Source organism: Muntiacus reevesi, chromosome X (assembly GCF_963930625.1).
Source record: "Muntiacus reevesi chromosome X, mMunRee1.1, whole genome shotgun sequence".
Taxonomy (NCBI): Eukaryota; Metazoa; Chordata; class Mammalia; order Artiodactyla; family Cervidae; genus Muntiacus; species Muntiacus reevesi.
The window spans coordinates 140,168,794-140,229,741 of record NC_089271.1 but is presented as its reverse complement, the minus strand read 5'-3'; the positions used below and the strand labels follow the sequence as shown (position 1 = coordinate 140,229,741).

Below are 60,948 nucleotides of genomic sequence, written 5' to 3'. Positions count from 1 at the left end.
GCCCCTGCATGTGGCCAGTGTGCTAGCCAGATGAACTCACTGTTCCCTCAACTACTGTGTGGGCTCATTTTCTCCGTAATGTTGGTCAGGCTGTTCCCATCTCCTCTACTGCTGTCACCACTCCAAAGCTCCTCTTCCCCACAGATTTGCCTCTTCCCTGTCCTTTGGGGACCTCCTACCATTTCAGACCACAGTAGTTTCTACCACACAACCTGAGAGCCGTGATTATTTTTCTGTATGTAGTCATGTCTCTGTACTGACTTTTAAGCTACTCGAGGGCAAAGATACTCTTGTGTTCATCTTGGCAGTTTCTATAGATCTAACACAGTGCTTTGTACTCATCTCAGTCAGTTGACTGACTCAGGGAAAATATGGCCCAGCTCCAGTAACCAAGTGTGCCAAAAAACATTAGACACTGAGAACCTGACTTGAGTCCCTCGTGATTAGCTGTGTAATATTGAAAGAGTCACTTCCTTCAAAGCCCTAGCTTTGCCCTCTACAAAAGATGATACTTTAATTATTTTCTGCTAGTATCTTGTCCTCTGCTAATGTTTTCAAAATCCTCTTTTGTTTTTTAATGCACCTAAAATTTTTAAAAATACATATTTTATATCACATAATTGCAATATCTGAATCTTGAGGATCTGATTCTGTTTCTGTTTTTACTGGCTTCATGGTGTGCTTTGTAGTAATTTTGGATTATGAGTTCATGTTCAGCCAGACTCTATTGATGGGAATCCGGAATCAGATGGAAGGTGTGTTCCTCCGGTAAGAATCTGTATTTGCTTCTTCCAGGTGCTTCAGGGCATTGTTAACCCAGCAATACTTTGAGTGAACTATTTATTCCCAAACACAAGAGCTGTGCCTTATTTGTCTATATGATCCAAGCTTACCTTGTAGATGCTCAATGTGGATTTGTTGATTGAATGGATGAATGAATAAGACCTCTATGAGTTTTTTTGGAAGCCCAATAAGAACTATAACCTCTGGTGCTAACAAAGGACAGTAGGTGCATTAGGAAAATAATTACTAACATTTATTGAGTACTTATTATGTGCCAGGTATCATTCTTAGTGCACCATGTGTATTAATTCATTTGATTCTCACTATAACTCTGTGAGGTAGGTACTATTGTTGTCTTCATTTTACAGAGGAGGCTCAGACAGGCTGAGTAACTTGGCCAAGGTCACACAGCTAGTGAATGGTGGAACTCAGATATGAACCCAGAGATACATCTCCTCCCCCCTGGAGATACATTTAACCACCATCTTATGCTGAAGGAGGGAGGAATAGTTATGATAGTATCAGTAAGAGTAGAAAATTTCCATACTGTTGGAGGGACCTCAGGAGTCATCCAGGCCACACCAGGCATAGAGGGAAACATGGCATAATCTTGTATCGTCAGTTAACCCTTGTATGTAGGCTTCCCCGCCCCAGCTAGAATAGGAGCAGTTTGAAGGCAGGAACCATGGTTTGCAACTCATTGAAATGTTTCAAAGATATTTGCTGAATTAACAAATGAATTTAAAATTCATTTAAGAGTAAACACATGAATCCTTTAAATAAAGTATATCACATGTTACATGTCAGACAAACTGGCGATGAAGATTTCACTTTACTTTAAAATTTGAAAATGCCTAGATGTGATCATAACACAGTCCAGTACAGTCACACCTTACATTTGTCTCAGTGCATGCCACTTAGGACCCTTTGAGAAAGAAGGAAGAAACTTGGATTCTGCCATCATAGGCCCTGAGGCTGTCAGGAACCAAAGGCCACTGTATTTGTAACCCATCCCTTTGGCCGCTATCCAAATCTAGGAGGGCCTGAAGGAAAGGGGGGCTTTATTTTCTCTTGTCCTTACCAAGGCTAGGAAAGAATTTGAGTGTGGACTCTCAGTAAACATTCTGGGTCTTCCCTCCAGCACTGGTCTGATGGAATGAAATCCCCAGTCTCTACCAATCTTGGTTCAATATTTACCTGGTGGTTTGCAGTGAGCCTAGGGACAGGATTCCAGAACGAAGAGGAATGGAGTTGGGGAGTGAGGGGAGGGGTGTGTGTGTGTGTGTACTGTGTGAGGAATGGTAGGCATGGGGTGGGTGGTACCAGGTTGCAAGGCAATGAGAGTGAGGTCTGGACAGAAAGTGTTGGAGAAGAAATGACTCCTTAGTACATACTGGTTCCTTCCCAGGACTTCCCCTTGCTGAAACAACTTGCCTGATCCCCATGTTAGAAGCTCAGACTGAGGCAGTTAGCCACCCAGGTTCCCAGCTTGACTTTGCTTATGGGTGTGTGTGGGGGGGGAGGTGATGATTACGAGGGTGAAGAGAGGCTCTGGGAATAGGAGTTTGCCCCATGACTGTGCTGATATATTCGTTGCCTCTATCCTGCTAGTGGACACATAGCAAGCCTTTCCCTCTCTTACTTCCTGGACAGACCAGGACTCACTGCTAGAAAACCCTTGGGGACGTCATTGCCAAAGAATGTAATATGGAGCCCGTTGGATCTGAGGAGCACGAGCAACATTCAGGCAGCTGGCAGGGTCTTGGCTGGAAAGAGATATGGAAGTTAGGAGCATGCAGGTGAGAGTTGAAATTGCCCAAAGGGAGTACATAGAAAGAAAAGCAGAGAAAAGGGCTTGCGGAGGTATTATGGTCTGTGAGGTGGGGACAGGACGTGCGAGTCATAGGTTTGAAGAGCCTTCGTGTATTCATCCATCCATCCATTCACTCAACGTTTACTGAGCTTTGTGTCAGATACCAAGTTTGAAGAGGAAGTTGGGGATTCAAGAGGGAGAAGGGTTAAGAGGGGATCCCTGGGTGGATTCAGATGAAGGAGAAGGGAGGGGCGGAGTTGCTGGGCTCTCTCCTGCTAGGAGAGCAGGTCTGTTAACACAAAGCTGCTCCCCCACCCCCGCACCTCCTCCTGTCTACCCATCCGCACAGGAGGAGGAGCCACACGGCTGCTTCCTACCGCCCTGTACCCCTTCCGCGTTCTTTCTAACCACTTAACTGTGGCGCCAGCAGCACCCCTACTGAGAGCTCAGGCAATCCCCAGGGGCGGGTTGGTGGGGGCGGTGCGGGGAGGGATGACAGTTTGGAAAAAAAGAGCCGGATGGAGAAGGAGCTGTCTGTCTGTCTGTAATTAGCTCCAGCTGCTGTTGCGCGGCAGCGCTGGGGGCGTCGGGAGTGTGAATGCATGCGGATGAACCTGCGTGCGTGGCTCCTCATTGCTATCACTATTTTTCACCGTCTCGTGCGCTGGCTTCAGCCTCGCAGCTCTGCAACCTCTCCTGTCCCCGAAGGTCCCAAAGGACAGAGTGTTCCACAGGCAGCACCAGCTTGAATCACTAATGCTGCTAAGCACAAGGACAACAAATATAGGCCCCCATATGTCCTGGATACACGAGCCCCTGCTCTCTCCCTCCACCCCCGCTTCCTGAATGTTTCCTACTGACTGAAGCCCAGCACTTGAAATTAACAACACCTTAACTGCTGGCAAAGAGCTTTCACAGCTGTCAGGCTGTGCCTCCTCAGACAGCCAGAGGGGCAGCATTTTACAGGTGAGGACCCCGAGACCCAGGCAAGCAGGGAGGTTGGCGCAGGGTCACCTGGGCAGTTGGTGGCAAAGCTGTGTCTGGGATGCAGGTGGTTGGTTCCCGGCAGGGTGCTGCCAAGAGGGCTGATACCGGGTGGCGCCGGCTGCTGCTCTCTGTGCTCCCTAGAATCTGGAAATCATGACTCTAAGACCTGCCTCAGCAACTGATGAAATCTAGGACCTCTGAGGCTGAGTCCAGACTAAGAGCTTATTTAGAGCCTGCCGCGTGCCCACCGCGGAGCCAGTGCTTTTGGTGGCCTGAAACAGGGGTCCAGTATAGCCCCTGCCCTCAAAGAGATGACAACCTGAACGGAGAGACTGAGCTTAGACACCAAGTCCAAAGGGAATTGCAAGGGCTTCCCTCTTTTCTGCTAACCAGTCTGCTACCAGGGACCATGACTCAGAGACCCCTGCGCTCACCTCCCTCCTGACCCAGCCCTGTGGAATGATGGGTGGCAAGGGCTAAGGGTGAAGGATAGAGAAGATGGGGGAAGAAAGGCAAAACTAGGGTTCCAGCTAGGTGTCAGGCACAGTGTGCCTGATACCTATTATACATATGTCATCTAAATGACATCTATATCTTTATACATAAACACATGCATACCTAACCTGACTCTCATCCATATAGAGAGTTTAAGACAGTGTCTGGTAGGTACTAATAGAAAGCACCTAGAGGATGCTAACTATTCTTCCTTCTTATTGCCATCTCCTTTATCATTATCTACATTATCTCAGTTAATCCTTCTAGCTCCGGGAGGTAGCAACTATTCTTTTCCTGCTGGACCTAAAAATAAGGAAGCCAAGAGTTTACTGTATTCAACCCTGGGGAGCGGGTACTGGGAATGCAAATGAGAACCCAATATCTTTGTATTGGTAGCCTTTGGGGACCTCTCCATCTCGCAGGACTAATGGGGTGCACATAAATACTCATGGTCCAGCTGTGCTGTGGTCGAATGGAGCAGCATCACCCAGGCACTGATGGTAAGTGATCTGGTATCCAGAAGTTAGGTGGGCTTTTCAGATGAAGGACATTTGAGCTGAATTTTGAGGGGTGGAGGGTTTGGCCAGGAGGAGCAATGGAAGGAGGGGAAGGACATTTGGGCAGAGGGAGCAGTATTTGCATGAAAGAGCTTGTTCCAGAGGGTGGGAGGATGGTTGGGGCAGCGTCGGGGGTTGGTGGTAGGGGTGGTTGGGGTGGGGGTGGTGCACGATTAGCAGCAGCAGAGGGGGTGGAAAGGTGGTTGGGAGCAGCTTATACTAGGCTTTGTTGGCCAGGCTGAGTTTTGCACCTTGTTCTGTGAGCAAAGGGGCTCAAAGCAGGTTAGACCGATTGGGAGGCCATCTCAAGGCATGAAGTGGCAGGAGCTCTGGCTCAGGAGTGTGCAGTGGGAGCAGGAGACCATTCCAGGGACATGTCACAGAAACCACAGGGCTAGTGTTGTGGAGTGTTGAGGTGAGAGAAAAGGTGACAATGACCCTGAGCTTCCAGCTCGGGCCCCTGGTGTTGCTGTTAACAGAGACAGGGTTGGCAGGGGCATGAGTGGGGACAGGTGACAAGTTCAGTGGGACTCGTAGGGTGTGGGATGCCAGTGGGACTTAGTGGACACATCCAGCAGGAAGTGGGGTGAGAGCTGAGGGCTGAGGACCCACCAGGGTCCAAGCGGCATTAGTTGACCCTGTGGGACTGGATGGAGTATCTCTTGTCCCATTTACTCCTACAGGACAAGGGCTGGGGACAGAGCCAGGGGAGCCCCAGCATGAAAGGGGTGTGACGGCAGGGACACTGGCCCAGGGCAAGAAGACATAGCCCCTTCCAGAAACCCTGTCCCTTCTCCTCGGGACTAGTGTCCCTTTTCCATGGCTATGCTCCCACCAGTGAAGGGAGGTGCTCTGTGTGCAGAACTCATGTCACACGGGGGCGAGCCACGGAAAGGACAATCACTTCAGTTTTTGGGTTCTTTGGTGGGGGCGTGTCTTCTGATGAAATCCAATAAATGAGCCACCAGGGATTTGGGACAGAAAGGACAAGTACAAGGGCTACATGATGACAGCTGGAGCATTCAGTGCAAACAACCGAGTCTTTAGTGCTGCGGAACTGGAAGCACATTCACGAGGGCATTTCTAAAGATCTACTCTGTGCAAACTACCATGGGTCTCCTAGGAGCCTTAAAGCTTCAATTAGACCTAGCGGGTCCCCTAACCAAATCCCATAATACCATACATCTAAAGCCCCAGGTTAGCCACGAAATTTTCAGTTACACTGTGAATGTAAGAGACTCCAAACTGCCATCTTGACAGCTATTTGATTTATTGTTAAATTCCTGGGACCGTATCAGTAGTGGTTCTGAACACTTTACTCACATGAACTCACTTATTCCTCATGAATATTATAGACCCTGTTTATGTGTGTGTGTGTGTGTGTGTGTGTGTGTGTTAGTAGCTCAGTCATGTCCGACTCTTTGTGACCCCATGGACTGTAGCCCACCAGCCTCTTCTGTCCATGGAATTCTCCAGGCAGGAATGGGGTGCCATTTCCTCCAGGGGATCTTCCCAGGTCAGGGATCAAACCCACATCTCTTGTATTGCAGGTGGATTCTTTACCGTCTGAACCACCAGGGAAGCATATATATATATATATATATATATATATAAAATATGCTTATATATATTATATATATTTTATATAATTAATAGTAACAATATATAATATTAATAGTAACAATCATAGCATATCATGTTTCCTGAGAACTTAATGTAGGCCTAGCATGGTTCTAAACACATTAGATGAAATAATTCCTAATTCCACATGCACAACACTGTGAGGGGGTGTTATTACTATCTCTATTTTACAGGTAAAGAAATAAATCACAGAAAGATTAAGTTGCTCAAGGTCATACAGCTTATAGGAGGCCTGGGTTGTGAGTCAAAGTCTACCAGTGTGGCTTCAGCATGCTAGTAACCACCCAAGGCCTTCTGCATGCATGCATGCTAAGTTGCTTCAGTTGTGTCCAACTCTTTGCGACCCTATGGACTATAGCTCGCCAGGCTCCTCTGTCCATGGGATTCTCCAGGAAAGAATACTGGAGTGGGTTTTCATGCCCTCCTCCAGGGGATCTTCCCCACCCAGGGATCGAATCTGCATCTCCTGCATTGCAGGCAGATTCTTTACCGCTAGTGCCATCTGGGAAGCACCAGGCCTTCTAGAGCCTCTAGTAGCTCAGAACACCTCTAGATAAGAGTACATTTAGCACTTCAGATTGGTAGCATCACTGATTTTGATCTGCAGTTCATATGTTTAAAACTGCTGCGGGTCTTTGTGGGAAAAAACCTAGGAGCTGCTGCCTGAATGAGAAGTCAGGATTCAGAAGACATTTACACATGCTCTCCTGGGTAAGAGAGTCAGGATGGAGGCTGGGGCTGGTTATAGGAATCAGAGCCCAGTGATCTGCCTCCCCATCCCCTGCCCTCATTCCACAAGATGGAGCGCCATGTTTCTTAAAGTGTGGCTCAAGGAACGCTTTTTTTTTTTTTTTTTTTAATATTATTTTATTAGTTGGAGGCCAATCACTTTACAACATTTCAGTGGGTCTTGTCATACATTGACATGAATCAGCCATATAGTTACACGTATTCCCCATCCCGATCCCCCCTCCCAAGGAACGCTTTTTAAACATGCAGATTCCAGGGATGAACCCCAAGCCCAGACACTCTGTATCTCTTTGGAGATTATAGCTGGAATATGCATTTGAGCCAACTCCTGGACTGAAGTAGTTCCACAACCAGTCTCACTTAAGTCTCTAAGACGATGGAAGCCTGTCTTCTAATTCTACAGGTACCCAAAGTGTGCCTAGGGGGGCTTCATCCACAGCCCCCTTGCCAAGCAGAATCAGGGAGGGCTCGAACGCAGAGAGCACGCTGAGGGCATGCCTGCACAGAAAGCAGAGTTTTTTTGCCACCACACCCTTGAAAGAGAGTGAATCCTCTGGAGAGGGTGGGGAGGGGGAAGAGAGGAAGTGAAGGAAATCCTCTTGAAGCTGAAGCACCCTGGGGCCCAGACAAGGGGATGTCCTGAAGAGGGAGGGAGGATGGGAGACAGGGTGTCGGGGGTGCACGATGGTGGGTCAGCAGCCACAGGATCAGAGAGTCACAGTGGGAGTGGCCATGGCTAGGTATCGGTGCTGCAGTTGCAGTCAGCTTTACAGGAACTAGAGATTCAAAATTTTAGGTGGGACTCCTTTCCTTTTGTTGAGTGCTTGGAGTGGCTTGAATGATAAAGAATCTTCCTGCAATGCAAGAAACCTGGGTTTGATCCCTGAGTCGGCAAGATCCCCTGGAGAAGGGAATGGCAACCCACTCCAATATTCTTGCCTGGAGAATCCCCATAGACAGAAGAGCCTGGTGGGCTACAGTCCATGGGGTTGCTAAGAATTGGACACGACTGAGACTCTGTACTCTCTAGGGAGCTTCACCCTTCTGGACCCCACCTTCCCAGAAATAACTCCATCTCACCACTAGGAAAGGAGTAGCAAAGCTCAGTCTGTGGTCGAGGAAAGCCGAGAAAATGATTGCATGGATGCCTAATGCTGAATCTGTCTAGTTATCTAGCTGGGAGATGGGGTGGATATAAAATCAGTGAGAGGAAAAGCTTGGGAATGCTCTCATGTGGTGGGACTGGGAAGCAAAGAAGAGGGCTACTTTAAGGAAATGGTAACCCTAATGGTGGTAGATATGCCCTGGACGGGACTACCTGCTGCTCTAACCCATTCTCAGATTATGGTTCATACAATAGAGAGCTGGAAATCTTAATTGTGGCTGATTTTTGTGAAATATTTACTTTGTACCTGGCACTATGCTGGGCCTTACACGCATCACCTCATTTCACAACACTCTGATAGATCCTACTAATATTGTGCCCATTTTACAGATGAGGTTGAGAGAGGTTAAATGACTTACCCAAGGCCAAGCAGCTAGGGAGTGGCAGAGCCAGGATTTCAGCCCAGGTAGTCCTACTCCCAAACCCTGTTTATTAGGCCCTAGGAAGGGTGTAGGGATATGGGGATGCCTTCCCCTGGGCCTGTGGTTCTACATGAGCAACCTTCTTTGCATCTGACAGCTTCTGGTGAACAAGGTGAGTGACTGTATTTATCATGAATTCTCTTGGGTATGAGTTCCCAATAGAAGGAACAGGTGGGGCAGAGGCTCCAAGGCTAAGTCCCTATGCCATCCGCTCCTTTGATCCACTCTCTTGGGTTGGAGAAATGCTGGTGCTGAGGGGTCCCAGAGTATCTGATCTGTTTGATTCTTTGTACTGAGGCCTCTTCACATTTTTGAGTCCCTAGTTCAGTGGCTCAGGCAACTGAGCCTGGGGGTGCCCGTGCAGGGAACCCTTCTATCTCCTATCCCACTCTAGCAGATGAGCTCCTTCCTCTTCCCTGTCCCCAGGTTCATTAAATGCATCTTTGTCCTGTTACCCAAATTCTGCATCTTGCCTTAGTAAGTTGTCTTGTAATTCACTTTCACGAGAACTTTCCCTTTTTGCCAATGGACTTTCTTGGTCCTTTTGGCCTTGACCTAGGTCCTGCTTCCAGACTCCTGCTATGAGGTTTATCTCTCTACCTACAGTAGTCTCTTGTTCCTGCTCTCTCTTCTCCCTGCTATCAGAGTTGCCCTCAGGATGGGATGCATCCAGGTGAGGCTTAACAGATTGACCGGCATTTTACCTGGTGTTAAAGCCCCATGTCAAAGGAATTATGGAGTTAAGAATTTTCAAGCCCTTGGGAGGGGATAGGGAGAGATTTGGAAGGGCAAGGGAATGTTCTTAATACTCCTGAAATGCCATGAAGTAGACATCAAATTCAGGCTACCACCAAGCCAGAAGTTGGCTTATTTTTTTTTAGAATCCATCACATCAAATGAACTCCCTCCTCTCACTCACCACTCAAAGTTTTGACTAAAAAGTCTTCCAGATAATGAACTTCTGTGATGCAAGCATCATTTTCTCAGAGCTCTGTTGGAAGGACTGCGAAGCTCCACGAGTTACCAAAGACCACACAAACAGGCAGTAGTAGTCAAAGCAAAGCCAAATTCCTCCCGAGAATAGTTTCTTTCTATAACCTGAGAACGAATCCAATCTCCACCCGAGACAGGGTGATTTTCCTCTTTTCATTTATCCGGCACTGACATGAGCCCTCTTCTCTAATCTTCCTCAGACTCTTAGCAGAATACAAATAAGAAGCTGCTGATTTTGCCAGTCTGAGAAATTGAAAGTAGTCAGTTTTGCTTTTTCTCTGCCAAAGACAGTGTTCCTTCTGTGCTGCTATATGGGAAAAAAGGGCAAGACCTTTTGACCTTGTTATGTTCCTATTCATGACCCATCAAGTCATTATGAAAGCCTAGAGGGACACTGTTTTTAGTATGGATCCTGGTAAGTTTATCCAGATAATTTCCTATCAAAAGCATCCCTCACACTCGCCTCCAAACATGTCCTGTCCCCTAAGAATGATTTGGTCTTGGTGTCGGGGCAGGTAACAGGGCTGGGCTCTGTCATCCAGGACTCTTTGGAGCCCTCGTTTGAGCTGCTTCAGGGACTGACAAATTGGCCAGAGACTATGTCCAGTGTCTCAGGAAAGCAGTAAATAAAAGCTCCTCCTTTCCTGGGGAGCCCATGTCTATTTTGGCCTCTCTTTCCATCAAACTGGGAAGATGTTGAAAAGGGCCATCTTGCTGCAGAGCAGGGAGCATAAAGTGTGGTGGCTGCGTTTCTAACTGGGCTGACCATCAACCCGAGCCTCACTGCCCTTTTCAACACGGAGGAGTTGCTAAATTCTATTTCAACTCTCCTGCTCATATCTTTCCCTGTTTCAGCAATTTGCTTTGTAAAAGATGGAGAAGCTAGCAGTGACTGTACCCATAACAGTAGCTGAGGTCACATTTAAGAAATTCAAATGCTCAGGGTGTGCTTCTCGCATTAAGTCCAACTCAAGCCATTGGATGTGCACAGCACTGCTCAACAGAAGACCCCCGAAGGCTGTGTGGCATTTCTGGTATGCTGGGGGTTTGGGAAAGAACGAAAAGGCATTTTCATTTTCCGAACTCAGAGGCACTTCAGGGGGTGGGGGAGGGTGTCAGGAATTCTTCCAAAGTCATGGGCCTGCCCACACCTGACTCAGATATTGATGACCTTCCCCAGGCCCTTCCCTCCCCACCCCAAAAAAAGACAGTATGAGTGACAATGAGCCCCGGTACTTACAGGTGCAGAGGATTTTCGGACAGGAAAATGGAGAAGGCAGGTTCCTGAATGTCTGCTGAGTCAGTTGCATCAGCTTAGGAAGTGATGATTGTAAAAATAAGATATTTGGAAAATCTTGTCGCCCTCTCCCCTTGTTTTTTCAGTCCATATCCAAACTCAGACCACCCCCTCTACCTCCCCAGGACATCTGTCTTTCCTGGCTGCCTGGCGCCTCCATGCCCCTTCTCGTGAGGGTGCTGGCAGCCACACTGCCTCTTGGAGCCTGTGGCCCAGCAAGGTAGTCAGGCTCCTGGGATTAGGCTGGCAAGAATGACTGTCCTCCAAACGATCAGCCCAGAGAAAGAGAGAGAGCAAGCAAACCCGAAAACAGGTCCAGGATGGAGAGCTCCTAGTGCTGAGCGTGTTTCTGGCGTATTCCGAAAGTGGCATCCACAGCAGAGAAAGTGTCCCAAAATAGCTCAGGCTGCCAATGCCTCGCTGAAACCTGAGAAAGAATTGCTGAATTCAAAGATCTGGGTCGCTGTGGGTGTGTGATTAAAGTGCGAATTTGTTGGTAGGAGGAACTCGAGCCATGAGCTTAGGAGAGACACGAGGTCACCTGGGGCATGGCCTGCCTTCTCTCTTCCAACTTGGTTAAGTGGCTGGTGGTGTCGGAAAGCTCCCCTGTGCAGAGTCAGGGGCTGGCAGGAGTTCCTGGGGACGCTGTTCTCATTCCCAGGTCTCTGATGCACTGACAGTATGAAATAGCAGTGCTCTATTTTCTGCATTTCCAACATGGGAACTGATACTGTTCAAAGGTTTCTTTAAGATGCTGCTCCATAACTGATGAAATTCCCCTTCCAGTAGATTTTTCATTTTTTTTGACCTTTGGCAAAATAAATGTCAACTCCTAAAAATCAACAGAGAAAGGCAAACAGTAGGGTCTCTGTGATTTTCTTGGGATTTGAGAAATCTTTGATGGTGGGTATACAATGCTGCCTATGGTACTGGGAAGGCTGAGGTCCACTCAGACACATGGTCTCATTTTGATATTTGCAAGATCTTGGGACATTTTCCTTTCATCAAGTGTGTTGAAATTTTAGGATTGTCTGCAGAGAGTATGGGTCAGTATGTGAAAAGTATAGCACACATCTCCCTTGGATCAGCCTTGGGGTTTAAGAAGAAAAAAGCAGAGCATTTGATTTCTGGCTCTAGATCTGCCTGTCTTTTGCTGAGTGATCTGGGACAAGTCACTTCTCTTCGCTGGATCTCAGGGTAAAATGAAGACAGTAATCCCCATTTTAATCCTAACCCAATGGTGTCTGAATCTGCAACTCTCTAGACTGTAGCCCACCAGGCTCCTCCATCCGTGGAACTTTCCAGGCAAGAATACTGGAGTGGGTTGCCATGACCTCATCCATGTGATCTTCCCAACCCAGGAATCAAACCCATGTCTCTTGTGTCTCTTCCAATGGCAGGTGGGTGCTTTACCACTAGCACCACCGGGGAAACCCCAATGGTATCAGTAGTGAAGATTAACGCCGAGGCTCACAAGAATGCTACTAGGGGGAGGGCTTGTCACTCTCAGTATTTGACAGCAGGCTTCAGTTCCTTAGGGGACCCTGACTGGTAGCCTGTATCAACACGCCTATAGTGAGCCCAGTGCATACCGCAGCACTAGGGGCTTCACGCATAGGGGTCAATGTTATGTCCAGTTCCAAGCTGTAGGACTTTCGATCAGTTGCTTAGTGCCCAGGAGTTCAGTTTTCCCATATGTCAGGTGGGTATACAAATTAATAATAATACAGGTCTACAATCCTTTATCTGAAACCATTGAGACTACATATGTTTTGGATTTCACGAGTCTTTTTTTAGATTTTAGTAAAGCAATATGTTGGTACATATAAAATATATAACACCACTTGTGGAATCTGGGGCACGTATTCTGTCATCAATCACACTAATATTTCTCAATGGGATAAATGAATAGCCTGGGCTTCCCTGGTGGCTCAGACAGTAAAGAATCTGCCTGAAATGCAGGAGACTGAGGTTCAAGACCTGGGTTGGGAAGATCCCCTGGAGAAGGGAATGGCAACCCACTCTAGTATTCTTGCCTGGAGAATTCCATGGACAGAGGAGCCTGGTGGACTACAGTCTATGGGGTTGCAAAAATTTGAGCATGACTGACTGAGCGAATAGCACACAAAACAATTCAGGCCCAGTTTGGCTACCATATGAGCTTGCCACAAAATTTCAGTTTTCAGAATCCTTTGGATGTCAAAAAGCCAGGTAAGAAATTGTGGACAATGAAAGAAGCTAATGTTTCTTTGGGCTTCTCTGGTGACTCAGCAGTAAAGAATCCACCTGTCAGTGCAGGAGACCTGGGTTCAATCCCTGGGTCAGGAAGATCTCCTTGAGAAGGAAATGGCAGCTCACTCCAGTGTTCTTGCCTGGGAAATCCCATGGACAGAGGAGCCTGGCAGGCTACAGTCCATGGGGTTGCAAAGAGTTGGCACGACTTAGCTACTAAACAATGTTTCTTTAGTGTGTGCCATGTGCAAGGTATGGTTCTAAGTAGTTTGTACACATTAACTGATTTAGTTGGGCCAATAACCCTATGAGGTGGGCATTACTATTATCACTACCATGCCCATTTTACAGATGAAGAAACTGAGGCTCAGAGAGGTTAAATCACCTGAGCAGAGTCCCAAAGTCTGTGAGGGGCAAAACTGGAATTCTAACCCAGACAGTTCAGCCTAAGAATCTGTGCTCTTAACCATCTTCTGTACAAACTCAATGGGGTTAAAATGAGGCTTCAAAGGCCCACAGGGGCCAAGCAAATCACTGTGAAAAAAGTCAGTGGCTGGTGGGTACTGAGGCAAAATAGTGAGCCAGTGGTCCATCTACAAGGAGCAGCTTACCCAGCTCCACCTGACTGTTCCCATCTCAGAACCAGGATCTGAGTCTTTCTGTTTCTCCCACATTATATAGGTGAAATCTCCTGACTTTCAAATGTTAGGAGTACTTTAAAAAATGGCAAAAAGATTGTAGGGGTCAAATAAAATCCGTCTACAGTCTGAATCCAGCCTGTGACTGCTAGTTTACAGACTCTGTGATGAGAGAATAGATGTGAAAAAGCTTTGAAAACTGAAGAACGTGTTCTAGACACAGACAGTCTCATTCTTAGGGTTATTTTTTTTTCCTTCACCATGTCTAGTTTTTTGAAAACTGGTATTCCTGGCCTAATGGAGATGAAAAGTTGGAATTAAATAGAGACTTCAGTGAACTTGAATGCTTCATTCCTTTGGCAGGCTGGATAAATGAGAAGCCTAGGTGTACTGGATGGGCTAAGCCTCAGAATTCCTGCCACACCCACAGGCCCCTTCTAAAGCGTTTCCATCCGCAGACCCTAGCCGAAGGAAGGAGCAGTTTCTTATGAATAGGTGGCTATGTTTGGTACCCACGTGACCCTGCTTCCCCCTGCCAATAGCTGACTGAGCCAGGAGAGGGCATCTGATCCAAGAGCAGTCACTCTATAGGTTAGCAAGTTGCCTAGGAGGGAACGTGGGATGAAAACTGCCCAACAAGCACAGTGGTGACTAAATTTGGGCCAATGAGAGTCTCTCGCTTGGGGAGCTTGAATACCAGACCTAGAAAGGGTGAGCAGTAGGCAACAGGGGCAGAATGCAGGCAGCAGGGCTCCCAAATAAGCAGGCCCAGGAGAGATGACTGAGCTTCAGCTAGGTGCCAGACACTTGACACACGTTTTGTGTTTAAAACATTGGAAGATCCTGTGAGGTAGGTACCGTTATTATCCCTGTTTTACAGACAAGATAACTGAGGTCAGTGCTGGGAGTTGGAATCCTGGGTTATGTGATATTAAATTCAGGATGGAGGGGACACGTGTATACCTGTGGCTGATTCATATTGATGTATGGCAGAAACCATCACAATATTGTGAAGCAGTTATCCTCCAATTAAAATAAATAAATTAATTAAAAATAATATTCAGGGTGTCCAGACCCCTAAGCCAGCTGTTCTTAAACTCTAGAGGGTTTTAGAATCACTTGGGTCAAAATGCAGATTCCTTGGCCTCACTCTGGACCTACTGAGTCTGACTCTCTAAATGTGGAGCCCCACCTCCCAACTCTGCATCTGCATTTTAACAGTCCTCACAGAGGAATGACTGATGCAAAAGGCTTTCCAACCACATTTAGAGAAATGCAGTTTGAGGGAGTATGGCAGGTACTGTAAACTGCTCTGCCTTCACCTTCAGAAATAAGGTCAAGGTTAACAGATGAGGTCAAAGTCCAATTGACACTCTTTTGGAAATAGGGCCGATTCTACAATAAGAGGACATCAGTCTGTCCTCTTTTCCAATTCCAGAAGTATCCACTGACACCAGTTACCTGAGGAAAGATGGCAGGCCTGAGATGAAGGCTCAGCACTTTGTAGAGAAAAACCTACCTATTTTTCAGCAAGCAGAGCTCATAGCAGCCATATCGTCACTAAGCATTTTCCACGAAGAACACACACTGCAGAGACTTCTATATTGGCAGCGAAGAACAGGAGAGAAAATGCCCAAAGGCAGAGACATAGATTATAAACCATGGGATTTAAAAATGTAAATCTATTTCCTAGGCCAAGCATAGAGATTCTCCTCAGCACTAGAATAGTTGTGTAAAAGATCCATCTGTGCTCTTCTTCACACCATTGATGAAAGGGTCGAACAGGATGGGACCAAGGCTTCTAGATTGTTGTAGAACCCCAGCCTGGCTATAGTATTAGCCAACTGAGCATTCATTTGCCTTTAGGAACTCTCCCTGGAGAGACAAGTAATAATCTGAAGGCTGCTTGGAGTGTCTCAAGTCAGAAACTGGTTTGTGAGCCAAATGCCTAATGGCATCAGGCAAATATTCCTACAAGACAGTCGGGTGATCCAAGGGATGGCAAAAGTCAAATGCGCTGGCCAAATCCTGCCCAGCAGGGCTTGAATTTGCACTTGGCAAGTTCTGTTTCTCTCATGTTCCTTTATGTGGACACTTTATTTATGTATGTTAATATCCTCACTTAGGCTCAGGTCAAACTCTGTTCTTCCCAGTTCTGGCCAGAAAGATTTCCTGTCTTACAGGTATCTGATCTTATCTTTGTTGATATTTTCACTGTGAGGGATTCCCTAAAGAAGGTCCTTGGATAAGTGCCCATCCTCCAGGAAAATTATTTCAGTCCTCGGGTGCAATGAGAAAGCCTGAGGACGATGTAGCCAGTGTTTTGTAAAGCAAAACCTATTTCATTGAAAGAGCTGTCCTTTATCCTGAGATTGTTTGCTTCTCTTTTTGTGTTTAAAGAAAATCCTTTCTAGGAAATGATAGTTTGGGGTTGTTTTGTCTTGCTTGTTCCTTTACTTGGAAAAATAAAAACCTGGCAACCTACTGTCAGTCTTCCCAGGTTTTTGGTTTGTGTTAGCTGCTAGTCTTGGGAACCTGGTTTAATTTCACTTCTGCTAGAACCTCTAGGTACCTTCTATCACCACTTCCATCCTAAGTGCTTATAAATTACCTGCTTCATAATTTGTGGCAGAATCTCTCCAAGGATAGACATCAAGCTTACAGCTCTGGAGTTTACAGTATACTGGTCTGTAGTTTCCTTCTTTAAGAAAATTGGGATGCTGCCCATGTGCAGTCCTTTGATATCCCTCCTGTTCTCTCCGATTGCACAGGACAGCAGCTAATGCAAGGCAGTTCCGTTTGCTCTTCTTAAAATGTTCTTTTCCCTATAGAGTTGGACATGCATATACATGTTGTTTGGGGAATTTGCAGCACATCCAATGAAAGTGTAATTCCCAACTAACAGTCAAATCTTTCTCTTTGGAGCTACCCAGAACACACCTACCCTCTCTTCCATATGACAGCCCTTCAGAGACTCGAAGACAGTGTGTGACTCTCCTTTGAGTTAAGAGCACCAGCTGAGTCAGACAGTCGCGAGTGACAAGCCCAGCTTCACCCCGTCTCGGCTGTGGGAGCCCAGGTGAGTTACTTGATTTTATTTTCTCTCCATTTGGTTTTTTTAAAAGCTGATTTATAAGATGAGGGTTAAAAAACCCCACTTCATTGGTTCATTGTGTGATAAATGATGTGATATAAAGTTGATTTATAAAATGAGGGTAAAAAAACCCACTTCATTGGTTCGTTGTGTGATAAATGATGTGATATATGTAAAGAGCTTAACCCAGTGCCTGGCAGAGTGAGGATTCCATGAAGGTGAGCTCTATCCCCTTTGATTTATAAAGAGCCAGGTGGGCATTTTAAGCATCAGGGCTATTGGAGAAGTGGGGTGAGAAATGGGGTGAGGGAGGTGGCAGACCCTCAGGTAGATCAGGTCTTCCTCTACCCTGAGGTTGTCTCTTTTCTGTTATCCTGATGCTTGCTTGCTAGTGCCGGGGGAGAGGCTATCATGCAGAATCTCAGGAAAAGTTTATTTTCAAGAGCTGGAGAGCTCTTTGTTGACATATTGAACTGTCTCTTATTTATTCTTATTTCCCTGAGCAGCTAGTCCAAACTCAATTACCTTTTGTGAGGCAGCAAGCATGTGACACTTTCTACTAGCTGTATTGATCAGTGTAGACTGGGCCAGACGTGAAAGATCTGAGATGCTAAGCAGCAGTTTCTGGGCTTTTCCTTCCTTAGTAGGCCTCCCCTTTCTGTGTCTATAGAAACACCAGCACAAACAAAATGAAAATCTGGGATCCAAATGGCCTGCAAGCACCCCTGCTAGGTAGCCACCTTAGAAGACAGCTGATGATTAATGGTCACAGTGAACCAGAACTTGAACTCCTGGAGTGTCCAGAGTCAGAGTGGTTTTCTAACAGGAGCTCTTTGCGCACCCTGGGTTTTGCAAGCAATTGCATGATATGAACTCCAAATGCCATTGCAGCTAGAAAAAGTTTGGAAGGAGACACACCCAACTGTGAACAGACAGAGGAATGGAACTTGAGGGGATGGGGTGGGGTGGGGTAGGTACAGGACTGGCTTTATCTGTAGGTAGGATTTCAAGTTTTTATCTTGAGAATATATTCCTAGATTACTTGTGTAATTCTTAGGCATAAATAAAAGTAGAAAAATAAGAAATTGGATTTTTTAAAAATAATAATAATAAATAAAAGTAAGCCACTAGAGATCGTTTTCAGAGGTCACTACTTATCAAGGATCTCAGTGATACAAGAATTAAGCCTATTGGAGAAGAAAGGTTACTTGGGTGGGGAAATGTTGGGGGCCCTTAGAGAGGGGAAAGGAGAGGGCTAGAGATAGAACTGTAGAGGAACATACCTTTCAAAAGAAAGAAAAATAGAACTGTAGAGGAACATACCTTTCAAAAGAAAGAAAAATAGAACTGTAGAGGAACATACCTTTCAAAAGAAAGAAAAATATTTTTTTCTTCTAATACAATAATATTTATATGGACAGATGAGAAAATACAACTAAGAAAAACGAAAGTAAAAATTCTCTTTAATCCAGTCACTCAGGTATGGTCACTGTTAACATTTTGGTATACATCTTTCCAAACTGTATTTTTTTCTATGCAAAAATATACATATTTATTTTATAAAAATCAGATAATCATTTTCACTGAACACTGCAGATGTACAATGATTTGTTTAATCATTCAGTGGATTGGGTTCTGACACTGGCATTTAGGTAATTTCCAAGTTTTTATGATCATAAACAACAGTGCTTTCTAGCTGTGTGACCTTGGGAAAGTTAACTAACCTCTCTGTGCCTCATCTGAAAATGAGAGTGATAATACCTACCTCATAGGGCTGCTGTGAGCAGCAAATGAGATTTTGCATGTATAGTGCTTAGCATAGTGCCTGGCACAGTAAACATTAGCTGTTATTATTAAGTATAATAATAATAATAATTGTTGTTGTTGGGTTCCCTGTGAGTACTTTTTTGGTTTAGGGTAGGGGGAGAGTGACTGGAAGTTTTCTCTTTGAGTAGTATACTACAGTGAGTTCTGGAGTCAAACGGAGCTGTATGGTTTTGGTCATGTCAGTTCACTTTGCCGAGACTCAGTTTTCTTATCTGTAAACTGAGAAAAACACCTAGCTTACAGGATAGATGTTGGGATCAAATGAGAGAATGCATGTAAAACCCTCAGTGTAGTTCTTGGCATGTAGCAAGAGTTCCAAGTCAGTTGGTATTGTTATTATTACTATTATTATTATCACAACTAGTGGGGGTAGGAAGAACATGGTGGCACTTGGGGAGTGTTTCTAATCACTAGTCTGTTTACAAAAAGAGGAAATTAGTCTGATTCTGGAATCAGACTAACTTGGGCTCATATCAGGGCTTTGCCATGTGCTGGCTGTATGATACTGGTTACAATTTCTCCAAGCACCTCTCACCATTTGTGAAAGAATATATTACACACACACACACACACACAGACACACAGACACACACACACATAATAAAACTGAATCACTGCTATACACCTGAAATTAACATAACATTATAAATCAATTGTACTTCAAAAAAAATAAAATTGAAAAAAAGAAAATGAAGGAAAAAATTTCTAAAGCATAAAGTAAATGGGAATGGAGTCAGTGCCTACCTTGCAGGTGTGGCTACAAGGTGTGAAGGATATAAAACAAGTGTAGTGCTTAGCCTGAGTGCCCAGGTATTGTTGGGTGATAATTATCTTTGGTTGTTGGAGCACGGGGAGGTTTATAACAAGCTGAATGCCTCTCCCCAACCCCTAGATTCTGAGTCCCTGGGGTACTTCAACTTCACCAAAAGGTTTTGCCCTATTCGGGGCTTAGGGACCATTTCTGCCCTTAGTATAAGGGTTGGAGGGCTCCTGATTCAGAAGGCTCTGGCAAATCTTCCTGTTAATTCTACCCTGATCTTGTGTCCCAGTTCTAGAAAGCAGGCTGAAGTCCTGCTTCTATGAACAAGCTCTCACCTGGTATGCTTAAGAATGGCATGCTTTTCTTGCCAGCTGTCTGGATGCCCTGGAGCCTCATTGTTGAATTCTAACCCTATGGCGGGGTAGCTGGTTGCCTGATTTCCCCCCGAGTCTCTGACACTAGTGCCAGTTGCTTTTTAATTGTCACCATTGCTGGGCTCTCTTCAGCCCCATGGCCCATCCTTCCAAACCCTGGCTTACCTGCACCTGAACGCATTCTTCTCTGCTCCACTCAGCCTCCAGTCCTGTTCCCTCTATCCCCTGCCTGCTCTTCCACAGCCCACTGGTGGTAACGCCTGGCTCCCACGACCCTGGTGACCGCTCAGTCACAGAGAGAACGTCTCATTTCCTGAGCCAAGACCCTTTCGGTCTCATCTCTTTACTTGTGTGACTCTCCTCTCTCCTTTGGGATGGGCAGAGGTGGGCAGAGTGGGCTGGTGCAGCTATTGGGGGCAAGGGGAAGAAGGGTGGAGTTGCATAGGCCAAGTGCTAAACCGGAGCTTCTGGAGGGCTGTCAAGTGAAACGCGGCCAGAGGCAAATGTCAGAGCCTATATAGAGGCAGGAATCTGGGACCAGAGAGACAGAGCAAGCACTAGCAAGTCAGGAGCAGTGGGGCGGGTGGGCGGGTGGGCAGGCTGGCTGGCTGGCGGGCAGGAGGGGGGCGTGGCAGGGGATAGCTAAGGGAGATTGCAGAGAACAGCTGCTGGTACTGGGTCTTACTTTAATGAACTGGCTGGGCATGGGGCATAAGTAAATTGGCCAGACCAAAACAACTAGAGGCGTAAAGGACTTACTCCCTCTCTTCTCCCTGACTGGCAAGGTAAGATCTTTCCGGGTTTTGCCTGGTGGGAAACTGTGGCATGTTCAGGGATTTTTCTGAAGATGTGGTAGGCGGGGGTGGTCATCTACAGCTGCCCATTTAACCCATCTTTCCCATTGCACCAATTATTAGAGTAACCACGGTCCTAGCATGAGTCCAGTATTTCAGATAAGGTGGATCATTATAGCACAGCAGAGAAGAGTTAGGGGGTCTCTGGAGTTGGGTGGACCTGGGAACCCAAGTGACTGCAGGCAAATTATGAAGGCTCTCTGGACCTTAGCTTTCTCCTTTGTAAGATGAAGATTTTGACTTGTCACTGAGGATGACCAAAATCTCTCAGTGTTGCTGTGTGTGGGGACCAAGTAAGACAGTGCATGTAAAGTGCCCAGTAGGGTGCTTGCCAGTCATCATATGCTCAAGAAATGTTGAGCATTTGACACTTCTGTTGCTAGCATTCTCAATATTATTATGAAGGCATGTTGCACCAGATTGATGAGTTTTGTGACATTGTTCCAAATGAGCAAGTGTTCCATTGGGGGCATGAGCAGGCTGAGGGGACATGTCAACATTGTGTAATGTGTGTGTTAGTTTCCAAGTTCTGTGCCAAGAAGCCCCATTGGAGGCTGCTTATGGAAGTAGGCCAGAGGGGTGAGGCTCTGGGCTTTCCCACTCACCCTTACCCAGTTGTCAGAGAAGCTTGAAGTTTGTACTTCCTATAGACTGAGCTTCAAGTGAACCATGATCTAGGACATCAGAGAGGTAACTGAATGTAGCCTTAGGGATGCCAAAGGATAGACAACCCCAAGGAGTAAGTGATAGTCAAAGACAAACAGTTTCTAGTATTTAAGTGATCTTATTCTAACCCCAACCCCAACTAATTTGAGCGCACTGGTAAAATGGGAATAATACTATTGTAAGATTCCAATGCGTAATGCTTATGCATCCTGGTACACTGTAGACACTAAAGTGTACTGCCTTGAACACACTAGGTGAGCAGTAAGTGGTAGTAATAGTGGTGATTTTTGTTATTAAAAATGTTAATAAATAGGATTTTCAGTTTGTGGAATGCTACTCTCATTGATCAGTTAAATGCCTTCCTTTTCCTGGGGAAGACATTTAGGGCCATTAGAGTAGTAAAATGGGGATTAAAGCACTAGCAGGACTCAATGAGCACGAGGAACTAATAGTTATCCTGGGGCGAAGGCTGTTCTCATCCAGGCCCTTGGCTGGCTTGCTAGTGCTGTGATGGGAGACAGCATAGCTCAGGAACCGGCACTTCTCACAATTTTCCAGAAGGTGGTGCTGCTGTTTCATTTCAACCAGGACCTCCCAGGCTCTGGGCTGCTGAAGTTGCCAGTGTTGATAGCTTTTATAAAACTGAGAGTGTGTGTTGTGTGACTGAGCCGGTTGGTTTGAAAAGGATAGGGGTGGAAAGGATAGTTACTCCAGCTTCAAATTTGTTTAATGCCATACAGCTTCTTTAACCTGAGAGGCCCATCTCTGATGCCACAGAGCCATAAGAGATCTCCATCACGAATCATTTGTCTATTTCCCCATCTTCTTGATATTGTCTTTTGACTGCTAAACTTGTTTCCTGTTTACAGATTTTTTGCCACTTGGGCTTCAGCAGAACCCCTGATATAATTGCTTCAGAGGTTCTCTACACACTGTCCTTTGACCATGGCAGATACATCAATACCCTTAAATTCACTGCAGTTCAGCAATGTGCCGAGGGAGGACAATGGTGACACCCAAAATAGGGAGACGACCTTCTCTGGACCAACGCTAGAGAACAGAGCAGAGGGCCAAATTCTGCCTTCTAGTGTCCAGCCTATGGTCTCAACTTCAGCATCAGACCCTGGAGGGATGTCCACACAGCTGATGACATCCCCAGCCTTTGACACCATGGCCACGGCTCTAATGGGAACAGCAAACTCTGGAGTTGTGTCCTCACCGCTCCTGTCAGACTCTGGGGCACTGTCCCCATTGTTAATGCCAACTTCGGATTCAGAGGCGCTGTCCCCACTGTTAATGCCAACCTCAGACTCTGGGATGCTGTCCCCATTGCTAATGCCAGCCTCAGATTCTGGAACATTGTCTCCATTGCTTTCCACTTCAGAGTATGGATTAATGTCCCCAGGGCTGATGACGATTCCTGACTTTGGAACAATGTCCACAGCACTAACGGCAACACCGGATTCTGAAGACATATCACCATTGGCAATGTCAGTCTCATCCTCTGAGGCAATGGCCACACCACTGATGCTAGCCCCAGATTCTGGAGAGCTCTCCCCACTGCTAATGCCAGATAGTAACCCCGGAGAAATGTCCACACAGCCAGGGCCAGCTCCAGGCTTTGAAGGAATGTCACCATTGCAAATTACAGATGAAGACACTGAAGCAATGTCCAAAGTGCTAATGACTGCCCTGGTCTCTGGAGAGATCTCTTCACTGCTCATGTCAGACACAGACTCGGAAGCAATCTCCTCACTGATAATGTCAGCCCTAACTTCTGAAGCGATGCCCACCCAACCAACGAGTACCCAAGATTCTGGGGACATGTCCACCCAGCTAATGTCAGGCCCAGACTCTGGAGTAGAGTCTTCACCACTAATGACAGCTCCAGGGTCTGAAGCCATATCCTCACCGCTCCTGTCAGTCCCCGAGGCTGGAGAAATGCCCACTTTGTCAAAGCCAGCCCCAGATGCTGAGGCAGTGTCCCCACTGCTAATGATGGCTCTAACCTCTGGAGGGATGCCCACCCAACTGATGCCAGCCCAAAGCTCTGGAGCTATGTCCTCACAGTTAACACAAAATCTAGATTCTCAGATTGTGTCTACTCCACCAATGAGAGCAACAGCCTCCGGGGAGATGTCTGCATCGTCAGCAAGAGCCTCAGATTCTGGAGCAAGGTCGACACTGCAAATGAGAACCCCAGCCTCTGGCAATATGTCCACGCTGCTAAAGACAGTCCCGGACTCTGCAGCACTGTCCACCCCACTGATGACGGCCACAACCTCTGGAGCCATGTCCGCAGAGCCAGTGCCAACCGCAGCCTCTAGAGGAATGTCCACACACTTAACGACTCATACTTCTGGAGCCACATCCACAGGTTTTATGAAAGCCCCAGCCAGTGGGGCAAAGTCGACACCACGAATGAGAGCTCCAGCCTCGGGGGCAATGTCCATCCCATCCAGCACAGCCCCCTTCTCTGAAACAGTATCTATGCTACAAATGACCACCCCAGCCTCTGGGTCAGTGTCCACACTGCGAATAAGAGCGCCTGTCTCTGGAGCAACATCTAGGTCACAAAGGAGAGCCACAGCCTCGAGAGTGACAGCCGGACCACAAATGCGAGCTTCTGGAGCCATGTCCACCCCACAGATGACAGCCAAAGCCTCTGGATCCATGTCCTCACTATTAACGAGAGACACAGCTCCGGGAGTGATGTCCGTGCCACCGATGAAAGCTACGGCCTCAGGAGCATTGTCCAAGCCACTAACAACATCCAAAGCCTCAGAAGCAATGTTCATGCAGCAAATGACAACCGCAGCTTCTGGAGAGATCTCCACAATGCTAATGAGAGACATAGCTTCTGGAGCCATGTCCATGCCACAGATGACAGACGCTGCGTCTGCCGGGATGTCCACACCACTAATGAGGGCCCCAGCCTCTGGAGACGTGTCCACACCACAAATGACAGCCGCAGCCTCTGGAAGCATGTCCATGCCCCTAATGAGAGCCCCGGGCCCTGGAGCCATGCCCACAGTGCTAATGAGATCCACAGTCTCTGGAAAGATGCCCAGTCAGCCAATAGGCACTCAAGACTTTGGGGGAATGTCCATGTCATTCAAAAGATTCATGACCTCTGGAGGGATGTCCACGTTGCAGATGCGAGCCCCAGCCTCTGAAGTGATGTCCACACCAAAAATTAGAGCCCCGAGGTTTGGGGCAGTATCCACACCCCTGATAAGAGCCTCAAACCCTGGAGAGGTGTCCACACTTCTCACAAGAGCTTCGTCCTCCGGAGAGATGTCCTCAGCACTAACGAGACCCCCAACTTCTGGGGAGACAGCCACCACCCCTCTGAGAGCCCCAGCTTATGGAGCGATGTCTCCTCTGCAAAGAACAGCCACAGCCTCTGGCATGATGTCCATGCCACAAATGAGGGCTCCAATCTCTGGGCCAATATCCACACCACTCATGAGATCCACGGCCTCTGGAGTGATGTCCATGCCTCAGATGACAGCCGTGGCCTCTGGAGGGGTGTCCATGCCATTGTTGAGGGCCCCCACCTCTGGAGCAACATCTGCACCGCAGATGCTCACAGCAGCATCTGCAGAGGTGTGCACACTATCCATGCGAGCCCCCAGCTTGGGAGTGATGTCCCCGCCGTTATTAAGGGCTCCAGTCTCTGGAATTATGTGCACACCCCCAAGGAGACCCTCAGTCTCTGAAGATGTGTCCACAGAGTTCATGAGAGCTCCAACCTCTGGAAAGATGGCCACCGCACAAACCACAGCCATGGCCTCGGGAGGGATGTCCAAGCCATTCATGAGAGCCGTGGCCTCTGGAGTAACACCCATGCCACTGATGTCTGCCATGGCTTCTGGAGAGACATCCAAGCCACTAATGAAAAGCCTGTCATCTGGGGCAATGTCCACACTGCAAACAAGAGTTGTGAGTTCTGGATCTACGTCCTTGCCACAAACGACATACGCAGCCTCAGGAAAGATGTCCACACCGCCGATGAGAGTCTCGGCTTCCGGAGCCACATCCACACCACTTATGAGAGCCTCAGCTTCTGGAATGATGTCCATGCCACTTCTGAGACCCATATCCTCTGGGGGGATGTCCATGCCACTAATGAGAGCCACAGTCCCAGGAGCCATGTCCACATCCCAAATGGCAGCCGCAGCCCCTGGAATGATGTCCACCCTGGGAATCAAAGCCACAGACTCTGGGGAAACATCTGCCCCTCGCATCAATGTCACAGCCTCTGGATCAAAGTCCACACCACATGCGACGACCACCCCCCGCAAAACAGTAAAGCCACCACCAGATGAAGTCCCATCTCTTGGCATGCTGACCCCAGCACTCTGTTACCTCTTAGAAGAACAGGAAGCAGCCCGGGGTTCATGCCCTGTGGAAGAGGAGGTGGAGATTGATGAGGAGAAGCAAATGAAGGGATTTTTGAATGATTCAGAGAAAATGGCCTTTCTGGTGTCTCTTCATCTGGGGGCAGCAGAGAGGTGGTCCATCTTGCAGATGGAGGTAGGAAATCCCCTCACCAGTGAAGATAAATCTTTCCTGAGAAGATCCCAGGGCTTATATGACTCCCTGTCTGAAGTTGACATCCTCAGTGCGGTTCTCTGCCATCCCAAGCAGGGCCAGAAGTCGGTCAGGCAGTATGCCACTGACTTCCTTCTGCTGGCCCGACATTTGTCTTGGTCTGATGCCATTCTGCGGACCAGGTTCCTGGAAGGACTCTCTGAAGCTGTTGCCACCAAAATGGGCCGGATCTTCCTGAAGGTGGCTGGCAGCCTAAAGGAGCTGATAGATAGGTCTCTCTATACCGAGTGCCAGCTGGCAGGAGAGAAGAATTCCCGAGGCCGCTCCAGCCAGGTTCTGACATCACCCTGTAAGCGGAATAGCGAGGAGGCAATGGAGAATGAACTGAACCCCCAGCAGCAGACTGAGGAGGTAATGATGGGGAAATACACTCAAGGTTTCTGAATAGAAAATTGAAGGCACCCTGCTCCTTTGTGTAGACTAAGGAAGAGGCTGGGGGAAGCATTGAGCTCCTAGACCATAAACCCCAACCTAGAATTTTGTCAGTGAGCCTGGTTAGGCCCTTATTTTGGGCATATTAACCCAAACTCCATTAACTTTGTGGAGCCTTGCCCTACCCAAGATACTCAAGGCATGGGGGTGGTTAAAGAAGATTTATCTTCTGAGGGAACTGGTTGGGCTCAGTCCCAACTCGCTACTGCTGATTCCAGGTCCAGTTCTAAAAGAGGGGTCATGTTTTGGAGGCTGGGTCCCACCTACAGCCACATGTGTTGTAGACCCAGGTCACTAGGGAATTTGTGACCTTGGGTCACACTTTTTATACAAATAAGGTACATTGGCCAAGTTTCTTGATATGCTAAGTGATTGAGATTATCCAGGTAGAACCCCACTTGTCATAGTAAGCATGGCTCTTACATTTGCTGTTTTTGTTTTTTTTTCTCACTCCCAGCACCAGCATGTTCCCAAACGCTGTTATTACCTGAAAGAGCATGAAGACCCTCAAGAGGGTCTGCACGACCACCTTCGAAAGAGCACAGGCCATCAGAAGGCCCCCACTAACAAGTAATGCTACCTGGACTCTTCTCCTGTGATATCCAACTTGGCTGCTAACTTGAGGACTGGTTCCTAGACTCATTCCATGCAATTGCATCATTAAAACTTGTGGCCTTTCCCCCTTCAGCACCCCCTCCAGGTGCATCCCACCCTATCCCCCACTTGGTTGACTTGACCTTCTCTTTCACCCCACATGCCTTTGACCTGCCCCAGCAATCAGAACGTGGACTTCAAGAATGTTTGTTGTATGAGGTTCTGAACTCCCATTACCAACAAGGACAGTGCTAGTTCCTGGTCCAGGGAGAAGTCTAGGCAGGAGAAACTATGTCCTACCTCAAAAACACCTTAGAGTGTCTTGCCACATGTCATCAGGCAAAGTTGAGGAAGCCCTGGTCCCATTTCACCTGGCAGGGGAGCCCATAAGGAGAGTGATGCCCACTCCAATACCATCCTTTTCATCCAGTATACTTGTCCCTATATGCCCCAACTCATAGCACTTAAATTTGGTCTCCAAGGCCCTTGTCCTGTTTATAGTCTCCATCCTGAACCATTCGTTTTGACCCATGGTAACAATCTTAGTAATAGCTAATGTTTATTGTTTATGTACTATGTGACAGGTAGTGGGCTAAATTCTTGACAAGCATCATCTCACTACATTCTTACCATAACCCAACTTGTTCTTCTGTTGTCAACTTCTGAAGTCTTGATCTATTGTCAGTGGCCATTGTCTTGTCCCTCAGTGTGAAATTTCTAGCTCTGACCTTTGGGTGACCTCCTCAGTTGTTAATTGCCCTCACTCCCCTTGGCTATTGTGCTTTGTGGCCAGCACTCTTGATAAAGATCTTGGTCTTTAAACAGGCATAGATAGAACATAATGTGAGCAGTGTTTGCCTTAATGTGGTGGGATTATGGGTGTTTTAATGTTCTTCTTTTTACTTCTCTCTACTTTCCAGATTCTCTACAGTAAGCATGTATTACATTTGTAATCGTTAAAGTAAATAAAGTTCATTTATGAAAAAAAGAATTAACTGTGGCTAACAGAATTTGATTTATTGAGTCCTTCATTCAGTCAATATTTATTATCTAACATGTGTCAGCCACTGTTTTGGGGACAGACAGATAAGAACATTGATCAAACGAAAACTTCGTTCCAATGGAAGAGGGAGACAGACAATAAGTAAGAAAACACATAAGTAAGAAAGGCTGAAATTGTGGTGAAGGCTATAAAAGACAGGAAATAAAGATAATGGGGAATTTGATACTAACAGCAAATTTATTTATTCAATAATAGTCCATGTAATTGGGTTACTCAAAGATCTTTTAAAAACAGTAGGAGTGACATGATTAGAAACACATTTTAGAAAACTAACTTGGACAAAGGAGCCTAGCAGGCTACAGTCCATGGGGTCGCAAAGAGGTGGACATGACCGAGTGCCTGAGCACGGCAGCAAGCACTGCAATAGTACGGGTGACTGACTCTTCAGATGACTCAATCTAAGGTCAGGGCAGTGGGGATGAAAAGAGGCACAGAGACCAAATCTTCTCTGAGGGTTTAAGTCTGCTGCTCCATTACCCTAAACATTGGATCTGTTTCCAGGAAGAGGAAAATGATTCTCAGAAAAAACAAAGATTAGCAGACAAATTGGCAGCCCCATGGTGATATAGAGAAGAATCTGGCTCTGTGGGCTGCCTGTGGATGCATCAGTCACCAGTGCTGTTGCCTCAGTCCTGGGAGTGGGGCAGGGGAGGAAGAGGGTTCAACTGGTTGGGAAACCAAAATTCTAAGTAGTGGGACTCTGGGGACCCAGTTTTCCTCTCTTATCTGATCTTGTTGGCTCACAACTGGTCCAGTCCAGGCCAGAGTGGATTTTTGGATATCCATGTTCAGCCAGAGCTGCTCTTAGCTCAGGGAAAGGGCTGTTGACTTTCCTGAAAAAGAAATTGATGATATAGAATCACAATTTGTGTCTGGAACCTATATAGGGGAAGGCACATGTCTTAAAAATGAAAACTAATTTTCCAATCACCATGATAATGCAGAACGATCACAAGTCTCTGCTTCATTTCTCACCCCAGTCATTCTTTTCCCCTTGGCTTTTGCCACTCCTGTCCCTTAAGAGAAAAATGGAATAAATGAAGTCTGATCATACCCTGTATAATCGTGAGGGATTTGATTTAGGTCATACCTCAATGGTCTAGTGGTTTCCCCTACTTTCTTCAATTTAAGTCTGAATTTGGCAATAAGAAGTTCATGATCTGAGCCACAATCAGCTCCCAGTCTTGTTTTTGCTGACTGTATAGAGCTTCTCCATCTTTGGCTGCAAAGAATATAATCAATCTGATTTCAGTATAGACCATCTGGTGATGTCCATGTGTAGAGTCTTCTCTTGTGTTGTTGGAAGTGGGTGTTTGCTATGACCAGTGCGTTCTCTCGACAAAACTCTATTAGCCTTTGCCTGCTTCATTCTGTACTCCAAGGCCAAATTTGTCTGTTACTCCAGGTGTTTCTTGACTTCCCACTTTTGCATTCCAGTCCCCTATAATGAAAAGGACATCTTTTTTGGGTGTTAGTTCTAGAAGGTCTTGTAGGTCTTCATAGAAACATTCAACTTCAGCTTCTTCAGCATTATTGGTCCAGGCATAGTCTTGGATTACCATGATATTGAATGATTTGCCTTGGAAACAAGCAGAGATCATTCTGTCATTTTTGAGATTGCATACAAGTACTGCATTTCTGACTCTTTTGTTGACTATGAGGGCTACTCCATTTCTTCTAAGGGATTCTTGCCCACAGTAGTAGATATAATGGTCATCTAAGTTAAATTCACCCATTCCAGTCCATTTTAGTTTGCTGATTCCTAAAATGTCTATGTCCACTCTTGCCATCTCCTGTTTGGCCACTTTCAATTTGCCTTGATTCATGGACCTAACATTCCAGGCTCCTATGCAATATTTCTCTTTACAGCATCGGACTTTGTTTCTATCACCAGTCACATCCGCAATTGGGTGTTGTTTTTGCTTTGGCTCCGTCTCTTCATTCTTTCTGGAGTTATTTCTCCACTGATTTCCAGTAGCATGTTGGGTACCTACCGACCTGGGGAGTTCATCTTTCAGTGTCCTATCTTTTTGCTTTTTCATAGTGTTCATGGGGTTCTCAAGGCAAGAATACTGATGTGGTTTGCCATTCCATTCTCCAGTGGGTCACATTTTGTCAGAACTCTCCACCATGACCCATCTGTCTTGGATGGCCCTACACGGCATGGCTCATAGTTTCATTGAGTTAGACAAGGCTGTGGTCCATTTGATCAGGTTGGTTAGTTTTCTGTGACTGTGGTTTTCAGTCTGTCTGCCCTCTGATGGAGAAGGCTAAGAGACTTATGGAAGCTTCCTGATGGGAGAGACCGACTGAGGGGGAAAGTGGGTCTTGTTCCGATGGGCAGGGCCATGCTCATTAAATCTTTAATCCAATTTTCTGTTGATGGGTGGAGCTGTTTTCCCTCCCTGTTATTTACCTGGGGCCAAACTATGGTGGAGGTAATGAAGATAATGGTGACCTCCTTTAGAAGATCCCATACATGTACTGCTACACTCAGTGCCCCCACCAGCAGGCTACCGCCAACCCACACCTCTGCTGGAGACTCCTGGACACTCCCAGACAAGTCTGGGTCAGTCTCTTGTGGGGTCACTGCTCGTTTTCCCTGGGTCCTGGTGTGCACAAGGTTCTGTTTATGTCCTCCAAGAATCTATTTCCCAGTCCTGTGTAAATTCTGGCAGCTCTATGGTGGGATTAATGGTGACCTCCTCCAAGAGGGCTTATGTCATACCCAAGTCTGCTGCACCCAGCCATGCCCAAGTCTGCTGTACTCAGAGCCCCTGCCCCTATGGCAGTTCACTGCTGACCCCCTACCTCCACAGGAGATGCTCAAACACAGTTCTGTCTCAGTCTCTGTGGGTCTCTGGGTCCTAGTGTGCACAAGGTTTGTTTGAGCCCTCTGAGCGTCTCTAGTGGGAAAGGGGTTTGATTCTAACCATGAATGCAAAAAAGCAAAATGGCTGTCTGAGGAGGCCTTACAAATAACTGTGAAAAGAAGAGAAGTGAAAAGCAAAGGAGAAAAGGAAAGATATACCCATTTGAATGCAGAGTTCCAAAGAGTAGAAAGGAGAGATAAGAAAGCCTTCCTCAGTGATCAGTGCAAAGAAATAGAGGAAAGCAATAGAATGGGAAAGACTAGAGATCTCTTCAAGAAAATTAGAGATATCAAGGGAATATTTCATGCAAAGATGGACTCAATAAAGTACAGAAGCAGTATGGACCTAACAGAAGCAGAAGATATTAAGAAGAGGTGGCAAAAATACACAGAAGAATCATGCAAAAAAGATCTTCATGACCCAGATAATCACGACGGTATGATCACCAACCTAGAGCCAGACATCCGGGAATGCGAAGTCAAGTGGGCCTTAGAAAGCATCACTACAAACAAAGCTAGTGGAGGTGATGGAATTCCAGTTGAGCTATTTCAAATCCTAAAAGATGATGCTGTGAAAGTGCCGCACTCAATATGCCAGCAAATTTGGAAAACTCAGCAGTGGCCACAGGACTGGAAAAGGTCAGTTTTCATTCCAATCCCAAAGAAAGGCAATGCCAAAGAAAGCTCAAAGTACCATACAGTTGCACTCATCTCACACGCTAGTAAAGTAATGCTCAAAATTCTCCAAGCCAGGCTTCAACAGTACTTGAATCGCGAACTTCCAGATGTTCAAGCTGGTTTTAGAAAAGGCAGAAGAACCAGAGGTCAAATTGCCAACATCTGCTGGATCATCAAAAAAGCAGGAGTTTCAGAAAAATATCTACTTCTGCTTTATTGACTATGCCAAAGCCTTTGACTGTGTGGACCACAACAAACTGTGGGAAATTCTGAAAGAGATGGGAATACCAGACCAACTGACCTGTTTGTTGAGAAATCTGTATGCAGGTCAGGAGGCAACAGTTAGAACTGTACATGGAACAACAGACTGATTCCAAATCTCGAAAGGAGTATGTGAAGGCTGTGTATTGTCACCCTGCTTATTTAACCTCTATGCAGAGTACATCATGAGAAATGCTGGGCTGGATGAAGCACAAGCTGGAATCACGTTTGCAGGGAGAAATATCAATAACCTCAGATATGCAGATGACACCACCCTTTTGGCACAAAGCGAAGAAAAACTAAAGAGCCTCTTGATGAAAGTGAAAGAGGAGGGTGAAAAAGTTGGCCTAAAACTCAACATTCAGAAAACTAAGATCATGGCATCTGGTCCCATCACCTCATGGCAAATAGATGGGGAAGCAATGGAAACAGTGACAGACTTTATTTTGGGGGGCTCCAAAATCACTACAGATGGTGACTGGAGCCATGAAATTAAAAGACACTTACCCCTTGGAAGGAAAGTTATGAGCAAACTAGCCAGCATACTAAAAAGCAGAGACATTACTTTGCCAACAAAAGTCTGTCTAGTGAAAGCTATGGTTTTTCCAGTGGTCATGTATGGATGTGAGAGTCGGACTATAAAGAAAGCTGAGCGCCACAAAATTGATGCTTTTGAACTGTGGTGTTGGAGAAGACTCTTGAGAGTCCCTTGGACTGCAAGGAGATCCAACCAATCCATCCTAAAGGAGATCAGTCCTGAATATTCATTGGAAGGACTGATGCCGAAGCTGTAACCCCAATACTTTGGCCACCTGATGCAAAGAACTGACTCATTAGAAAAGACCCTGATGCTGAGAAAGAATGAAGGCAGGAGGAGAAGGGGACGATAGAGGATGAAGTGATTGGATGGCACCACCGACTCAGTGGACTTGAGTTTGAGTAAACTCCGGGAGTTGGTGATGGACAGGGAGGCCTGGCGTGCTGCAGTCCATGGGGTCAGAAAGGGTCGGACACAACAGAGCAACTGAACTGAGCTGAACTGAACTGATAACCTGCCAGAGCCCAGTCCCTGTTCCTCTCCCCACCTCAAAGTTATAGGCAGAAATGTTTCAAGAATCACTCACCATCTACGTGGAGCTGGGCTGTCATATGCCCAAGTACTTAAGATGATTTTGTCTGCTGTAAGATGGCCGTTCAAGTTTCTCCAGGCCCCGCTGGCCCATGGGTAAGCATAAGGTCCCACAAGCAGTAAAAGGGCTTCCCAGGTGGCAGTGGTAAAGAATCTGCCTGCCAATGCAGGAGACTCGGGTTTGATCCTTGAGTTGGAAGATCCCCTGGAGGAGGGCATGGCAACCCACTCCAGTATTCTTGCCTGGAGAACCCCATGGACAGAGGAGCCTGGTGGACTGCAGTTCATTGGGTTGCAAAGAGTCGGTCATGACTGAGTCACCGAGCACAAGCAGTAAAAACTCACTGTCACTGATGCCTGTGCCCACCTGTGTGTTACAGAACCTCAATCCTTTGAAGGTTTCCTCCTCTTATTTGTGGAAGAGCCTGGCAGTTTTCCCATAATCTGATAGCCCTCTCCTGTTCTTCCATTCCTACCCTACCTCGTTGACATCCGCTGCCCACATGGTCATGCCAGAGCAGCTGCTCTGCCCCACCCCACCTGCTGGAGGGAGCCTCTGGCTAACGAGAATATGGAGGCTCCTGTAGGGTTGGGGCGTGGCTCATCATAAGGCAAGTCCACAGATCTCTTCAAAACCATTAGCTTCCAGGTGAATAGATCCTAGGGACTGTCTCCAAACTCCCAGTTCTGGGGCCCAAGTGGAGAGCATATGTCAGCTTGGCCTGGTCCTCTACCCTTCTGCCATCCTGTCCCCCACCACCTGGTCTCTGTCTCTGCCCCTCAGGGACCAACAGTATATAGAACCTTCTCTTGAAGATCATTTGTTCCATGAAAGTAAAGGGTTGGGCTGACATTGAGTGGCTATGCCTCCGATAGTTTCTAAACATTTCTGTATCCCACTTTGAGATTGCCTGAGTTCCCACGACACTGGACTAGTTTCTTCAGATCAGATATAGGTTGCCTTCCCCTCACTCTTTCCATTCTCAACCTTACTCTCCAACCAGAATATTACAGGTAAGATAACTGGCCCTACCTCAGAGCTATAGAGAAATGTTTTTCTTCTGGACATATGTTTCCTTCCTTTACACCTGGTCTGAAAGTTCTGCAAAATTCAAACAGATGGGAGGGAGAAGCAATCAGTTCAATCCTTTGTGATATAATGGGGGATATATAGGAAAATAGGCATTGTATTGTAGGAGGTTGAAATGACCATTGGAGGAGGAGACTTGACTTTGAGTACCTCTGTCTCTCCCTCTAGCAAACCAGGTAGCTCTAGACAGGCCTCATTACCTCTCAGAGCTTCTGTTTCTTCTTCTCCAAAATGGGTTTAATTATCACCATCCTACTAACCTCACAGAATTGTGGGACAAATGTTTTGAAAGTGTTTGGAAAAATCAAATGCAAGATGTAAAAATATAAGATCTTTTTATTACCCTTACACCTAAGCTCAGCCCTGAGGAAGTTGCGGAGTGGGTAGGATAGGGCTAGTTGGGACATAATCAGCATCTAGTCTCTTCAGAGATGCTGTCTAAACTGTGGGGAAATATCTAAAAGTAAATCCTTGGCTGAAGACTGGCATAAGACACACTTTAATATTGACATCTGTGGAGCATTTATCAGGGGACCAAATTCTGGACTAACCACTTTATCTGTATTATCCTATGTCATCTTCAACCATGTGAAGAGGGTGCTGTCATTAGTCCTATTTTATTTTATTCTTTTACCAAGAATCTCTGGCACAAAGAGGTTGAGTAAGTGGCCCCAGGCTAAAAAGGAGCAAAGCTGGGATTTGAACACATGGAGTCTGACCACAGAGCCCCACATGCGACTACTCCACTATATAGGCATGGCTTCATTATTTAGAGCCAGATGGTCACTGTGAAGGCTTACCCTGTCACCCGGGACAATTTTGCCACCCAACAGAAGCCAACATTTGAAGCTCATACAGTCTGAGGCCTGAGCAAAAGTGGCCCTTCTTTCTCCCTTCCCCATCTTAGATCCAAATGTGAATCCTCTTGGGGTATTTGAGAAAAGTCATATTCAAGGAAAAGAATCAATCATTGAGGGATGGTACTGAACTCAGGAGATTCTGCCCAGGGGCTAGCTGCAGCCCCAAAGTAGAACAACCTCTGGGCTCTGGTCACAGAAGGAAGGTAAGATTCTCCCCTGGGCATCATCCCATAGAGGAAAAAAAAATGCATCTTGGACCCCAGCATATATGGAAGGGTATAGGACTCTGAAAGTGGAAGGAATTTTTGTGGTTACAGCAGGAGCTGTTTTTTCTTTCTCAGCACTTATTTTCCCCTCTTTGTCACTCCTCTCTCAAGAAAGAGGGGTGGGGGGAAATGGATAAGGAAGGAAAATGATCAATCATTTGGATACTCTATGTCCTTATCTTCCAATGTCATCCTCTTTTGCCCTCTTCCACTACACTTTGGAAAGTGATCCTATTAATAGTTCTAACATTGGGATGAGTGTACACATTAAAAGGCATCATTTAGTCCACCTCTCAACCCTCTCCCTTAATGAGTGAAAGGGGTCAGTTGTATGGTAATGGATGGTAACTAGACCTTGGGTGGTAATCTCTTCGTAGTGCATACAGATGTTGATTTATAATGTTATACAACTGAAACCTGTAATGTACACCTGAAAACTTATATAATGTTATATACCATTTTAATCTCAATTTTTAAAAGGATATATATGAATCAGAGGATATTTAAAGTAATCTAGAGGCATTGTTGATAAAAAAGTACTCACATTAAAAAAAGGCACCAGATACTTCTGGTTTAAGTAGCTTAATAGAGATAATTTGAGTGGCTTCTCCCATTGTAAACTCAAAGAAATGCTGAATAAAGTGTGGGGGCGGGAACTCACAGCTGGGCCTGAAATAAAGAAAGGGAAATCTCTAGGAGCAAATAGCAAGGAGGGATCTTAATGGCAGACCCCTTAACTTTTGAGCCCTCCAGGGGGATGTGATGGACCTAGAAGAGATATAGACTAGCTGACAATAGAATATTTACACAGCACTTGAGGAGCTAAACTGTGGACTTCTTCTAATTATATACACTGCTCAACTATCATTCAAGAGTCAGTATGAAATGTAGACATTTTCCAACAAAGACTGAGTCAATTCACCATTCATATGAAAAGTGCTGCCCTTAAAGCTAGGCTGGTCTTGGGAAAGCTGGCAAGATTTAAAAAGAAAACAACTCCTACCCTTTGACAACTTTTGCTGAGAATTTTACTGGTCTAAGCATTGATGTATAACTGGGTGCTGGACAGACTAACCATGGTTTTCCTACAATATCCTCTAATATCTTTTAAAAAATTATGTATTTTTTGGTATGAGCTTTATTGAGCGATAATTCACATACTATATAATTCACCGATTTAAAGTGTACAATTCAATTTTTTTCAGTGTATACACACACACAGTTGTGCAACCATAACCACAATCTAATTTTATTTTTTACCACAATCTAGTTTAAGAACATTCTCATCACCTCAGAAAGAAACTCTGTATCCATTAAGCAGTTACTCCTCATTCTCCCTGTCCCTCAGGTCCTGGAAACCACTAATCTACTTTCTGTCTACAATTTTACCTGTTACATGTGTCGTTTTGTGTCTGACTTCTTTCACTTAGAATAATGTTTTCAAGGTTCATCCATGTTGTCACATGTGTCAGTACTTATTTCTTTTTCTAGCTGAATAATATTGCATTATATGGATACACATTTTGCTTATACGTTCTTCAGTTGGTGGACAATTTGTTTCCACCTTTTGGCTATTATGAATACTGCTGCTATGCTTGTACAAGTTTTGTGGGAATATACATTTTTATTTCTGTTGGGTACATACATAGGATTAAAATTACTGGAGCATATAATTCTACATTTAAACATGCGAGGAAAGCCAAACTATTTTCCAAAGTGGCTGCACCATTTTACATCCCCATTAGCAGTATATGAAGAATCCAAGTTCTCCACATCCTCACCAGCATTTGCTATTATCTATTTTGATTATGGCCATTCTAGTAGGTATCTCATTGTGGTTTTGAATTGTACTTCCCTGATGGCTAAAGATATTGAGTTTCCCTCTTACATATTTTTATTACAAACTCAACTATCTTACAACATATTACTGTAAGTATTGTTAGAGATTTCACTTTTCAAGAGTATTCTGGGAGAAGTTATTGCTCCCCTTGCTCTCCAGTCTATCCTAACTATGCTATTGCCCTAAACCTTTTCAGGATTTGCGGGGGGGGGGGGGGCGGGGGGGGTGGTGGTGGTGGGGTGGGGTGGTGGTGGGGTGGGGTGGGGGTGGGGGTGGGATTAGAAAGGCAAATTCTCGTGGACCTTCCCAGATCCATAATAGCTTTCTTTCAACTGCTGCCTTCCATAACAAAGATTATTTCAGAACAAAGATGAATATGGGCTTGTATTTTCGGGTTTTCTGGAGGCCCAGAAGCCATGACTCAAAAGAAAATTTCTAGAGAAACATGGCCTCTTTCCTGTGAATTCTTCCTCCTTCAATCCCAAACTAAAATAACCCAAACTTCATCATTGTGGTCATTCACTGGGCTAAGACTCTCTTATTCTGATACCACTCAGAGTTTCTCCATAACCCAATCACCAAAGTTACTATCCTCTACCCTGATAAAAAAAGGAGAGGGAGAGCGAGAGAAAGAGACAGAGAATAAAACAAAATGAAAATCTGAACTTCAATTCCAACTATGCCAGTCAGTGACAAGTTGTGTGACCCTGGGTAAGTCACTTGGTCATTCTGGGCCTCAGTAACCTCATCTTTGTGATTGTTCAATTCTCATTAGAGAACCAGACAAGATGATAACTCCCTTCCTGTTTGGCTGTGCTCTGGAAGTAGGAAAGTGTCTCAGTGGCCTGGGGAGAGGACTACTGGGGCAGAAGCCCAATCTGAGCCATTGCTAGAGGGCAGCATTGTATCAGCAATTATTCTAATGACACTGGCTGAGGTGTGGTCGCCTCAGAATTCTTTAATCCAAAAATGTAGTCTTTTACTTTCCCAGAAATGGCATTCTTAAAAAAGGAAGTAAATTTCTGGAAATCCGCAGAGAGAGAAGAATAGTAGAGGAGAAAGTCTTGCTTTCTGCAAGTTTTATTGTTAAAACAAAACAAGCTTGAAAAGAAAGATTGCGCATTTTAACTTTAAATTAAACCTGTTTACTTTTGGTCTTATTTGGATACAATCGCACAAATATGTTTTCCTCTTTGAAGACTCCACCAGCACTACAAGGAAAGTATTCAAATTTATTTGAAACTTCTTCCAGGGGTTTGATTCATGGATTCAGCGACAGAATTTCTTAGTAGGACATCTTACTATGGCATCTCTTCCTTCCTTGGCTGATATTTATGACAACCCCCAAATGGAATACTTAGGAAATGGATTTGTCATAAAGAATCATCCACAATTTCTCCACTAAATCTTTTGATGACTTGCTACATTTTACAATGGCTAAGTTTCTGAATGTCTAGGTGACATTCCCAAATCACCTGTCTGAGGGAAAAAACTATATGGCTGCAATAACTGTTCAAATCATGTATTTCTAGCTGTGTATCCTTCAGTTAGTATAACTTCCTCAGTTCTCCTTTGAGTTATGTGAAGTGAAAGTCACTTAGTTGTGTCCGACTCTTAGAGACCCCGTGGACTATAGAGTCCATGGAATTCTCCAGGCCAGAATATTGGAGTGGGTAGCCTTTCCCTTCCCAGGGGAACTTCCTAACTCAGGGATCCCGCACTGCAAGTGGATTCTTTACCAGCTGAGCCACAAGGGAAACCCCCATGAGGTCATGTTCCTCCCCTAACCTCAATATGTACACACATTTTGTCTAGGAGCATCAGGGATTGTCTCATGTGTGACATGCCCATAAACATAGCTCTCATCATTCATTAAGGGAAAGAAGAAAATGGACACATTGCAACTCTATAGCAGTGGTGGTAGATACATCTCCATTTACATGGTTACTCCAATTATTTGATAGTAACTGCTTAGAGCATTGTTAAGAAAGATTCTTTTTTTTTAGATACCACCTTTTTTATTGACATGATTCAAAATTGTCAGAATCATTTGGCTTATACATAATTTTATCAATTGGTTCTATGCTTGAGGTGCTGCATTAGTTCATTAGTTTCTTTTTTTAAGTTATTTATTTTTAATTGGAATATAATTGCTTTACAATATTGTGTTGGTTTCTGCCATATATCAACATGAATCAGCCATAGGTATATGTATGTCCTCTCCCTTTTGACCCTCCTTCCCACCTACATTTGGAATCCATATGAAAGAGGGCAAATGATCAATTCATTAGTAACGTCTGCTAAGAGAAAGGGGTGAGGGCATATAAATCGAGAAAATCTCCATCCTTAAGGTAATTCAAGCAAATGACTCCACTTTATTCTTAGTAATGAGGAAAACAACATTTTTAATAGCAAAGTATTATATTATTGGGCTTCTCTGGTGGCTCATATGGTACAGAATCTGCCTGCAATGCAGGAGACCCAGGTTTGATCCCTGGGTCATGAAGATCCCCTGAAGAAGGGAATGGTTACCCACTGCAGTATTCTTGATTGGAAAATCCCATGGACAGAGCATATTATTAAAAGGTAACTGGGATATCTCAAAAAACATCCAGGCTATGGCTTGTCCTGGTTGGGAGGGTATAACTGATCCTGAAGAACCCTTAAAATCAGGGACTTGAATGTCACCAGTATTCTTGGTTTTTCTCTTTGCTTTTCATGTCTGCATCTCTCTGCATATTGACTTGCTTCTTTCTTCTCTATAGGCTATCTTTCTCCACATAGTGGGTGATCTAGGCCTCTAGAGTTATTCTGTTCAGTATGGCAGCTACCCATCATATGTGGCTATTGAGAACTCAAAGTGTTCAGTTCAGTTTGGTTCAGCCACTCAGTCATGTCTGGCTCCTTGCGACCCCATGAACCGCAGCACGCCAGGACTCCCTGTCCATCACCAACTGCTGGAATCTACCCAAGCCCATGTCTGTTGAGTTGGTGATACCATCCAACCATACCATCCTCTGTCGTCCCCTTCTCCTCCTGCCCTCAATCTTTCCCAGCATCAGGGTCCTTTCAAATGAGTCAGCTCTTCGCATCAGGTGGCCAAAGTATTGGAGTTTCAGCTTCAACATCAGTTCTTCCAATGAACACCCAGGACTGATCCCCTCTAGGATGAACTGGTTGGATCTCCTTGCAGTCCAAGGGACTCTCAAGAGTCTTCTCCAACACCACAGTTCAAAAGCATCAATTCTTCAGCACTCAGTTTTCTTTATAGTGTGCCTAGTCTAAATTGAGATGTGCTGGTTTATAAGTGTAAAACACACACTGGATTTTGAACACAGAGTACTAGGGAAAAAAAGAATGTAAAATATCCTATTAATTTAAAAAACATAGATTTCATGTTTAAATGATAACATACTGAATTTATTGTGTTCAATAAAATATGTTATTAAAATTAATTCCACCTGTTTCCTCTCTTAATGTGGCAATTAGAACATTGAAAATTATATACTTGGCTCACACCATATTTTTATTGGACAGCTCTGCTTTACAGCATTACAACTTATATAGCTACTCGGGGAGTGATTAAATTCTTTGAACAAAGCACAAAAAATTAGATAAAGGGTACTTACTGGTGTGGACCAGAGGTCCACCCCTAGAGCATTCCTATGTGGACTGAGGGGGAGTCACGTGAGAACACAGCAGCTCCAGATGGGACACAAATTTGGGGTATCCTGAGAGACAATTCTCAGAAGCACAGAGGGGGCTACTGGATTAAGGAAGGAGTAGGTACCTTCCATTCTGGGATCATCTTAAATGGCTTTTTAATAAAAACCGTCTAGTTCTCACAGTCAATCGTGTAGCAAATTATATTGCTTCTACCTCCATCCACTTTTCTCCCTCCTTAAGGTATCCTTCTCTTAGTTCAGTCACTGTCATTTCAGCTGGGGTGAAGCTGTCGCTGGCAAATGACCTTTAAATAAGCATCATATACAACCAAAAGCATGTTTCCTCCCTCAAGTTAAGCATTTGGGAAGATACATACTTATTTCCAAGCAAAAAAGTTTCAATTACATCCAGCTTCTGCTCATCATACATGTGACCAGGCCCAAGTCACTGGGCTTCTCTGGGACTCAGTGTGCACATCACTGAATGTTGTTCTGTCACTCCGTTGTGTCCAACTCTTTGCGACCCCATGGACTGCAGCATGCCAGGCTTGCCTGTCCTTCACCATCTCCTGGAGCTTGCTCAAACTCATGTCCATTGAGTCAGTGATACCATCCAACCATCCCATCCTCTGTCATCCTCTTCTCCTCCTGCCCTGAACCTTTCCCAGCATCAGGGTCTTTTCTAATGAGTTGGCTCTTCGCATCAGGTGGCCAGAGTATTGGAGCTTCAGCTTCAGCATCAGTCCTTCCAATGAATATTCAGGGTTGATTTCCTTTAGGAGTGACAGGTTTGATCTCCTTGCTGTCCAAGGGAATGTGGACTGGTATGAACCCTATTTTCCATGATATGTGATATATTTTTGTATATGTGGTTCATATTCAGAAATTCTATAATGATGGCTTTTGAACCATCCTCTCCTTCTGAATGATCCTTTCCCAATATTTCCATATTATAGTCAACCACTCTGAATCTACTCTTTTTTCTTACTTTTTAAGAAAATGATTTATTCTTTGTTTTCACATGTACTCCAACATTTGTGGGGGGAGGCACGAATGACAGTTTAGTTTATTCAATCAAATAGATATTTTAATAACAAGCAATTCAATGCTAACTGGCTAATTGCAATATAATTAACTGACGATTTTAAACTCTAAAACCAATTATTTGATCTGTCACCAATTTCTTCTCTCCTCAGAAGTAGTGATACACTTTGGTGATACTCAGGAAAAAACAACAACATTGTGAGACTCCTTTAATATGCAAAGTATGATTTTAGGGATTGGACTAAACTGCAAAAAACAGTGGGGCAGGACCTCCTTTAGAATTGCCTTTGTTGCAGAGACACATCCAACAAGAACTCTTCTTTCTTTGAAGGTAGATTTGATTTTGGAAATGGCCAGAAATCACTGAAGGTCAAGTCTTAGTAAGATGTATGTTTAAGCTGGGTAATACTAAGTCTGTTTTAAAAAGATGCATGTATGTAAAACAATGATAGTAGTTTTATTATATCCCCAAGAGAGGATCCAGCAGTGTTTATTGCAGTAGCATCCATCGTTAGGCTAAGTGGGTAGTCTCCAGCACTGACTGATCCCATGTACCATGTTCAATGGCATGTGGAGGCATTCAATTGTTGCTTTGGGATGTACATTAAAAAACAGTCTGATTACTGGGTGGTCCAAACTCTAAAATAACACTTTATATTTTAAAAAACCTTTTCTTATAAAAGTTGCTTCTCTTGAATGTAGCTAAAAAACTTATAGATGGGGTAGGTATTATTCCCAACTTAGAGGTGTGGAAACTGAGACCCAGAGATGCCAAACGACCTAGTTTTGATGACAAAACTGACCAGGGGCAGAGTTTGGCTGTGATTAGACCATTTGGCTCTTATCCTCATCTTCTTTTCTGTCTTCTTGCCATCTCCATTTCTACACGTGTACATTGTGATAATGGTAATAATTATAATGATAAAATTGAGGCACACAGAAGTGAAGTGATTTGTCCAAAGTCACAAGTGGTAGTGTTAAAGCTTAGATTTGGATGCAGTAAATTCTCTGGTGACTCAGATGGTAAGGAATGTGCCTGCAATGCAGGAGACCCAGGTTTGATCCCTGGATTGGGAAGATCCATGGAGAAGGGAATGGCAACCCACTCCAGTCTTCTTACCTGGAGAATTCCCATGGAGAGAGGAGACTGACTTGCTACAGTCCATGGGGTTGCAAACTGTTGGACACAACTGAGAGACTTTAACTTTCACTCTGAACCACTATTTCAGTCTGCTTATTCTTTAGTCTTTTCCCTAAGCAGGTCTTCCCACTTCTTTCACAGTCAAATCTTCCTAACCCCTGCCTGTCTACTAGCTGTTTTCAATGTAGAGCAAGACTGAGAACCACAATTTGTGTATCACTATTTTAACTCTGAAAATCTTACTTGACTGAGAACAATCTCTTTTTACCTAATTCTACCAGTTTGTTTCTCAGCAGGACAAGGAAAAGTAAAAAGAAATGAATCTCAAGGATCCCTGGGCCATGAGGCTAGAAGAGAAGAGCTTAACACAATTTCCCAAGCAGCTGGAATAAAAGGTTAAACCATGGGCAGCACCTTGCCTCTAGGCTCTGTTTTGGCAGATCCACTGTCCTCTGAATGGATGGATCAAACCAGTCAACCCTGAAGGAAATCAACCCTGATTTGGAAGGACTGATGCTGAAGCTGAAGCTCCAAGACTTTTGCTACTTGATGCGAAGAGCTAACTTATTGGAAAAGACCCTGGTGCTGGGAAAGACTTAGGGCAGGAGGAGAAGGGGGGGCAACAGAGGATGAGATGGTTGCATGGCATCACCGACTCAATGGACACGAGAGTTTGGGCAAAGTCTGGGAGATAGTGAATGACAGGGAAGCCTGGCATGCTGCAGTGCATGGGGTCACAAAGAGTTGGACACGACTTAACGACTGAAAAACAACAGCAACAATTCTCCTCTGAACACCTGGATGTGTATTTATTTATAAAATCCCATTTGTTTGTATTTTCAGTGGTGGTGGTGGCTTAGTCACTAAGTCGTGTCCAACTCTTGTGACCCTATGAACTGTAAGCCACCAGGCTTCTCTTGTCTACGGGATTTCCCAGGTGAGACTACTGCAGTGGGTTACCATTTCGTTCTCCAGGGGATCTTACCCACAGGGATCAAATCCTGGTCTCCTGCACTGCAGGCAGTCTCCTGCATTGCAGGCAAATTCTTTACTGACTGAGCCACCTTTAGTAAGGCACCTCAAGTCTTTGGAAGACAGAAACATGTTATCAAGAGAGTCTTAAAAGGTGATCTATCAAGACTTTCATGTAAGAGAGTAGTCAGTTGCATACCTGACCAAATAGAATTGTTACTTCCCAGACAGTAATGTGAGCCAGATCTGTGTTACTGGCACCAGCAAGCTGGAGTTTGGAGTTCTGAGCCTAGATGATGAAAAGCTGAGAGTTGTTTTCTGAAGAATGAGGACTAAAGAACAGGATGCATATGAAATAAACTATGTCTTTAGCAAAAATGAATTATATATACCCCAAACCTACTTCCTCCTATAGACTCAGGCAGAATTTCTTGTGGCAAATTGTCCATGACATATAGATAATGTGAGTCCAGAGAGCCACATTAGATCTTTCTGATTACTAGAGAACACACTACATCATTGCCAATCTTCTGATGAAGACATTGTAACTTTCCAACTGTTTTCTGATCTAGCAAGGGACTGAAGGATTTCTACACATTTACAGAGAGGGAAAGATGGAGAATGCAGAAAGCCTAATTTTGTACAAGAAGGTGGGATATGTATATATGACTGCCATGATACCATATTCCCTGATCCAGAGCTAACTCCAAGGGCCTGAGCAGGGAAGAAGGGGACCAAGACCAGTGGTGTGCTGGAGGTGACTTGCATCAGTTCACTAGCAGTGATTATGTGTATCTCTGCCATCCAGTATCATCATGATGGTAGGTCATGATGGGAGTATTTTTTACCACAGAAATTCGTAAATGTACAAATCTGTCTCCCATGCCAAACTCCCTCCCCTAGAGAGCTGGTTAAACATCTACCAACACACTTGGACTTACAGTACAGTGAAACAGGCTGGGCCTGAGAGATGTGGTTAAAGAATGTTTTGTGTATATTACCATATGTAAAATAGATGACCAGTGAAAGTTTGATGCATGAAGCAGGGCATTCAAAGCTGGTGCTCTAGGACAACCCAGAGGGATGGAGTTGGGGGGAGGTGGGAGGGGGATTGAGGATGGGGAGACACATGTACACCCATTGCTGATTCATGTCCACATATGGCAAAACAACCACAATGTTGTAAAGTAATTATCCTCCAGTTAAAATTAATTATTTTTTTAAAAAGAATGAGTAATGTTTTGTTTACAGAAGATAAGACCTTGGTGAATTATAACTATGGGAAGAGAGCTCAGATACCTTTTTTATTTTTCTAAAGAGTAAACCAGAATCACTGTGTTCATCTGTATGTGTATGTGTGTAGGTTCCATGGAAACTGGATTCAACTCAATATAAAAAAGACAATTTATCAATGTTCAGTACCATTCAAAGTGAGAAAAATTTGTCTCAGGAGATAGTGAGCTTCCCCATCACTAGAAATGAGCAAATAGAGATTTAAAAATCAGTAGGCAGACATAGAGGAATTTCAAGTATTGGACAGCAGACTGGATAAGACTATATGATCACTAATGTTTCTTCCAACTCCAAATATTTTTGATTTTTTTGGAAAAGTAATTGATAAATTTTGAAAAACTTAAAGAGGTCTTGCATTGCTAGGAGTTCAAAACCAGTATGAAGGGAAATCATTTGTAAGAGCTCAAAGAACACTTTTCATTCTGCTCATACTATTTTCCTCCTAATTGACTGAATTTATTCTTCCTCAAGGCAGTAGCTTATAGGAACAGAGCATGAGGGTCTTCAAGACCCCTTTTCTCTACTACAGATGGACATCTCTACTCAGATACTACATCAGAGTCATTCCTCTGATCAGTTGCCTAATTGTATCTTTTTTTTTCATCTTCACATTAAATCAAGCAGGCATTGGAAAACAACCCTACTATAGTGAGAAGAGTAGTTACGTGTTTACATTGTTTGAAACTATATTCTATAAATTCATGTTGAATCAAGTTATGAAAAAATAAACATGAAAAAAATAGGAATTTTAGTATATAGAATGCCATTTTTTTTAAAGCAGCTCCTCATGACTTTCTTTAGCCTGTAGTCTATTTTCATTAAGCCAATCATGATCTTTAAGCCCTGAGGCACATGCACCAGTACTGGTTTTCATGGTTTGGATAGTTATCAACCTGCATGGAATGTTCAAGATATTCCCAGGTAGGAATTCAGCTAAATTTTCAAGTCCCTCTCTTTTTTACCCCAATCCACTTGACTGTTGATAGAATGAAATGAAAACTCTATGTGCGTGTGTAGCTAATAATGTGATATAAATGGCTGTGAGTGGTATACAACTGTAATGGCTTTGGTGATACATGGTCCTTGTTTGGAATGACAAATAGTTTAAGATTAAAGCAGCTGTAAGAAAGCACTTTTGGATTGGCAGAGTAAGAATGTCCGCAAATCTAATCCTTAGTTCTTAATGTGACAAGAACACAAGAAAAATATTCAAAATCAACTTTTCAAGAACTCTGGAAATTAACCAAAGTCTTTCAAGAATCCAAGAACTATTTATTCAAGAAAAATGGCTGAATCTCAGTAAGAACCATGAGCTTTATGGTATTTTAACTTGCTCTCTTCCCAGCTCAGTGGTAGCTTTAAAAACTAATAGCTTCACAATTATGGTAGTTGTAAAAACTGGCAATCTGGCAGCCACTGGAGGAGGCAAAATAGACTTAAAATTTCCCCATAAAGCTCTATTTTTAGAGAATTGTAATTATTATTTGAGCTGCCCGGCAGCTTTCTGGAAGTCCCCACATGCAGAGCTTGACTTCATTTGACCTGACTCAGGGCTCATTCAATGTGAATAGTCTTTTCCCTCAGGCATTAAAAAAGAATCATTGGTGAAAGAGAGTTCTGGAGGCGGGACAAATGATATATCTGGTGGGGTGTTTGCGGATGTCTTCATTTATTAGGTGATATTTGTACAGCAACCCAAGTGAAATAATGGTGGTGGTGGTTTAGGCTCTATGTTGTGTCCGACTCTTGAGACCCCATGGACTGTAGCCCACCAGGCTCCTCTGTCCATAGGATTTTCCAGCAAGAATATTGGAATGAGTTGCCGTTTTCTTCTCCAGGAGATCTTCCCAACTCAGGGATTGAACCCAGGTCTATGCTGGGGTAATAGCAAGTACAAAGACCCTGAAGTAGGAGCCTGCTGGGTTTCTTTCAGGAGTAGAGGATATCTTGATTACAATGTTTCTCCCCTCTGTCTTTACTTATTGGGGCTTCCCTGGTGGCATGGCAACCCACTCCAGTATTCTTGCCTGGAGAATCTCCATGGACAAAGAAACTTGGCGGGCTACAGTCCATGGGGTCACAAAGAGGCGGACACAACTGATTAAGCAGAGCACCGCACAGCACTGGGGGCTCAAATAGTAAAGAATCTGCCTGCATTGTGGGAGACCTGGGTTTGATTCCTGAGTTGGAAAGAACTGGAGAAGGAAATGGCAACCCACTCCAGTATTCTTGCCTGGAGAATTCCATGAACAGAGTCAATGGGGTTGCAAAGAGTCAGACACGACTGAGTGTCTAACACTTTCACGACTTCAACTGCCATCACTACCGCACCCCTTACCAGGCCCCTGCTATAGTACGGTATCTCCATGTTCCTAAAACACTGATTCCATCAGGTTATTCCTTTGCATAAAAACTTCTGTTGGATTCCTATTTACCTGCGGTAAAAATCCAAATCCCCCCACAGTGTTCAACTACCTCCACCAATCTGATTTTGTGTTATATTCATCTCTTGTGCTATTTCATAAACTTTCATTCCTGTCACTGCTGTATTGATTGATTTCAGTTCGGTTGATCACTCTCTCTCTCGGATATGATTTTTTGTCCCCCAAATTTGAAAAATTGTGATAAAATATACATAGCATATATATAAACCATTCTAACCATTTAAAGTAGTTACTGATAGTAAGAACTTACTTATGCCTCTTTTTGGTCCTCATCTCTTTCCTTACTGCCTTCTTTTGTGGTTTGTTATTTCTCTATAATGGCACATTTTGATTGTCTTTTCATTTTCTTTTGTTTATATTCAATAGATATACTTTTTGTGGTTACCGTAGGGATTACATATAATAACTTAAAGTTACAGATATCTATTTTAACTTGTTACCAACTTAACTTTAATCACATACAAAAACTACTCCATTACAGCTCTGCCCTTCTCCACTTTATATTATTGGTGTCAAAATTACATTTTATATATGCCAATTAACATAGATTTATCATTTTTAATGCATTTAAATCTTTAAATCTTACAGAAAATAAGAAGAGTGGACTTACAAACTAAAATTACAAAAATACCGGTTTTTATATTTGTCCACATGCTTGCCTTTACCAAAGAACTTTATATTTTCATATGATTTCAAATTATTCTTAAGTGTTCTTTCATTTCAATGCCCTTTAACATTTCTTGCAGGACAAACCTTGTGGTAATGAACTCCCTCAGTTTTTTTTTTTTTTTAATCTGGGAGTGTCTTAATTTCTCTGCCTTCTTCTTCTTTTTTTTTTTTTGTTATCTGCATGGCATGCAGTATCTTAGTTCCCCAACCAGGGATCAAACCCATGCCCCCTGCAGTGGAAACTTGGAGTCTTAACCACTGGACTGCCAGGGAAATCCCATGCTTTCTTTTTATAAGAGTTTTGTTGGGTATGAATGCTCTGCCTGCATGTTAAGTCTCTTCAGTTGTGTCTGACTCTTTTGCAATCCTATGGACTGTAGCCCGCCAGACTCTTCTGTTCATGGGATCCTCCAGGCAAGAATACTGGAGTGAGTAGCCAGGCCCTCCTCCAGGGGATCTTCCTGGCCCATAGATTGAATCTGCATCTCTTACGTCTCCTGCATTGGCAGGCAGGTTCTTTACCAATGGTGCCACCTGTGAAGCACCCAATAGAATGCTCAGCTGACAATTTTTTTCCTTTCAGTACTTTAAATATGTCATGTTGCTACCATCTGCTTCCATGGTTTCTGCTGGAAAATCTACCTACACTCTTATTGAGGATCTCTTGTACATAATAAATCAGTTTTTCTTTTGCTGCTTTCAAGATTTTCTCTGTCTTTTGACAATTGATTGTAATACATTTTGGGTCTCTTTGAGTTTAATCTTCTTGAAGTTCACTGATCTTCTTGTATTTGGATATCCACGTCTTTGCTTAAATTTTGGAAGCTCTTAGCCATTGTGAAAGTAAAAGTGAAAGTCACTCAGTCGTGTCTGACTCTTTTGTGACCCCATGGACTGCATAGTCCATGGAATTCTCCAGGTTAGAATACTGGAGTGGGCAGCTATTCCCTTCTCCAGGGGATCTTCCCAATCCAGGGGTCAAACACAGGTCTCCCATATGGGTCTCCCATATTGCAGGCAGATTTGTTACCAGCTGAGCCACCAGAGAAGCCCAAGAATACTGGAGAGGGTAACCTATCCATTCTCCAGGGAATTTTCCCAGCCCAGGAATGAACTGGAGTCACCTGCATTGCAGGTGGATTCTTTACCAGCTGAGCCCCTCTTTTTTTAAATTAAATTTTGTATCACACTAATTTTTTTTAATTTATTCATTTTAATTGGAGGATAATTACTTTACAATATTGTGATTTTTTGCCATATGTCAATATGAATCGGTTTTATATTAAAAATAAAATAAATCTGTCCCAAGGCCAGATGAAGACCTTATAAAGCTTTAAGTAGAATGCCCAAAAGATAGCACTCACCCTCCCATACATAATCTAAACTAATAAAGAATCCTTAAATTATAAGTGGAACAAAATTCAGGAAAGTTTTGTTTTCCCTCCATGATAACTAATTTGATCCCTTAAAAAAATTCAATTTTTTTTCCAAAAGCTTTTTATTCTAATTATAATTTGGGGAGAATTTCTGTATTGGTGCATATGTTTTGACTACTTATTGGTTAATTCAGCTCTGATTTGGTCTTTTAGAAAACCAACTTGATGTAGAATTATTCTTTAATTTCATTTTGAGGAGTTTGGGGCAACTATGTTGAAATAAGGGGTTATGCCACTCCCTCCCTACTCTCAAGTCTTATTTACAGATATGAAGAAAGAGACAGTTTAAAGAGGTTTACTTCTGAGACAAAGAGGGCTTTCTTGTTCCAGCTTAAAACTCACTGTATAGGACTCTTCTAGAGGGTAATTCAAAAGAAGACCTATTTTAGCTGGAAGAGCCACATAAGAGAGTGACTGAATTGAGCCTACTTTTAACTCATTTCATTAAGTGGTGATTTCTATTTTGAAATCAGTATCTATAGGTCACAGCAAAATAAGAATGAGGTAGAAGGTCATATTCAACCAAGAATTATAAATAAAATTTACCCTTTTAAAAAAAAAAAAAAAAGCTGTGAATGACAGGTGAGAATGAGACCAGAATCATTATTTCAAGTTCAGTTATAAAACTGATGACATTTCTTTTTGTTTTCCTCTTTGTTTTGATAGTCTCTGATGTATTTCAATATGGTTTAAAAGTCTGTTAACTATTTTATGTTTTATCATTGTTAAATCATATCCATCATTCTCTTACATAAATAAAACTGTTGATGTAGCATTTTCCTGTAGTTCTTTAGTATTTGGTTATAAGAATTAAAACTAAACCACACTTGTGTTAACTGAACTGTGTTAACTGGACAGTCATTCCAACTCAGTCTCACAGAGAGTGAACAGGTAATGTCTCTAACTTAGAACACAACTGTGTCCTCAAAATGACCACATTGCCTTAAGGTTATACAAGCCTATACTACAGTGTTCACATAAGGAATACAAAGTGAATACAAGGAGTGCTTATTAGAAGTATCAACAACATCAATCAGTTCAGTTCAGTTCAGTTCAGTCGCTCAGTCATGTCCAACTCTTTGCGACCCCATGAATCGCAGCACGCCAGGCCTCCCTGTCCATCACCAACTCCCGGAGTTTACTCAAACTCATGCCCATCGAGTAGGTGAAGCTAAATGAGATCATAGGGATAGATTTCTTAAAATGAGACATAGGGAAGGGTAAAGGCAGTTCTTTTAAGCTAAATGATCAAACGTAGGCATTAAGATTAGAGGACTTGAAAACTGATTGATTATGGCATAAGAAGCTGAAGGTAAGAGTAAAAAATATTTATTCCAAAATCAAGCTTGGACCACTGGGGAGGCAGTAGAAAAAGGACATAGATTAGAGGAAATGATAATACATAAAAATTAGAAAAAGCTTGATTTTGAGATGACTGAGGACCACTGACATGGGTGATGTAGAGTTGGTGGTTGGAGAAAGACTTTTCACTCAGAAGACTGTTGTTGAGATTCTTGCCAAAGGCAGAGTTGAGAGTCATGTGCATGGGTGATTATGGAGAGAAGAAAAGCCTAGGGCTGAGGAGGACCATGATAAGGTGATAAAAAGTTGGGAGAAGAAGAGAAGAGTATGTAGATTCTAAGAGTAGGCAGAGAAGAGTATGTAGAGTCTAAGAGTAGGCAGATTGGGGAAAAGAATATGGGTAGAGAAACACCTATAGTGATAGCGTAGACAAGAGCCTTTCAAAGAAAGAAAGCCAGAAAACCACAAAGAGTATATTCTTTTCCTTCAAAGTATCAATGCCCTCCAACTATTCTTTTGTGGGCACCTGGGTCTGAAGCATGGCAAGAGAAATTGAGATTCTGCTGGAAGATACATTACCACAAGTATCTCAGAAGAAGAGAAGATCCAAATGGTATGAAGAATAAAAAATGAAATGATTATGTCCCATGAAGGAAATTCTAAAGGACAAGTCATTTTACTGGCTTTTTTTCCTACTTGTTTGCTAGTAGAATGCAGCAATTAGGATGTAATCTGGTGTATTTATATATGCAGGTCTTTGGTGAAGAGCAGCCAAGTTGGCTGGAACAGAGATCTAATTCCTAGATGTCTTTCTTTTTCTCTCTGAGTCACTTTATTTTTTAAATCCTCTTGAAAAACTTTTCAGCAGCTGAAAACATGTAAAAGATTTATGGAAACTCAGGACTCAAATAGCACTAACTTTGGATCATGTACTTAATGTGAAGTGAAGAGTATGTCAATGTTTCTCTTCTGTACTTCTGTTTAATGGGCTTATTATTTGGCTAAAAAACTAGAGTTGAGGCTGTAATATAGCATATTAGGTATCGACTCCAGAACAAATTTGTTTTCACTGAGATTCAAATCAAGTTTGTTTAGATGTTCAAAAGTAAGTTTCATTTTCCCTAGATCAAACACATATTTTTGATGTATTTTCCACCCACAAATAATTGTCATTAAAACAGAAAAATACCCACTCAAATTAAGCAAGAAATGCACCCTTATTAATTTAAATATTTCTGGCATAGAGTCATGTACCAAAATAACTCACTTTCCAGATTTATTGAAGGCTTTCCTTCTAAAGAGAATTTCTGTCCACATCTCCAGATAACCATTGAAGTAACCATTTTTCACTAGTGTTATTGTTTTCCCCTTAGCTCTTTTGTTGATTTGTTGCTCTACAATTGCTTTCCCCTCAGCTCAGTTGGTAAAGAATCTGCCTGCAATGCAGGAGACTCCAGTTCAATTCCTGGGTCGGGAAGATCCACTGGAGAAGAGATAGGCTACCCACTCCAGTATTCTTGGGCTTCCCTGGTGGCTCAGCTGGTAACAAATCTGCCTGCAATGTGGGAGACCTGGATTTTATCCCTGGATTGGAAAGATCCCCTGGAGAAGGGAAAAGGCTACCCACTCCAGTATTCTGGCCTGGAGAATTTCACAGACTATATAGTCCATAGAGTCACAAGGAGTCAGATACTACTGAGTGACTTCACTTTCGTATAAACAGTTGAACCTAACAACCATTATAAAATCTGTTTTCAACATGGAACCATGACTGAGTTAATTTTCCTGGTGGAGGCTGAGAAACCAGGATCTAATGTCTGTTTTAGGGTTTTGTGGCCACCAGTACATTTATATATTGCTGACAAAGCCCAACAGCTTTCCCAGCCACCCAGCTTCTGTGAACACCATGTTAAATGTGTCACATGCCTTGTCTTGTCCTCTTGAATCACGCCAACAATCCTCTGAGATGACTATTATATCCCTATTTTGCAGGATGTGCTGATCTAAATGATTTGTCTCAAAGTCACACAGCAAGTAAGAGACAGGAACACAAGTTGGTCTAACCAGAAGGTCCATCCTGCTGTATTGCCTCTTCAAGTGAGGCTGTGCTGTAGACAGTCCAAATAGTTTTGAAAAGGAGAAAATATGGTGGAGGCTGTGATGAAGACATATTAAATATTTTCTCCATTTATGATTGACATTAAAAGAGTCAAACTGGTTTGAAAGCTTTTATTTGATCCCCTTTGCTACTCAACTAACAAGTATCTAGAGGTGAATGTCAGGTGGGTCAATTCAGGTCTTTATTCAGAATTTATCAGATTTCTCAGTGAAATCTCCCTTGCCCACTCTATTAATAACTGTGATGTTCTCTAACCTTGAATACTCCCTATTCCTTTTCCTTGCTTTATTCTTCTCCTTAATACACACTGCCATCTAGTATACTATAACATTCACCTGTTTATTTTGTTCATTGTCTCCTCACCCATAATGTTAGCTTGCCAGAGGCAAGAATTGCTCACTATGGTATTCTTAAAGTCTAAAATTGTGCCTCATACATAGTAGGCTCCTAATAAATATTTGTTGGGTGAAAAAAAAAAATTTTAAATGCTCCTTGGCTTCTAGAAGGACAGCTCTTTGAACAACATTGTATATTGGTTACTGATATTTTGATACCTCTGAGTTTCTTTATAGATTTTCTGGGCTAAATAATGGAGCTGGAGTAGCTCAGGTAAGGCTTCCCAGAAAGGTGAATTTGAAGTGTGCTTTTAAAAGAGTGAAGGACAAAGAATAGTGGAGAATAAAAGAAGGACCTCCCAAATTGAAGATATACTATTCTCCAGATGGAAATGATCAGATCGGTTAAAGGGAAAAGTTCTTGTCCAATAGTAATCAGAAATTAGAGTGAGAGGAAATATATAGTTAGCCAAGAGCCCAATCTAGCTAGATAAAGGCATTTGGAGTTAATACCTTAGGGGGTGATAACTGTAGGAACACAATCCACAGATGTCAGGTTTTCTGCTGTTTATTGATTTTTTCCCCCCAAAATTATTGGATTGGCCAAAATGTTTGTTTGGATTTTTCCATTACGTTAAATAGAAAAACCCGAATGAACTTATTGGCCAACCCAATACTGTATTTCTATGTGCTTCAGTTTTCTCATCTGTAAAATGAGGACAAAAATAGTGCAGTTCCTGCCTGGCAGTGTTGTTGTAAGAATTGAGATAACACAGAGAAAGTGCTTGGCACAATGCCTGGCATATAATAAACATTCAATGAATGTTAGCTATCATCATCGTCATCATTTTAAGAGTCTTCTCACATGGTTTTTTATTATGAGTATTTTACAAGTCAAAACTGTTGTGGCTTTTAGGAATCCACCAAACCAAGAACTATGATTGAAAATATCTATCCACAGGGCAGCAAGCATGAATCACCATCTAAATGCTGACACCAGTAACTACAGGATGTGGTGGATTCTGGAGAGCTTCCTGGATTCTGGATAGCCTGGGACAATGGCCAGATTTGGGTAGAGGAAGGTGGGCTATCTGATGTTTTAAAGTTTTGGCACTGAAGATCAGTTCTATACATACACTGCTTCTACCTTTTTATATAGACAAATGCCAAATGCCTGAGTATAATTCCCCATACCTAACTTTTAGCAATTGACCAATCAAACAAGACAGAAGCGAGGAAAATGGTGAAGTTGGTACATGAAGCCAAGGCTATCATTGTCATTTTGAGTCTCAGATACAAGATATGAAGTTTGTTGGTAGAAAAGGAGAGGGAGTAGGAACACAGGACAAAGTCTTTCACTAGGACAGTGCAGGTACCCAGGGAAAGTGGTACTTGAAAGTCAACTAGGTCATCATGGAGTACAGTGCACGTGCAGTAGGAGTGGAGGCCCCAGCCCCTGGTCTGAGATCTGATTCTTGAGAGAAAGCTGAACAAAAACAAGAGTGGCTGGAGGAGAAGAGTATACAGGTTATCTGTGAGTATCCAATTTAGTGCCAGTTAGACCTTGAAGGTATGATTTGGACATGTGGGATTATTTGTGGGAAGAAAGGCATTCAAGTCAAAGGGACTAAGGTAGGCAAAGAAATGGAGTTAAGAAAGCAAAGAGTGGCTGAAATGCTAAGGTAGCAGAGGTGAGTGGCATGGGACAAGGCTAGAAAAGCAAATTGGGGACATGTTGTGAATGGTCTTAAACACTAAGCTAAAGAGTTGTAGAATTAATTTAAAACAGTGAGACACTACTGAAAGTTTTACAGCAAAGAAGAACATACTTAAAGACATGCCTTAGAAAGGTCAATTTGTTTATAATAAGGAGGGTAGGTTTCAAGGACATTAACCTGGAGACAGGGAAACTAGCTAAAAGATAGTTGCTACTACCTTGACAGGGGGGTGTTTGGGACTAAACTAGGGCAGTGGAAGTAGACATGAAAGGACAAAGCAAAAACCGTTAAATGATAAAATGGTATCTGATTGGCACTAGAATACAAACTCCAAACCAGCAGGAGCTTTTTGTCTGTCTTATTTATTGCTATATCCCAGGTACTTAGAATAGTCCTTGGCACATAGTAAGTCCTCAATAAACAGTTTGTGAATGATGTCTCAACTGTGTATGTCTGAATGCATGTGTGCCCTCAAAATTCATGTGTTGAAATCCTAAGGCCTAATGTGATATTTTTAGGAAGCGGGATCTTTGGGAAGTTCTTAGGTCATGAGAGTGGAGCCCTTATGAATGAGATTAGAACCCTTATAAAAATACCCCACATAAGCTACATATCCCTCTTCATCATGTGAAGGTACACCGAGAAGTCTGTTACCTGGAGGAAGGTCCTCACTCAGTGATGCTGGCACCCTGGTCTTGGACACTAGAATTATGAGAAACAAATTTATGGTTTTTATAAGCTACTCAGTCTCTGACACTTTGTTATAGACACTCAAAAAGACTAAGACAGATTCTATACACTGGCCTGTGTGATATGTATTTGCACACCCGCCTCCTGACACCAGCTCATCTTTCACACTAGTTCTCAGCCCTGCTTCACACCTCAGTGTTCCCAATTCCTGCTCCTCCAATCATACCCACGACCCACCATTATATATAATCTTAACATTGATAACAACTTGTGTTTAGTTTTTCTCCACTCTTCTCTTTCAAATGTTTTGGTTATATAGTCTAGATAACAAGAATGTCTATTTAGGACCCAGAAAAGACACTGAGACAAGACCACCAAAGAAAAATAGTTATCGTGTCACCTTGATCAAGTTGGGGAGAGGACAGGAGCAGATTTGAAGGATCTATACAGTGGGAAGGAAATGGGAAAAATTGTCCTTATGTTGTAACTTGGGTAACAGTTTCAATTTAATATTAAACATTAATTTAGTAAAAATTTGAATAGGTGGAATCAGTTTGAAAATGGAAATTAAAAGAGAAGCCTACTTTTCTTCTTTGGATATGATTTAAAATAAGTTCAATTATTTGCATGACTTTTCAAAAATCCCACCATGTTCTGGTTTTATGATAGTAGAATAGAAAAACAATTTTAGACCTTAGTTTTGAAAAAGACCTGGTTTTCCAGGCAACCAAATGCAACCAAGTAGAGAGACCCGAGTGAGTTCAATTATGCTGTAATTTTGAGGCCACTGAAACTCAGAGCAACAAAAGTGAAGTAGCAGAAACCCAGAGAGTCAAATAAAATACTTAGTAGTTGGGTATCAAGAAATTTTATGATCATGCTTCTAATGCAAGCTTTTAGCCAGGAGGAATAACAAGCAAAATTGCAAGTATCTTTGGGACTTTTCAGAAGCAGCTAGTATTTAAGATCATACTCATACAGCATCCTTATGTAAGACTTCTTAGCTTGAGAAGGCTCAGGAAATGCTGGGCTTTGATTTTCTTGAGTGCTTGTTTCATAGAAAGCTTGATATACCAGAAAATAAAAGCATACAATCTGGCTACTGGGGACAATTTATTGCACAATTTGAGAGTAATGCAACTCATCTAATTCGCACAAGACCCCTATCAAGTATACATATGTCTAGCCAATTCAGTTGAGTAGTTTTTGAATTGTTCATGTGCCACTTTTGTCCTATTCCCCAAACTCAACTCTTTTTGAGGTTTTAGAAGCTGGGGGTCTGACAGAGTTATGAGAAAGGTCATTAGACTTGGGCCTACTTAACACTAAGGGATGATTTGCAATTAGCCTGCTGAGTTTGTGAGCGTCTAATGTGAAGACAAGCAAAGCCAATAACTGGCCTCTTAAAATCTATTTGGATGCATCAATCTATCTGGGTTGATTGCCTACACTGATCAAATAGGCTAGAGGACTGCCAGTTCCTTTTTTTATGATCTTTCAGTTGGAGGAGCCCTTTCACAAAGTGAAATCTAGTTAGTGGGTTCCAATTAATAGGACCTCAAGGGAACATAGCAGCAGCCTATTTTATTGTGATCTTCAGAAATAACAGAGTGATAGGGAAGCTTAGACCTATGTGTTCACTCACAGTGGCAGAAAGTTTTTCTCAAGCATATTAGTGAAGCACAAAACCCAATCCTGCAAAGACCCAGCGATTATGCCACTTTTTAGATGAGCCACAGTAGATAGTTTTACTGAAAGGCAGTGGGGATGATCTCTGGTAATATCATGGATCACATGAACACTCATTTATTGCCATCACTTATTTCTTAGAAAGCAATAAACATAAAGGTTGGACCAGAAAATTATTGCCATGTGAACTGGTGACCATTATTTGGATTTGCTTGGGATTGAAGATATGGGACTTTCAGTGCTAAAACCAAAGTCCTGGGCAAACTGGGGCACTCTAAAACTGGTCACTCTAATCTTGAGCATTCACTAAATGAATTGAAGTTTAACCTGGAGCATTCATTAAATGAGGCAATATATAACATAGTAGTTACAAGCACATACTATGCATTAGACATGCCTGACTTCAAATCTGGCTCTACCACTCATTACCTGTGTGACTTACAGTCAATTAATCTCATATTTAAATTCCTCATGTGTATAAAAAATATATTTTATTAGAACTTACCCCAAAGTGTAGTTGTGACAATTAAATGAACTAAAAATATCATGTCAATCTCAATGGTTGGTACATAGTAAGTGACAAGTATTTATTAGAGATTACTTAAATTTGCTATGATTAGGCATGGAAGAGGGATGTTGCAGTTACGGAGGGCTGAGGTAGGATCCAGACAAGGTCACGGTGTGTAGGGATCTGTCAGTCTCCAAACAGCATCCCTACCTACCACTGCCACTGCAAGTACTCCTGGATCTGCTGGATCATATGATCCAAGTGGCAGAGCAGTGTGTGCAACACTCTAGACTGGTTAAGAATTTTCTGTCATCCTGGGCCCCACTCAAAACTACCCAGCTTTTTGGGTTACCAAAAACTGAACAAATGAAAAAGCTGGCTTAAAACTCAACATTCAAAAAACTAAGATCATGGCATCCCATTCTATCACTCCATGGCAAATAGATGAAGAAACAATGGAAACAGTGACAGACTTTATTTTCTTGGGCTTCAAAATCATTGCAGATGGTGACTGCAGCCATGAAATTGAAAGACGCTTGCTCTTTGGAAGAAAAGTTATGACCAACCTAGACAGCATATTAAAAAGCAGAGACATTACTTTGCCAACAAAGGTCCGTCTAGTCAAAGCTATGATTTTTCCAGTAGTCATGTATGGATGTGAGAGTTGGACTCTAAAGAAAGCTGAGCACTGAAAAATTGATGCTTTTGAACTGTAGTGTTGGAGAAGACTCTTGAAAGTTCCTTGGACTGCAAGGAGATCCAACCAGTCCACCCTAAAGGAAATCAGTCCTGAATATTCATTGGAAGGACTGATGCTGAAGCTGAATCTCCAATACTTTGGCCACCTGATGTGAAGACCTGACTCACTTGAAAAGACCCTGATGCTGGGAAAGTTTGAAGGCAGGAGGAGCAGGGGATGACAGGAGAGGGTTGAATGGCATCACTGACTCAATAGACATGAGTTTGAGCAAGTTCTGGGAGTTTGTGATGGACAGGGAAGCCTGGTGTGCTGCAGTCCGTGGGGTCACAAAGAGTCGGACACAACTGAGCGACTGAACTGAACTGAAGTAATGGACTGATACAACATATTCAAATGGGGAATGTGGTGCCTCCCAAATCCCAAAAGTCCCACAATGTACGGTCACTCTTTGGTTGTTGAAGGGTCCAGGGTCCAGATCCACTTATCCTTCACCTTAGAAGAGATAGTTGATATACCTCCTACCACTGGACCCCAAGAAATTCCACTGAAGTAGAAGGTCATGAATCTTTGTCAGGTAAATTTCCTACCCTCTCATACACATGTATTACCAATAATGCTATTTGCTACCTTTTGCTTACAAGGTACAATCAGCATCAAGGCAATCAATGTAACCAACCAATCTGATATTTTGTGAAAATTGACCAAGGTGCCTATGCACTAAATTATGGAATGGGGCTGGAGAGTTGATACACCCCTGAGATAGGACGGTGAATGGGGTATTGCTGACCTGGCCAAGTGAGAGCATCTGGTGAGCCTTATTGATAGGGGTGGAGAAAAAGGCACTTGTCAGTCAATAGCTGCATACCAGGCATCAGGAGATGTGTTGATTTACTCAAGTAATGAAACCATATCTGAAACAGCATGTGCAATTGGAGTCACCACCTGCTTAGGCCTATAATAATCCACTGTTACTCTCAAAGATCCATCATCTGCATAAGCCAAATAGGAGACTTGAATGGGAATGTGGTGGGAATTACCACTCTTGTGTCTTTCAAGTCCTTGATGGTGGCACAAATCTCTGCAATTCCTCCAGGGATGTGGATTGACCGTTTTTCTAAAACTGTCTATAGGTAGTTCTAGTGGCTTCTGCTTGGCCTTTCCCACTGTAATAGCCCTCAGGAAACCAATGGGAGAGATTCAGCCAGCTGCTTAGAATGTCTATTCCAATTATGCATTCTGGAACAAGGGAACTAACCACAAGATGGGCTCAGGAACCCCTTGGACTCACTGTGAGAGGGACAGGAGCTAAAATTCCATGGACCACCTGACTTCCATAAGCTTCTACTTCTTATTGGAAGACCACAGTGATATTTTGGGTCTCCTGGAATTATGTCAGTTCAGAACCAGTATACAGTAACACCCTAAAAGTCCGATTATTTCCTTTCCTCAATGTATAGTTACCCTGATAAAAGGCCATAAGTATCTTTTGGGAAGGCTGAGAGAAAGACTAACAGTATATATTTTCAGTAGTGCCTTGTGGTTCTTTCTCAAGGGATTCTCGGTTTGTAACCCTAAACTCAATCCTCTGTCCTAGCTCAAGACAGTCAAGCAGAGAGTTCCCTCTTACTAAAATGAGGGTAATATTTTTGCTCTATTCAGGCCTCGAACTGATTGCATTAGGCTTACCCACATTAGGGTTAGCAATATGCTTTATTCAGTCTCCTGACTCACATATTAATCTCTTTCAGAAATACCCTCAGAGATACGCCTAGAATAATGTTTGACCAAATGTCTGGGCACCTATAGCCCAGTCAAGTTTGCACACAAAATTAAGCATACAGCACTTTTAAACAAAAAAATTTTAAAAATTTGGTTTTCAAATGACACAGTTAAGAAAAAAGCATAAAACACTTTGGGAGAAAGCATTCTTAAAGATCTTTTTTTTGATACTGTAAAGAACTCTTACGATTAAATACTAAAGAGCCACAAACAGCTCAATTTTTAAAAAATTGGCAAATGACTTGAACAGATATTTCATCAAAGAATATATATGAATGGACTAATTGGCCAATAAGTGCATGAAAAGGTACACAAAACAGTTACTGGGGAAATGCTAACTAAAATAAGAATGAGATGCCATATCTCAGCCACTAAGAATGGATAAAATTAAAGA

At 43.4% G+C, this 60,948-nt stretch overlaps 1 protein-coding gene across 1 annotated transcript; it reads left to right on the top strand.

The window, feature by feature from the left end:
* Window positions 1–22,293: 22,293 nt before the first annotated feature.
* RTL9 (retrotransposon Gag like 9) lies at window positions 22,294–26,971 on the top strand. The gene is made up of 2 exons (XM_065916895.1): window positions 22,294–26,316; window positions 26,855–26,971. Exons 1-2 carry the CDS (start codon window positions 22,294–22,296, stop codon window positions 26,969–26,971), a joined length of 4,140 nt encoding a protein of 1,379 aa, XP_065772967.1.
* Window positions 26,972–60,948: the final 33,977 nt, after the last annotated feature.

What these genes read in the sequence shown, in the direction of transcription:
- RTL9 (XM_065916895.1), top strand. Translation starts at nt 22,294, where the DNA reads ATGGCAGATACATCAATACCCTTAAATTCACTGCAGTTCAGCAATGTG. An exon ending in CCCAGCAGCAGACTGAGGAG is followed by an intron (nt 26,317 to 26,854) that starts GTAATGATGGGG and finishes TCTCACTCCCAG; the next exon opens with CACCAGCATGTTCCCAAACG.